This window comes from Notechis scutatus, chromosome 10 (assembly GCF_049901735.1).
Source record: "Notechis scutatus isolate UNSWTSFEM ecotype Mainland chromosome 10, rNotScu1.2, whole genome shotgun sequence".
Lineage (NCBI taxonomy): Eukaryota > Metazoa > Chordata > Lepidosauria > Squamata > Elapidae > Notechis > Notechis scutatus.
The window spans coordinates 2,572,944-2,637,500 of NC_142018.1; the positions used below are offsets into that span (position 1 = coordinate 2,572,944).

At 40.9% G+C, this 64,557-nt stretch overlaps 2 long non-coding RNA genes and 1 pseudogene across 2 annotated transcripts; all 3 read right to left on the minus strand.

Moving 5' to 3' along the window:
* Window positions 1-10,137: 10,137 nt before the first annotated feature.
* On the minus strand, window positions 10,138-23,008 carry LOC148129731 (uncharacterized). Its single transcript, XR_015750693.1, has 3 exons — window positions 22,873-23,008; window positions 16,062-16,187; window positions 10,138-10,416 (listed from the first exon to the last, which is right to left on the minus strand). It is a non-coding gene; the product is annotated as an uncharacterized LOC148129731 (long non-coding RNA).
* Window positions 23,009-23,263: 255 nt separating this feature from the next.
* Window positions 23,264-34,842, minus strand: LOC148129732 (uncharacterized). Its single transcript, XR_015750694.1, has 6 exons — window positions 34,174-34,842; window positions 32,907-33,285; window positions 29,484-29,656; window positions 29,338-29,400; window positions 28,352-28,497; window positions 23,264-23,386 (listed from the first exon to the last, which is right to left on the minus strand). It is a non-coding gene; the product is annotated as an uncharacterized LOC148129732 (long non-coding RNA).
* Window positions 34,843-54,354: 19,512 nt separating this feature from the next.
* LOC148129733 (small nucleolar RNA U3) lies at window positions 54,355-54,437 on the minus strand (annotated as a pseudogene).
* Window positions 54,438-64,557: the final 10,120 nt, after the last annotated feature.

A 64,557-nucleotide genomic window follows, 5' to 3' on the forward strand; every position in this document is an offset into this window, starting at 1 on the left:
AGAATTGACATATTTGATTATTGACGTCTTAACTGCAGCTAGAATTGTATTTGCTCAAAATTGGAAAAATGAAGAAACTCCAATAGAGGAGGAGGTGATTAAGAAAATAATGGAATGTGCAGAGATGAGTAGATTAACACTGGCAATTAGAGAGCAAGAAGAAAAAGAATATTATAAAATATGGGACTTATTTTACCAATGGCTAGATAGAAAAATAGGAGAATGAAATATATTGTAATATAAATATAATACAATAGTAAATATAATACAATAATAATGATATGTTATAATCGATTATGATGGAATAAATTATAATATGAATTAGAATGAGTAAAAACTGAGATTTGCTTTGAAAGGATAATTGTGAACTTGCAATCAAAGTCTAATGAAGATGTAATAATAACATGACATGGAAAAGTTGATTAATACAATTTGAAGATAAATTTAAATCTAAGAGGGAAAGACTATAGATATTATGCACAAGAAATATGTACCAACCAACACACTGTACAATTGAAAGAAGGTTTTATTTGTTGTTTTATGTTTATGTTTGTTTATGCTTGTTATCAAAAAATAAAAAATAAAGAGAGAGAGAGAGAGAGAGAGAGAGAGAGAGAGAGAGAGAGAGAGAGAGAGAGAGAGAGAGAGAGAGAGAGAGAGAGAAAGAAAGAAAACAGACGGATGGATCTCACTGTGATTCTCTAGCTTATGAAAGTGACCAGAACCTTCACTTCAGCCCATGGGTGTCATGAGAAAATCTCCATCAAGACAATGAAACTGGAGTCTGGTCAGACATGACCCTCCCCATCCGTGGTGGGCTTCAAATTTTTTTAATACCGGTTCTGTGGGCATGGCTTGGTGGGCATGGCAGGGGAAGGAGACTGTAAAATCTCCAGTCAGAGGTGGGATTTGCTGGTTCTCAAAATTTCCGCTACTGGTTCTCCCGAACTGGTCAGAACCTGCTGAATGCCACCTCTGCTCGTCATCCTTGCAAAGAGAAAAGGAAGGGGAGGAAAGCATGTTCAGACTTCAAGATTCTGCCACTATCACCTCACAGGTAATCCTCAAATCATGACCACAATTGAGCCCAACCTTTCTGTTGCTACGTGAAATAGATGAACTTGGCTCCATTTTACAATCTTTCTTGCCACAGTTGTTAAGTGAATCATTGCAGTTGTTAAGTCAGTAATATGGTTGTTAAGTGAATCTGGCTTCCTCATTGACTCTGCTTGTCAGAGGGTCGCAAAAGATGATCTGCATAACCCTGGGACACAGCAACCATAGTGTCACAATCGTAAATGTGAGTCAGTTGCCAAGCATCTGAATTTTGATCACGTGACAGACTGCAACAGTCGTAAGTATGAAAAATGGCCATAAATCATTAAATGGGTTGTTCTAAGTCGAAGACTATCTGTATAATAAAAGTTGTATTTGCATTCATAATTCTTGTTTCCTAGTCTGATCTTCCTTGAAGTTTGACAGTTGGGTAGACCAGAATATACTCAATGCCTGTGTCCCTTCCTTCATGCATTCCCCAACCTATTGTCTATGGAGATTCTCAGTCATCCCGGTCATGGTTGTTCCAAAGTTGTTGTTTTTATAAGAGGCAACTGGACTTTCTGGGAGTTTTTTGAAGACATTTCACTTCTCATCCAAGAAGCTTCTTCAATTCTAAAGCAGCTTCTTGGATGAGAAGCAAAATGTCTTCAAAGAAAAACCAGAATGTCCAGTTGCCTCTTGAAAAAAAAGCAACTTTGGGCCAAAGCTATTAGCATTTCACAAAACATTTAGGACATAGCTGTTTCCCCAAGCAGTCGAGTCAGGAGGTTGATAATCTTGTCACAGTCATCCAACCTGGAACTAAAGAAGAATGCTCCATCCCTGGAGATTTTCAGGAATAGACTGGACAGAATGATAGAAGATCTCCTGCCATGTGCTGAGAGTTAGACTAAGAGGACTCTCCTGCTTGAGTCAGGGATTAGGCCTCCAAAGTCCCTTTCAACTATTCTATTCTATTCTATTCTATTCTATTCTATTCTATTCTATTCTATTCTATTCTATTCTATTCTATTCTATTCTATTCTATTCTATTCCATTCCATTCCATTCCTATTCTATTCTATTCTATTCTATTCTATTCCATTCCATTCCCCCCAAAGTCCCTTCCACCCTGTGATTCTATGTTGGTGAGACAGATCTACGGTCTACCCTAGAATGCTGGGTGGTTATCTTTGGTGGGTGTATTTGTTTTCGTCTTGTAAGATGTACAGAGTCACTTGAGATGAGTGGCTCTATAACTCATGTGCATTAATTGATCCATTTATTCATTGCCCATCAGCTTCTTGGATGTCATCTAGGTCCTCTATTGCCATCACTACCTCTCCTTCTTTATCAGACTGGTGAGACTCAATCAGATATTTTGCGGACAGTACTTGGAGCCTTTAAGTCAACATCACCAACAGAAAGTCAGGAGTTGGAAAATTACAGCATCATTCTTATTCTCACCTTGTCTGGTTTTCTGTAATTGGCCAGCCAGTTGCTCTTTCCACTGCTTCCAGTTGTTCTGAATTTTAGTTTGCTTTGTTACTTTACTATGAAAAATGGAACCTACAAGGAATGGGAAAAGGGGAAGAGTAGAAAATATGGTGATGAATATTAAAATAGGATTTTGCAAGGTAGTGTCAGGCCCCAAGAACCAAGGATGACACATGCAATTGATTCTGAGTAGTTTCTTTGCGGTTGTTTGCCTAAAGACAGAATCTTGACAGACTCAAGCAACTATCTGCATAACTACCCTCTTCCTGTCTACCAGACATTCCAAGCTCCACCACCTCTTTGCCCTCTGAGAAACAGCCCCTCCCTCTTGGGACTCCAGACTACATTCCACCACAGGTAGAGATTCTCAAGCCTGCAGCATGTTTTATGTTATGAAACATTTTTTTTCAAATCACGCCATGAAGTTAAGAGTGGTTGCAATTTTCCATTCAAGTGGTAAACAATTTGGAATGACATTTTCTTGACATAAACATTAGAACAAAATAAAACCCTTTAAAATTGAAGGTGAAGGAAGGCAATATAGTTATAATCATTTTTCTTCCCTGAAAAGTTGAATTTCTATCTTCTTTTAAGACAAAAACATATGAATGGAATGTTGAGGAGAGGAAAGGGCCCTTTTCTATAAAAGAAGCCACAGAAAGGTCAGAGCTAGAATGCAGAAGTGGGACAAGTTAAGAAATAATATTCTTCAGTATTGAACAACTTGAGTTAATTTGCATATAATTTTTTAGGGATATTGCTGTTTGCTCTACCAGTTTACTCTTTCACAACAGCTGGTTGTGTTGATAACAGCAGGAAATTCAGCAATCTGCAACAATAGTCTACTAATGGATGTACTGGGAAAGTCATTAAGAAATTACTTTTTGTTTAAAAGAAAGAAGCTATGCTCTTCAAATGGTTCTTTGTCGACTTTCATTTCTGAATAATGGTTAATAATGTAGGCTATGTTTAAGTTTACAAAAGATGAAGACTGGTCTCAGACTGGTCTTGTGGTGCAAGAGCCATAACCTCACCCTGAACATCAAAAAGACCGAAGAATTGATTATAGACTTCAGAAGATGCAAAGCGGAGCCTCTCCCACTATATATCAATGGAGATTGTGTGGAAAGAGTTCATAGGTTTAAATTTCTAGGAATTCATATTTCCAACAACCTTACTTGGTCGGTCCACACTACGGTCACTGCAAAGAAGGCCCAACAGCGCCTGCACTTTCTGAGGCTGCTGAAAAAGAGTGGTCTGGGTGAGAAGTGGCTGGTTACTTTTTACTGTTCTACCATCAAGAGCATTTTGGCATACTATGTAATGGTGTGGTAGGCTGGATGCTCTGTAGTGGATGAGAAGATGTTCCAGAAAGTTATAAACACAGCACAAAAAATTATTGGTTGCTCTCTTTCTTCTTTGGAAGAGATTGTGAAGACCAGACTCCTCTTTAGAACACTAAAAATCTCCACAGACCATTCTCATTCTGGACATTCATATTTAGAACTGTTACCATCAGGGAGACTTTATAGATGTCTTAAAATGAGGACTAATAGATTGAGAAACAGTTTCTTTTCCAAGGCAGTAATTGTCTTGAATCAGTGCATTTGTGATTTAGTCCTAGGTATACAGTGGCATTTTTAAACTATGTAACTTACTTAATGTTTTAGATAGGTTTTAGACTATTATCATTATTATTATTTTAATTTTTAAATACTCTGTAATGTGATTGTGATGTGGTGTTTGGGGCACTGTGCTGGAGTAGCTTTCAAATTTCATTGTATTGGTTGAATGCAATGACAATAAAGGTATTCTATTCTATTCTATGAAGCTGCTGGAGACCAGTAAATTGAGGCCTATTATTATTATTATTATTTACTGGTAAAGTCTAATAATTTGCTGATGTTATAAGGAGAAAAATTAGATTTCTCTCATGTTGCAAAAGTGCCATCTAGTGGAAAAGAAGATCTATGACAAGACACCCGTCTTCCAAATACTTCCAAAACACAGGACATTCTTACTCACAGCTGCCTGCAGTATGGAATGCCACTTCTTATATGAATAGAGCAATGAACCACTTTATGATGATCCATTACCTGCTTTAGAAGAGGAGGAATTGCCCTTCAAATAACAGGGAGGGAGCCACCACAGAGAAGGCCCTTCTTCTTGGTCCCACCAGAAGGACGTCCTTCAGAGAAGGGGATCCATAACATCGTCTGCCTCCTCTCTCACCTTGGTTGCCATCTACAAGTCATCTTTTTTTGCAGAGCAGATTTGGAGGAACCTGTCCATCAATTGATACGTGGAAGAGATCAGAGCAAGTTTTTCTGAAGGCGAGGCCACCAGGGCAAGACTGCTCCTTCGCCATCTTCCACATTTCATCCATCGGCTTCCAAGAAAGCATGATTCAGTTTGAAACCTCCGTATCCAAACACTTCTTCTTTCTTAGATGCACCCATCTGAGATCCTTCTGTGAACTTGGGTCTACCACCTTTTGAAGGACATGGTGCGGGACCTATAAAAAGGGCCTTCTTTGTGGTGGCACCCCAAGGTATCTATTGCACTGTTCTGGGAGGAGATGCCCAATCTTAGATACCCATTCAAGAAACTACAGTTTAAAGAACTGATCATGAATTAATCAAAGCACTTTTAGTGGCTGCAGTCAAGGTGCTGACCATAATCATATGTAGCATGTGAAAGTGGGTGGGGCTTCGGTCACATGGTTTTGGCTGCCATCTTGGTTTATTTTTGGCAGCCAAACCAACTCCCTGAAACCAGGAAAGAAGTATGGACTACTTGGCCTCCAAACATCAATGTGAGAAGACCTCTTGTGGAAGGGAGTTCCACAGACAACATTCCTGCTCTGTAGGTAGTCCTCAACTTACAACTGAGCCCAAAATTTCTGTTGCTAAGAGACATCTCGGTTAAGTGAATTTTGCAACCTTTCTTACCACAGTGGTTAAGTGAATCACAGCAGTTCTTAAGTTAGTCACGGTCATTAGGCGAATCCAGCTTTCCCGTTGACTTTGTTTGTAAGATCGCAAAGGGGGAATCACATGACCTTGGGACCCAGCTACCGTCATAAATATGAACCAGTTGCCAAGCTTCTGAATTTTGATCACGTGACCATGGGGACAATGCAACGGTTGTAAGTGTGAAAAACTGCCATAAGTCAGTTTTTTCAGTCCCGTTGTGACTTCGAACAGTCACCAAACAAACTGTGACTTTTGTCCTTGCATCGGAGATGAAGGAATTTGGAAATAACGCAATTTTTTTATTTTCTGGCTCCTCCAGTTCTGGGAACTCTTTCTTTCTCCCCTCCCTCCCCCACTGCAGGGCTGTTCCCAACTCTTCCAGATAAGATAAGATTTGTGAGTTTATCGTGCTTTACTTTCCCTTTTGCAAATGACAAGAGTCATGGTGGTACACATCTCTTAAAATTCAAAGCATGGAGCTGGAGTCCCTCACAGACATGGGTGCCAGAAAAATCTGGGTACCAAGCTGAGATAGGGAGAAACGCCAAATGCCTGAGAAATGGATGGGCTTCTGAAGACCAAAAAGGAGAAAAGGCTAGAGGAAAAAAGGACGGGTCGTCTCGATTTACGAGCAACAGTGGTGCCCCAAAGTGAGACCTTTGTTAAGTGAATTTTGGCCCATTTTATGACCTTTCTTGACATACTTGCTCAGTGAATCACTGCAGTTGTTAGTCACACGGTTATTTATTTATTTATTTATTTATTTATTTATTTATTTATTTATTTATTTGATTTGCCAATTGTTTACAAGATAATAAGTATAAGTGTATACATAGTTGTGAATACATGAAATGGGTACATATAAGAAAAATAAAAGAAGAATAAGAGAAACAATAGGACAGGGACGGTAGGCACGTTGGTGCGCTTATGCACGCCCCCTACAGACCTCTTAGGAAAGGGGTGAGGTCAATAGTAGACAGTCTAAGGTTAAAGTTTTTGGGGTTTGGGGAAGAAACCACAGAGGCAGGTAGAGTATTCCAGACATTGACCACTCTGTTGCTGAAGTCGCCACAATCAAGTTTGGTGCGGTTAACCTTGAGTTTGTATCTATTGTGTGCTCTTGTGTTGTTATGGTTGAAGCTGAAGTATTCAGGACATTGCAGTGTATGACTTTATATACCATACTTAGATGTTATGCGAATCCGGCTTCCCCACTGATTTGTTAGAATGTCACAAAAGGGGATCATATGACCCTGAGGTATTGTGACCGTCATAAATATGAGTCAGATGCCAAGCGTCTGGATTTAAATCACGTGACCAGGGGATGCTGCAACCATAGCAAATATGAGCGCAGGTGCCAAGCACCTGAATTTTGATCCCATGACCACAGGGATGCTGCAACGATCATAACAGCAATAGCACTTAGACTTATATACTGCTTTACAGCGCTTTCCATCCCTCTCTAAGCGGTTTACAGAGTCAGCCTCTTGCCCCCAAAAATCTGGCTCCTCATTTTATCAACCTTGGAAGGGTGGAAGGCTGAGTCAACCGTGAGCCAGGCGGGATCGAAGTGCTAGCAGTGAGCTGAATAAGTCTGCAACATTGAATTCTGACTACTGCACCACCACGACGATCAATAAATAGATAGATAGATAGATAGATAGATAGATAGATAGATATAGATAGATAGATAGATAGAAGATAGATAGATAGATAGATAGATAGATAGATAGATAGATAGATAAAGATGGATGGATGGATGGATGAGGGAGGGATGATAGAACTTAACAATAGCACTTAGGCTTATATACAGTACACATATAGACTGGGTGAAACCAGGTTCAATAGCAGTAACTGTGAAAGGGATCTTGGAGTCTTAGTGGACAACCAATTAAATAAGAGCCATCAGTGTGCAGCAGCAGCCAAAAAAGCTAATGCAATCCTAAGTTGTATTAACAGAGGGATACAATCAAGATCAAGTGAGGTAGTAATACTGTTAGGGATAACATTGTTTTACCCTAACTGTTTTGGGTAAAGATAATAAAATGATGAATCATGGTTTGTCAGATAAAGTGTATGTGACTTTAAGCTAAAGGAATGTAATTAAGGGTGCAGCTGTAAAAGTACTATATAAGCAGCAAGGCACTCTCTGGCTCTTACTGGCTGGCTTATTGAAGACTGCATTCTTGCTGAAACGGGAGTGAAGAAGTGTGTTGATATTTCTCAACGGAGAGAAGATTGGACTGATTTATTGTAAGTGTACTGACATTGGCTATTCAACACGGACTTTGCAAATAGAGTATCCCTGACAAGACTTGACTGAAATTGATATATGACTACTGGACTGTTTACATGACTATGCTATAATTCTTAAATGGAATAAATTATAATTTTTGATAGCACAAGCGTATCTGTATTTTTACTGTGTGTTAACTAGAAAACTTATCTCACACATTTACCTGTCTTCCTATCTGACTTCGCTGCACATTCTGTTTAGTTTGTTTTCCTTAACACCCGTTGGGGAATCCAGGCTTAACAAATACCACTCTATAAAGGCACTTTACAGTCCTCTTGTTGTGGTTTGCCGGCAGCAGGTGCAGACGGCTGAGGTCTCAGAAAGCGAGGACTCAGATGAGGGGCCTGCGTGTGAGGCAGGAATGAGGCTAGGACCATCAGGAAGTGGAGTGCTGCCTTCGGAGCTTGTGGAAGCTGGCACCAGTGATGAAGAGGTCCCCGAGGAACCTGTGCCAAGTACATGTGCGCACAGGGCTGCTCAAAGGAAAGAGCAGCTGCAGCAACACGGGCGACTCGGGAGTAAGGCTGCAAGGTAATGGCCCCTCCCTTAAGGGATAAAAGCCAGCCCTCAGAGGTAGGATTCTTTGCAGGAAGCAAAGAAGTTCTTGCACTTCAAGTCTTGTGGTTTGTGTTTGGAGACATTTGGTTTTGATTATTTCCTTGCAATTTACACTAGTGTTCTTGGCAGCCTTGCACAACCTTGACCAGGCTTGTTCATATCTGGGACAATTAATCTGAAACAGCCTTTTAACCGTGAAGGAAAGGTTTTGCTGTTACCTCTGTTTCGTGTTTGTTTCCTTGGAACAAGGTTTGGGTCACAACATCTCTCTAAGTGGTTTACAAAGTCAGCCTCTTGCCCCCAACAATCTGGGTCCTCATTTTACCCACCTCGGAAGGATGTAAGGCTGAGTCGACCTTGAGCCTGGTGAGATTCAAAGTGCCAAATTGCAGGCTGCCAGTAGAAGTGGCCTGCAGGCCTGCATTCTAACCACTGCCCTACTGTGTGAAAACTAGTCCTAAGTCACTCCTTTCGATGCCATTGTAACTTTGAACTGTCATTAAATGAATAGCTGAGGACTAGCGATAAACCCCTTTGAATTGGAGGTGGTTTGAAGCAACTTGAGAGCTGAAGTAAATGAATACCTTATGCATCGGGTAATTCCAAAATTGCAAAATCAAATTCTGATTATTTTTTACAGAATTTGTCTAAGATCAGTAAGATTATGCACACCATCTGCTGGAACACTTTGGAAAGACTTGGTAGAAAGTAGGTAACAAAAAAAAAGAAAGGAAAATCCAGGCCAGCATGGAGTAAGATAGTCCTTGACTTAGAACAGTTCATTTAGTGACTGTTCAAAGGTACAGCGGCACAGAAAAAAGTGACTTACGACGGTATTTCAGTTACGGTTTTTGCAGCACCTTCAGGTTCACATGATCAAAATTCAACATTTACAACAGTCACAGTGTTCCAGGGTAGAGGACAACCTTAGCTTGTTGGAAGTCAACCCCAGGGATGCTCCAATGTGTGAAAAGGAACCAGTGTGAAAAAAGGACATAGCTTTGTAGCTTTGAATGGACACTGGACAAATGGTTGTAAGTTGAGAACTACCTGTACTGATATTTCTATGCATTTTTGGTCCTCATTTCTCCACGTTTGGGCATCTACCAAAATTACATGCCATCAGGGGCAACATGATAGCAGTATTCCAGTGTTTGAGAGGTTGCCACAAAGAAGAGGGGGTTGAATTATTCTCCAAAGCACCAGAAGGCAGGACAAAAAATAATGGATGGAAACTAATCAAGGAGAGAAGCAACCTGGAATTGAGGAGAAACTTCCTAACAATGAGAACAGCTAACCAGTGGAACAGCTTCCCTCCAGAAGTTGCGGGTGCTTCATCCCTGGAGGTTTCTAAGAGGAGACTGGAAAGCCACCTGTCTGAAATAGTATAGGTTCTCCTGCATGAGCAGGAGCTGGACTAGAAGACCTCCAAGGTCTCTTCCAGCTCTATTCTATTCTTGAAAACAACTTCTCCTATGAGAAGCACACGAATATATGATTTTTACAAAATGTATTTTTGAACAACTCCCTTAATCAACTCAAAGGTCATAAAATCAGGCACGGACCCTGGTGACCTGGTTTATTACCTGCACAACTTACAACCTATAACGCCGGTCTCATTAACACCTGAAAGTTGAAAGGACTCCCTGTAAGAGATATCAGGACGGTGGGAGGAGACCAGGTACTCAGCCTCCTTCTGGCTGAACAAATTAAGTTGACAAACATCTCATGCTTTCCAAGCGCAATCCTGGCCCCTGGAACGACACGTTTGGGATCCAGAAGTTTTCATGAAGGCTTTTATTCAATGCTCTATGTGGATAATAATGAGAATCTTTTGGAGGACATTAGATCTCCCACCAAGGGAGTGTTGAGCTCTCCGTATCTACCCAGTGACTCTACAAAGGGCTGTCTGGATATGTCCTTGATGACTTTGGAGAGGAACTGACTGGTGATAAGATCCAGGTTGATACGATGGCCACACTGAAGATGAGAAACGTCTTCCATAGACTCTGAGCAACAAAGGTTTCACAATCGCCTTGGAGAACCCGGGGACCTGAAACAAATCCAGAAAACAAATTATTTCTGGGAACAACCTTGAGAACCAACTCTTATAAGCTACAGAGCTTGTGGAGAAAAAGTCACCACTTCAAGCTAATGAACTTTTAAACTCACTGAGGAAAACTTCTATTTGTTTGGAAGTGATACATAAAATAAAATAAAATGTTGATGGAGTTAACAGAGATGGCTAAATCGACTGCTTTGATTAAAGAAAAAAACATGACTTGTTTCTACTTGGAACAATCATTTTGGGACTTTACAGGATGGCTACAGGAATTGGGTATTTTTAATCTAGTGAAAGGAAGTACTAGGGGTGATATGAGAGCAGTCTTCCGATATTTCAATCAATCGATCAGAAGAGAGCTGGAAGGGACCTTGGAGATCTTCTAGTTCAACCCACTTGCTCAAGCAAGAGACCCTATACCGTTCTGGACATGGCTGTTCAACCTTTCCTTAAAAACCTGCAATGATGGAGCACCCACAACTTCTGAAGGCAAACCGTTCCACTGGTTAATTGTCCTCACTGCTGGGAAGTTTTTCCTTAATTCCAGGTTGCTTCCTCCTTGATTAATTTCCATCTGTTGCTTCTTGTCCTGCTTTGGAAAATAAGCTGACCCCTTCATCCTCTCTGTGACAGCCCCTCAAATATTGGAACACTGCTATCATGTCACCTCTGGTCCTTCTTTTCTCTAGACTACCAAACCCAAATCTTGCAACTGTTCTTCATATGTTTTAGACTCCAGGCCTTTGATCATCTTAGTTGCTCTTCTTTGCACTTTTTTTTTTAAAAAAAGTCTCAACATCTTATTTGTAATGTAGTGACCAAAACTGGATACAAGTCTGTGGAGATTCTCAGTCATCCAGATCATGGTTGTCCCAAAGGTGCTTTTTCAAGAGGCAGCTGGACTTTCTTGATTTTTTCTTTTGAAGATGTTTCGCTTCTCATCCAAGAAACTTCTTCAACTCTTGTCAGGATAGTGGGGTGGAAGGATTTATATTCGAAGCATTTTCCTTCGTCCCAGGCTGAGTGGGTCAATGAAAAAGATGTTAGAGCCCCTAGGCTTGTCAGAGCATTTTGTTCTAATTATCCTGATAAACGCTAGATACATGTCTCTTTTATGTTAACTGGTTATTAAGTCGTGCCTTTTATATTTCCCTCTTTTATAGGACTAATGACTTTTTTCTAGGAGGGCCAAATGTCAGCCTTCAAGATATTCCTCCTTTCCTTTGCTTCTTTCTGGCTGTCATGAGTAACGGGGGGTGGAAGGGGGAAATGTATGGGACGTGAGCTGAAAGTGTTACTAACTGATATTGTATAAACTGGGGAGGGTTTCTAATTCCTGCTTAGCTTTCTCTTCTCTGCGCAACTGCAAACCTTTATCTGAGTAAGCCAAGGTCAACTAATCATCACCACCTGGAGATGTCCACATGATGAAGTTCACAACTTTTAACTGGAAGAACCGTTTGAACTATTGGGGGTGGGAACATTTCACTCCCTTGATATATGTGATGTACGTGCCTCTTTCCCCAGATTCAGAATTTTCTTGTTGCTACCACTTAACTTCCAGTAAAAGATATCTTTTCTCTAATTACAAGAGTCTAAGTATTTCTTTCTTGGATTTTGAACGGAGCACCAGCTGACAGGAAGGGAAAGGAAAAGAAGCTATAAAGGACAGAAACAAGATATAGAGGTACAGGAAAAGCGTACAAGAATTAAAGGTATAAACCTATTTAAAAGGCAGAGACAATGGTTAAAATTTAACTTAAGGAGAGGATTCTGCAAGGGTGCATGGGATAGCATTATTATATTAGGAATAGAAAAGGGTTAGAAAATATGTTAGATGATTAAAGTGATAGAAAAAACTTCTATTGATGTGTAGTGGAATATTTGTAAAGAGAATAAGGCTCTCAATGATTTAAAAAGAAAGTTTAAAAAAACTGAAAAGCATGGAAGATTTTTATCAGTTGATAAGATGAACTTGAATAAGAATAATAACTTTATTGATTACTGTTAATAACTATTGTTTTGTTTTTTATTTAAAGACAGTAATAAGTAAAATATGAAATATAGATGATTAAAGTGAAAGATATTACTGATATTACTAGGTAATGTTTGTTAAAAGAAATAGAAATGTAAAAGATTGTTATTAATATTAATGGCAGAGCTGTACTTGAATAGAATAATTATTCCATTTACTATTGTTATACATATATACACAGATATATATACATATATACTTTTTTCTTTTAAGAATTTAATGTGTATTTTTAAGGGAATGTACCAAGCAGAATTTGATTGAAAATAGGTATGTGTTATAAAATAGAAGTTAGAAAATGAATGTTATAACTGTAAAGGTGTAATTTAAATTTTTAAACAAGATTTGAAAAAAGATACAAAGGTGTTACACTCCAGTCTAGTAATTACAAGGGAAAATTTGTTTTATGAGAAAAAATAATATGAAATTGTAAACAGGACAGACAAAAGTATAAAAATATTGATGAGAAAGATTTTAAAAATTAGAAAAAGATATGTAATTGAATTAAGAAAGAAATGAGATAATTTAAAATAAGGCTATAGGAAGTAAAGAAAGGGAAAAGCTATTGAAAAAATTGCAAAAATAGTTATAAGATATGGATTAGAATGTATAAGATAAATATGTATTGAGTTTATGGAGAAGTGATAACCCGAGGGCACACTGTTCTCAAAAAGATATTTTATTCGTATTTGTATGTTTTGTGAAAACTTAAATAAAACTTTTATTATAAAAAAAGGGCTTACGACTGTTTTTCACACTTACAGCTTTTGCCGCAACCCCATCATCAAAATTCGGATGCTTGGAAAACTGACTGATATTTTATGACGGTTGCAGTGTCTTGGGGTTACGAGATCACTTATGACCTTTGGACGAGCAAAATCAAGGAGGAAGCCAGATTCACTTAACAACCACATGACTAACTTAATCGCAGCAATACCCTTAAATGTGGCAGGAACTTGCTTAACAACTGTCTCGCTTAACCCCAGAAATTTTGGGGCTCAATTGTGGTCTAAAGCCAAGGACTACCTGTATAAGGGAGATTTTTTTTAATAAATTGGGCCAATGGGGGTGGTGTGGGAAGGAGACAGGAAGTGGAAATGATAGCAATGAAGGCGGCTTCGGAAAATCAGAAGTGTTGTTGGTGGTTCTTGTTCAGCTGAGCATCAAGAACCTGATAGCAGTTACGGAGAAGATTAACACCCCCGCCCAAGCAGGAGACCCTACACCATTTCTGACAGATGGACAGTCCAAACTCTTCTTGAAAGCCTCCAGGGATGAAGCTCCCACAACTTCTGAAGGCAACTTCTGTTCCATCGGTTGATTGTTCTCACTCTCAGAAAGTTTCTCCTTATTTTCAGGTTGAATCTGTGCTTCTTCAGTTGCCATCCTTATTCCTTGTCTGGCCTTCAGGTGCCTTGGAGAATAGCTTGACTCCCTCCTCCTCTCTGTGGCAGCCCCTCAAGTATTGGAAGACCGCTATCCTGTCACCCCTGGTCCTTCTCTTCCCTAGACTAGCCAAGCCCAGTTCCTGCAACCGTTCTTCATATGTTTTAGTCTCCGGTCCCCTCATCATCCTGGTTGCTCTTTTCTGCACTTTTGCTAGAGTCTCAACATCTTTTTTATAGTGTGGTGACCAAAACTGGATGCAGGATTCCAGGTGTGGTCTTACTTTATAGAGTGGTATTAGTACCTCACTTGATCTCGATTGTATCCCTCTGTTAATGCAATTTAGGATTGCACTGGGGGTTTTTGGCTGCTGCCGCACACTGCTGGCTCATATTTAATTGGTTGTAAACTAAGACTCTAAAATCTCTCTCACAGTTACTGCTATTAAGCCTGGTTTCACCCAGATTATATGTGTACTTTTGTTTTTTCTTGCCTAAGTGTAAGACTTTGCTTTTCTTTACATTGAATTTCATTTTGTTAGATAGGGCCCAGAGATCAAGTCTGTCAAGAGCAATTTTGAGCCTATCTTTTAGGGCAGGGGTGTCAAACTCAATTTTATTGAGGGCACCTCAAGGCTGTGGTTGACCTTGGGGGAAGCGGGTGTGGCCAACTAGGTGGGCGTGGCCAGCTTGACACCACTCCCCAAACTGCCGGCATGTTTCTTCTTCACATTGGATAGACCGAGCCTATGCCATGCTAGCCTGATCTTTCCTCTTCGTACTGGGTAGACCAGGAGGGCATCAGGCTGGATGCGACCCGCAGGCCTTGAGTTTGACACCCCTGTTCTAGAGTGATACCTATTCCTGCCAGCTTAGTATCATCCACATATTTGGTAAGTTCCCCTTCTATAGCCACACAGTATTCCAGTAGCTTCCAATCTGATGCAATATTGCTTAATTCTGCCTTTTTTACTTACAACGGTCAGCATGCATGGCATTAGGCCGCTTGTCTGTCTTGGCTTTTCATCCCCTTCTTCCAGAGTTTGCATTTGTGTTACCAATTAACATGGTGGCTGCTTCTCGATAGGGCGCATTCCTGCTCTTCAGGAAATCCACTATCTGAACTAACATTTTGGGAAGGATTTGCTTGCATTTATTTATCTGGGGAAAACAAGGCAACAACAAACTATATAGCTTCCTTTTCTTTTCTTTTTTTACAAAGGGGCCACTTTCTTGGTAAGGTTTCTAGTCCTCATGTCCTCAATAACAATCTTCAATAATATATTTTATTATATTGTATTATATTATGCTGTACTATACTAAACTATAATATTATCATATTATACTATACTATACTATCCTTTAGTATTATTAGTAATAGTATATTATACTATACTGTACTGTATTGTACTATACTATATTATTATTATACAATACAATGCGGCACAATGCAATACAATGCAATATATTACTTCATTACGTTATATTGCATTGATTATATTGTATTGCATTGTATTATTGTATTGTATTGTATTATATTATACACACACACATTTATGTTATTAAAGACAGTTTTATCCAAGTTAAAACCATAAAGTAAAATAAAGAAAAATAGTACATAGTGAAAAAAGAAAATAGAAAAAGAAAAAGGGAAAGATGATAAATGATTTCTGATCTTATAAATTCATTTATATTTTGCTGCCCTCTCTCAAATTACATATAATTTCCCTTTTCCACAAACTGCCATTTCTAATCCTCAAACCCATAAACCAGCAAGATTTCTAGTCCTCATTGTTACATGGAACCTCTGCTGTTCCGGAGAGAGCAAAAACCCAAGAAGACTCCCTCTAGTAAGTTTAGTCTAGTGGCTAAAGCACCAGGCAACTTTCTAGTCGCAGCTTTGGGATGAAAACCACCTGGGTGACTTTGGGCCAATCACCAGGAGACAGTGAGTTCTAGTCCCCCGTTAGGCATGAAAGCTGGTTGGATGACTTTGAGAGTTCTACTCCTGCCTTAGGCATGAAAGCTGGCTCCAGTCCCTCTCTGAGTTCAACCCACCTCACAGGATTGTTGTGAAGAAAATCTGAGAAGAAAAAGAAGCATTAGGGATGTCCACCATCTTGAATTATTTATAAAAACAATAAAGGCAGGAGAAAAAAAATTAAACGGTTAGTATACTGTAATCCAGAACAAAACAAGCCAACTTGGGTCATACTTACAATGACGGAGCAGATGTTAAAATACAAGCTATGGAGACCGCTATATATTTCATAATCAAAGACATTGCTGGGAACGTCCTCCCAGTTCATGAAGGAGACACAGAAGTTGAGGCTGTTCCTGGAGACCTAGGGCCAAGGGAGAAAAGATGGAGTCAGATAACCTGGTTCTGATTTTGTCCATGTTCTACAGACAAAACCCACCCTTCTCCTTGCTCAGGATACAGGAAGGTTGATAAACTATCCCAGGACTAAGGTATGGCAGGGCAAGGGTTCAGTGATGACCACAGAATCTCTGTCCTGAAAGGAGACATCTCTCAACGTCTCCAACAGGATGATGGACGAGCTAACCAGGTGCCAAATCTCTCTACAGCAGGGGTGTCAAACTCAATTTCACTGAAGGCCGCATCAGGGCTGTGGTTGACCTCGGGGCTGGATGGGCATGGCCGACTCAGTGGGTGTGGCTGACTGGGTGGGCGTAGCCATCTTGACACCACTCCACACTGCTGGCATGCTTCCTCTGCGCACTGGGTACACCAGGCTGACACTATGCTGGACTCTTCGCATTGGATAGACCAGGACGGTCGCGCGGGCTGGATCTGACCACATCGCAAGCTGGTTCTGGCCCGTGGACCTTGAATTTGACTCCCCTGCTCTACAGGTAGTCTTGATTTATGGCCAAAATTTCTGTTGCTAGTTGTTAAGTGAGTTTTGACCCATTTTATGACCTTTCTTGCCACAGTTAAGGGAATCTCTGCAGGTGTTAAGTTAGTAACAGGGTTATTAAGTGAATCTGGCTGTTCAGACCTAGCCTTTGCAGAAGCAGGGAACAGACTCCTCGCAAAAAAACCCAAAAACCCTCTTCATTTATACATTGGGAATTAACTGCATTCACCAACAGAAAGTCCAGGCAAGAGTCCTGCAAGGAGTTAACTGAAGCAATGGTCCCTATCAGCTCGTTATGATAAATGCAAGGCTGTGAGCTCCAGCCCGAAGGCTGCAAATTAAGTTGGAGAAATAGACAAACCTCAGTTCTGGCAAGGCAGCCTTTGTCCCACGAAACGTAAGGAGTAAACTTTCTAGAAGTGCAAACGGGTTGCCTGCTACAATCGAACTCTTTCCTCCTATTTATTCCCCAGCCAGGGAGGGGCCTTTCAGCATCCATGTTTGATTTGCTTCCCGAGATGACTCATTGTCCTCCATTGTTCACCTCTCCTGTGTGCTCTGCACATACACGCATCTGGAATAGGGCCCCAGCTGTTCCTCCTCCTCGCTCATCTCTGACTCCAAAGGCAGCTCAGTCTCAGGCTTGGAAATGCCGTATGGCCCTGACTCTCTCTCTGTGTTCAACACTGAGCATCTATCAGAGTCTTCCCCAGGCTCCAGAACTGGCTCAAGTTCTTCCCCAGCCTCAACATCGTCCGAATTTGCCACCAGCTCCATTGGCAACTAGCAGGTCACACTGGCTTCCCCATGGACTTTGCTTGTCAGGAGGTCACAAAAGGGATCACATGACCCTGTTTATAAACAAGTGCCTAATATGGGAACTAACAAGAAGAAAACAACACCTTCACCAACACTGACAGGGCAAGCCACTTACATATAAACAGAGACCCCACTCCCTTCTAGCACTGATGATGTTACCTAGTTGGATCATGAAAGGCCTGCAAAAAAACAACGTAACTCAGAGAGCACCAAAGACCGCACAGCTTTAAGATGTGGAGACTTCAAATCCTGGAGTTCTCCAGCCAGCAGAGTTGAAGTCCACACATCTTAAAGTGTGTGAGATCAAGCACACCAATCTAGATTTTTTTCTAGATATGGAAAGGGGATTTTTTGGGGGTGGGGTGTTTCTAGATATGATACGTGGTGTTCTAGATTGTCTAGACCAATGCATGGTTTGGTGGAGCTGAAGAGGGTGGCAACCTTCATTCTCTTCCACCTTATCTGGAACTTCTCCAGTTCTCTAAAAGGGCTAGGGGATCACCTGCAACCCTGCACACCATATTATATGACCATAACACAGTTTTTGCTGAACTATTTCTAAGCATTTTTGATAAAACTAGAATTCTGCAGATGGTACCCAGTGTTTGTGAACCACTCTACTTGGCAATCTTCAAGAGTGTCAACATTGTCCCCTCCTTGGTCGTGAAACTAGATATCAAGCAGTGTTACCACAAAAGACAGTCTTCCAGATGTTTACCTCCACTCAACATTACAGATTATTATTTCAAGGTCTTCTCAGCCTTGTAAAAATAGTGTATTTCCTTTCTTTCACCAGTAGATGGCATCATCGCCTAAAATTTCAGTGTGCCACCAATTTTTAACAAAGTTCTGATTTCTTCAAATAATTTTTCACTTTTCCCAATAATCAGTCCAATGTTTCTAGCATTTTAAAATGCCTTTCCAAGATATTGCCAATAAAATATTCAAATCCAGTCCTGGCAGTCATAATGGCTGCCTCTGCTTCCTTGTTGTTGGATAGGTGAGTGAGCCTCAGGTCAAGCAGGACGGATTGCCACTCTCCGCGATCTGCAAGGCATCCCTTCTTTGTTCGTCACCCCTGCGAGGTGACTTTTAGCCTTTTAAGGGCCCTCAGCGAAGAGAGTTCAGCCTAGAGCCACTTAGCCCCACTCTCTACGACTGTGTTGCCGCGACGCCAATCCAGGAATGATCAGAGATTTCAGGAGTGAAATTTATTATTTATGCAAATGCTTCCGGCTGTAAAAGGGGAGAACAAGAAATAATGGATGGAAACTAATTAAGGAGAGAAGCAACCTAGAACTAAGGAGAAATTTCTGACAGTGAGAACAATTAATCGATGGAAAGGTTTATCTAATCTGCGGGTGCTCCATCCCACGCATGCGCAAATTAAGCATCACGTACTCGCCTGCCGCTTGTGTGGCCCTGTTCGCAACAGGCTGTGGACTGGTACCGGTCCACAGACTGGGGGTTGGGGACCCCTGGACTAGAAGACCTCAAAGGTCTCTTCCAACAGTTCTGTTATATTGGAAGGCTGTAATCTGTAGCCCTCAAAAGTAATGATAACCAGACAATTGCCGTTACATATGTAAGCAGCAGAACATTGTTTTATTTATCTGTATCCTTGTCAATTGGATTCCACATGAACCATTTCTTTCTTCCAGCTGAGGACAAATTTCAAGGTCACTACAGGGCTGTGATAGATTCCACACAAACACAAGCAGGGAGCTGTTTTTGTTGCTTTATCAATGTTAAAGCATGGTGAATTTTGCTTGCTTGGCTGTATAAAGAGGCAGTTATGTATCTGAGTTCTCCACTTTTCCCAGCCCAAAAAGAGTTGCTATCTGAGTACAAAAAAGAATTTCCAGGAGGAGGAAATTTGACCACTTAAGTTCTGCTAGTCCTGCTGTATCCCAGCAGCCCTGGAACCTCTCCGTTCTCTTCGTGGCTGGGAAGATGCTGTTGGGCTAGAAGCAACAAGAGGAGGAGGAGGAAAGGTGGCCAAAATGGTGATGGAATCTTTGGGAAAGAAGCTGAAGAAGACAAAGGGCCTGTGGGAAGAATGTATAAATCTTATAACTGTGTTAGAAATAAATCACATGTTAATTGACCCAGGTCTCCACAAACTTATTAACAACCTCCGAAATCCTTTAAACTTACACAAATATAAAAATTAATTAAACATTTATTTCAAATTGTAAACATACACAAGCATACCAAATTCAATTAACACAATGTAAACATCACAATCCAAATGAAAAGACCAAATCCATATCACTTGATTTAATCAACCCCTTCTCTGGGGTCAGCATTTACACACAAACCCACGCCCCTCAAGTGTCACCCTACAATCAGCATGTACACACATCCACACCCAGGAAAAGGTCCCCTACAAAACATTTCGCTGCAGCTGCTCCCATAGGCAAACCTCTTCGCTTTGAAGAATAATTATCCTTTCTGCACAGCTGTCTGGATTTCATTTTTATTCATTCTTGTGCAACCCCAACTCAAGTTTATTTATTTATTTGATTTGTCAAGCAATTATAAGATAACAGATATAAGTATAAACATAGTTATGAATACATGAAATGGATACATATAAGAAAAATAAAAGAAACAATAGGAGAGGGACGGTAGGCACGTTGGTGCGCTTATGCACGCCCGCTACAGACCTCTTAGGAAAGGGGTGAGGTCAATAGTAGACAGTCTAAGGTTAAAGTTTTTGGGGTTTGGGGAAGAAACCACAGAATCAGGTAGAGTATTCCAGACATTGACCACTCTGTTGCTGAAGTCGTATTTCCTACAATCAAGTCTGGTGCGGTTTACCTTGAGTTTCTATCTATTGTGTGCTCTTGTACTGTTATAATTGAATTCATTGTATTCATTGACAGGTAGGACATTGCAATGTATGATTTTATATAGATCAGACAGAAGGCAGTGTAGTTCTAGGTTGTCTAGGTCTAGAATTTCAAGTCTGGTGGGATAAGGTATTCTGCAACAAATAGAGGAGTGGAGAACTTTTCTTGTGAAATATTTCTGGGCTTTCTCAACTGTTTTAATATCAGATACGTAATGTGGGTTCCAGACTGATGAGCTGTATTCGAGTATTGGTCTAGCAAATGTTTTGTATGCTCTAGTTATTAGTGTAATATTACCAGAGAAAAAGCTACGTAAGATTAGGTTAACAACTCTTGACGCCTTTTTGGCTATGTAGTTACAGTGGGCTCTAGCAATCAGATCATTAGAGATGAGTACTCCAAGGTCAGAGTTTGGATCCTCAACAAGGTCTTGACTATTCACCTTGTATTTTATTTTCTGACTTTTTTTTGCCAATATGTAAGACAGAGCATTTATTTGTTGAGATTTGAAGTTGCCATGTTTGACCATTCTGATACATAGTCGAGGTCTTTTTGAAGGGTAGCAGTATTGTCTGTGGTGTTGAATAGCTTTACATCATCAGCAAAGAGAACACAATTGCTCTTAATATGATCACAGAGGTCATTTATGTAGAGTATGAAAAGAGTTGGTCCTAGAACACACTACCTTGAGGGACACCACTGTTGACAGGTACAGAATTTGATAGGACACTCCCAATGTTGACCATTTGTTGTCTGTTTGACAGGAATGCTTCTATCCAGTTATGTAGGTGTCCAGAGATACCATAAGATTTTGGTTTTAGGAGAAGTTTGTTGTGTACCACTGAATCAAAGGCTTTACAGAAGTCTATGTAGATTGCGTCTATTGCTTTGCCCTGATCGACTTGTGTAGTCCATATGTTTTTGCAGTGTAAGAGTTGCAGATTGCAGGAGAGTTTTTTTCTGAAACCAAATTGTTTATTAGAGAGTAGGTTGTTTGTCTCTAAGTGGAGGATGATGGATTGGTTAATAATTGATTCCATGACTTTACAGGTGACGCAGCATAAGGAGATTGGTCTGTAATTTTCAACTAGGCTGGGGTCTCCCTTTTTGAAGATGGGGATGACCGTGGCTTATGACCATAGATTTGGCAAGGAGCTGGTCCTGTAAGATTTTTCAAAGATTATGTTTAGAGGTTCGGCTATGGCAGTGGATAACTTTTTTAAGAAGTAGGCACATATTCCGTCCGGTCCAATAGATAGAGATGGTTTTAGATTGCGTAGTGCTTTGTCAACATTGTCTTCTGTAAAATCGATATGTATTAGATCATGGTAGTTGTCTGTGGTTCGACTAGGAAATACTGGGCATGATCCATTGCTGTTTACAAATATCGAGCCAAAGAATGTGTTAAAGAGGTTGGCTTTGATGGTGTCGTCGTTGCAGTCTTTACCATTAGGTCAGGGGTGGGATTCAAATTTTTTAACAACCGGTTCTGTGTGCATGGCTAAGTTGGTGGTCATGGCTTGGTGGTCATGTTATTGGCTGGGCGTGGCCAACTCAACATCACTCACATTGAGGTACCCATCTCCTTGCCTGGCCTCTCATGACTGTGGGGATGCTGCAATAGTCATAAGTGTGAAAAATGGACATGTCACTTTTTTCAGTGCCATTGTAACTTTGAGTGGTCACTCCACACAAGCAAAGTACCAGCAAAGGAGGGGGAAAAACTCCAGAGACGTTCCTGAGACAGGCAGTCTAGTCCTGCCAAGAATGTAATAAGGGTTAACGGAGAGGCAGTTTCTGTAAGCAACACCAGAATGTTTCCTTCCTGCCTTCCTTACAGGATTAGGCCAGTAATTTCTTCTAACAACCAGTTCTCCGAACTGCTAACAATGTTAACAACCGGTTCTACCCTGTTTCTCCAACAACACGGCCTCCCCCAATAGGAAGTCCCAGCATGTTTTATAGGCATGAAATGAAGTTAAGCCCCTCCCCCCAAATTAAGGCCTATATTAAAACATGCAAAATGGGGGGGAATGTGGGGGGGGCTTGCCGTTAGGAAGTACTTTTGTTGCACACCCGGATATGGTGCTGCCTGCGTTGACCCCGATACGAAGTGCCCCACCAACGCCAAGGTCAACATCCAAGCCGTTGCCGCCCGCCCGAAGATGCAAGGGGGGGGAATTAAGTCACCCCCGAAAAGACGGCCTAGCCATTTTTTCGGGGCTCAAAAAAAAATAAGGCCCAGCCTTATTATATGAGAAACACGGTAGCAAATAGGTATGAACTGGTAGAATCCCACCCCTGCATTCGGTCCTTTCAGTGGTGGGATGGACCTTGAGTCTTTTAGTCTAAAATCAAGTTGGAACCCCAAATTATTTTTCTGACACTTCAATTTCCTCCCCCTTTTCTCTTACTTAACAAAATTTAATATGAAATTGTGGAAAGGAAATTCAGGAAATTCTAAAAGTTTTCACCTGCTTAGTCTTTCTTCAAAATCTTTCCAAAGCTCTTCCTTTTATGCAATTAGGTGGAAATTTTTTCGCATGTTTCTTATTCTTCACTTACAGCTAGTCTTTTTCTGACAACAGCTTTGAAATTTCTGATGTCTTCTGTAAATTATGAAGAACAGAGAGAAATTAGCCCTCTTCGTTTTTTTTTATTTGAAGCACCAAGCATAATTATACTCTTAATTATGTTTATACTCCATTATATTTATTACTTTTCTCCTATATGTGCACATGCACACACACAAAAATGTAATACTTTTATTCTGTATGTTGTTTATATCTGGCCTCAGCTGTAATAAATAAATTTGAGGCTGAAAGAAAAAGTCAGGATCTCTGTCTAAATATTTCTCACCTTTTAAGTTCTTTAATATTGTTATTTTTTCTCAGAACTTCTGCTTGGTCTCCATCTTGTTTTTGAACCCTGCAACTCTGATCTTGATTCTCCTTTCTGAGCTGGTCTATCTGCTCATCTAAAACATTTCTTTTGTAAAATATCAAAACCAGATTAAAATTAGCCCCCTTTTACTTCAATCATCAAACTTGTTTAAAATGAAAACTAATTAAAAATATCTGGTATGGAAGAAAATATTAGATATTACCTAGAGGAAAATGGTCTGAGCCCAATCTCTGAAGAAAAAAGTGAAATATCGAAGAAATAACATTGGTAGAGCTGCAAAAGGCGATACAAAAACAAAAAAATAATAAAACCCCAGGCCCGGATGGTTTACCCGGTGAACTATATAAAAATTTGCATGAAATATTCGAACCAATACTACTAGATTTATATAATGAGGCATTATTAGAAGCTAGATTCCCGAGGTCCTTATCTGAGGCATACATCTCTCTAATCTCCAAAGATGGCACCAACAATTAATTTCAAATTACAGGCCAATCTCGTTGCTAAATACAGATTATAAGATATTTATGGCAATATTGGCAGAAAGAATGAAACTGATTTTGAGTGAAATTATACATCCAGACCAGAACTGTTTCTTGCCAAACAGACAAATTAAAAATAACATTAGAATGGTATTAAATTCAATTGAATATTATGAAGCACATCCGGAAAAACAGGTAGCTTTAATTTTTTTGGATGCGCAAAAGGCATTAGATAATCTTAATTGGCAATTTATGCTGCACCAAATTAAAAAATTAAATTGTGGTACTAACAGAAAAAACACTACAAGAAATATATTCAAGTCAAAAAGCGAGCGAGCATACTGATAAATGGAGATCACACGGATGATTTTGAAATTGCAAAAGGAGTGAGACAAGGGTGTCCATTATCACCTCTGCTATTTATCTTGTCCCTAGAAGTGCTCCTAGCCGCAACCAGGCAAAACCCAGAGATACAAGGGATTAAAATTAGAAACGAAGAGTTTAAAGTTCAGGCATTTGTAGACGATCTGGCATTTATAGTGGAAGACCCAATGAACACGGGACAAATATTGTTACAACAAATAGAAAAATTCGGGGAAGTGGCGGGACTCAAAATAAACAAAAATAAAACTAAGATGATAGTTAAAAACTGTACTATAAAACAGAAAATATATATTTGGGAATTTGGCTATCTCCCACATGTTTGTCAATAAAAGAGGATAATTATACTAAATTGGTAAAGTAAATTAGAAAAGAATTGGAATTATAGGCAAAATTCAAACTGTCTTTATTGGGAAGAATAGTGGTATTGAAAATGAATACCTTACCGAAATTAGTATACTTATTTCAAATGATCCCGATTAAATTAGGAAAATATTTTTTCACAGAATTAAATAAAATGACATCCAAATTTGTCTGGTTGGGCAGGAAGCCACATATTAAAATGAAACTATTACAAGATAATAGGAGCAGAGGTGGTCTTGGACTGCCAGAATGGGAACTCTACTATCAAGCAACGGTGCTGAATTGGGTTAAGGACTGGGTCAGGTTAAAAGGCAAGAGAATTCTAACACTAGAAGGCCATGACCTCCAAATAGGTTGGCATGCATTTTTGTGGGAGAAAAAAAGTAATATATATACACTGCTCAAAAAAATAAAGGGAACACAAAAATAAGACATCCTAGATCTGAATGAATGAAATATTCTTATTAAATACTTCGTTCATTACATAGTTGAATGTGCTGGCAACACAATCACACAAAAAATATCAATGGAAATCAAATTGAGCAACCCATGGAGGTCTGGATTTGGAGTTACACTCAAAATTAAAGTGAAAAAAAAACACTACAGGCTGATCCAACTTTGATGTAATGTCCTTAAAACAAGTCAAAATGAGGCTCAGTAGTGTGCCTGTGCCTGTATGACCTCCCTACAATGCCTGGGCATGCTCCTGATGAGGTGGCGGATAGTCTTCACACCTGGACTAAAGCATCCCCCAACTCCTGGACAGTCTGTGGTGCAACGTGGCATTGGTGGATGGAGCGAGACATGATGTCCCAGATGTGCTCAATTGGATTCAGGTCTGGGGAACGGGCGGGCCAGTCCATAGCATCAATGCCTTTGTCTTGCAGGAACTGCTGACACACTCCAGCCACATGAGGTCCAGCATTGTCTTGCATTAGGAGGAACCCAGGGCCAACCGCACCAGCATATGGTCTCACAAGGGGTCTGAGGATCTCATCTCAGTACCTAATGGCAGTCAGGCTACCTCTGGCGAGCACATGGAGGACCGTGCGGCCCCCTAAAGAAATACCACCCCACACCATGACTGACCCACTGTCAAACCGGTCATGCTGGAGGATGTTGCAGGCAGCAGAACGTTCTCCACGGCATCTCCAGACCCTGTCACGTCTGTCACATGTGCTCAGTGTGAACCTGCTTTCATCTGTGAAGAGCACAGGGCGCCAGTGGCGAATTTCCCAATCTTGGTATTCTCTGGCAAATGCCAAACATCCTGCATGGTGTTGGGCTGTAAGCACAACCCCCACCTGTGGACGTTGGGCCCTCATACCACCCTCATGGAGTCTGTTTCTGACCGTTTGAGCAGCCACATGCACATTTGTGGCCCGCTGGAGGTCATTTTGAAGGGCTCTGGCAGTGCTCCTCCTGTCCCTCCATGCACAAAGGTGGAGGTAGCGGTCCTGATGCTGGGTTGTTGCCCTCCTACGGCCTCCTCCACGTCTCCTGATGTACTGGCCTGTCTCCTGGTAGAGCCTCCATGCTCTGGACACTACGCTGACAGACACAGCAAACCTTCTTGCCACAGCTTACGTTGATGTGCTATCCTGGATGAGCCGCACTACCTGAGCCACTTGTGTGGGTTGTAGACTCCGTCTCATGCTACCACTAGAGTGAAAGCACTGCCAGCATTCAAAAGTGACCAAACCATCAGCCAGAAAGCATAGGAACTGAGAAGTGGGCTGTGGTCACCACCTGCAGAACCACTCCTTTATTGGGGATGTCTTGCTAACTGCCTATGCTGTCCACCTGTTTATTCCATTTGCAAAACAGCATGTAAAATTGATTGTCAATCAGTGTTGCTACCTAAGTGGACAGTTTGATTTCACAGAAGTGTGATTGACTTGGAGTTCCATTGTGTTGTTTAAGTGTTCCTTTTATTTTTTTGAGCAGTGTACTTACTTCAATCATCATTTAATACACTTACTCATTACAGCATGGAGAAAAATTAAAAATAAACATTATATGGAAATACCACGTTGGCTGTCAACCATGGAGGCCATGATCCACCCAAATAGATTAGATTTAAGGAAAATGGTAAATTATGAGGAATTATTAGATAGTCAGGGGAAATTAAAATCAAATCAAGAACTAAAAGAAAATGGAATTATAATCGATTGGTGGCCATATTTGCAAATCCAAAATAAATATAAATTTTTTTTAGAAGATTTTCGATTTGATAAAGGGCAAAACCAAATAGACAAATTTTTAATGGGACCGGAACAAAAATTTATAACAAAAATATATAAATATCTATTAGATTTTAAAATGGAAGAGGAAACAGTAAAAGGTACAATGATAGCTTGGGTGCAGAATTTTGGATATAACTTAGAATTAGGGGGATGGGAGAAAATATGGAATGTAAATTATAAGCTAACTATATCTTCTGCATACAAAGAAAATCTGTATAAAATGTTTTATAGATGGTATTTGGCCCCAACGAGACTGGCAAAAATATATTCCAATGTAAGCCCCAAATGTTGGAAATGTAAAAAAGTTGACGGTACATTTTACCATATGTGGTGGCTGTGCTCCGAGACCAGGACATTCTGGATCCAAATTAAAAACTGGTTACAAGAGATTACTGGTCATCAGATTGAGCTCAGACCGGAAACCTTTCTTCTAGGAAGTATCAAAGATCAAATCCCAAAAGAAGTAAAATATCTATTGCTACATATCACAACCACCACCAGAATAGCTTTTGCACAAGTATGGAAAACTCCTAGTATTCCCAATGAAGAATTAATATTACAAAAAATAATGGAAAGTGCTGAAATGAACATGTTAACACTGAAACTGAAAGAAAGAGAAAACGCTGATTATTTTTTAATCTGGAATAAATGGTATGATTGGGTAGCAAACAGAAACAAGAAATAAGACAATAAATTTAACTGTAAGAAGCCTTAAGAAAGTAAAATGTAAATATGCAAAATATATAAGAATAATAATTATAGAAAAAGTCATTCAATATTAGATTAATGTAAATACAATGTGTTAAGATATATAAGATAAAAACCTGTATAGATGTCAAAAAATGCTGTTGAAGTCATGATGTTTTATGTTGTAATAACGGAAACTTAATAAAAACATATTTTAAAAAATCTGGTATTTTGTTATCGTCTTACATTTTGACCAATTAATTCAAAGAGCTCCCTTAAAACTCCTGTGGTATTAAATGGTCCAGTTTTTCTTGCATTTAATCTAGTTATCTGATTATAAGTGACTGCCACAAGGTAAACTTTGGTACTTGATGGGGGTAAGCAATGAGACACAAAAAGGGAGATCTCTGGGCAATTGAAAGTACATCTTTCCAATAAGAAAGTGTACCATGCAAAGACTTACACAAAATTCTTGGTCCATAACTTTCTTTTTTTAGCCCTCTTTTTGTCAAATAACTCTGGAGAAGTCAAAATACATTACAAATGAGGAATGTATTTATATATCAGCACACTCAACCCCACTCCCATTGGGCTTCTTTACCTCTTATGACATGAAATATATTTCAGGCTATATCCACACTGGGTTTTTTGAAAGGGAAATAGTTGTATGAGAGAATTGATCCCTCAGCCTGATCCGTTCACTTGTGAAAATGATGTGACAAATAATTATATGCGTAACCTTATACAAGTGATACCCAGGCTAGTAGTTAAAATTGAATCTGGAAACAGGACAAAACCAAAGAATTGACCCAATGAATATGAGAGCAACGCATTTTGTATTTTTTGATAATGCACACTCAAAAGATTCCTCAGATTAACAGATTGCTTACCTGAGCAGGAAATTTCATGAAATGTAAAAATGCCCTGAATGTTTTCCTGATTGGACCACATGTACCAAATGATTTTTTGGATGCCTGGGAATTTGGCAGTTGTGTAGAGAGCTTAAAAGCAATTAATTTGGCAGTTGTGTAGAGAGCTTAAAAACAAAATCATTAGGATTAATAAAATAAGCTATTAAGCACACTGAACAGTTCAGCTTTTGTAAGTGGAAACCACTTGCCCCTACAAACTACTTCATTTTCATCATTGTTTAGCTCACTGTTGCTATACACACAGGCATTTCAGGATTGTCACAGATTTATTTCCTCTGTCACTTTCCTGGTGGGTAGTAAGGTGGTACCAAAGAACTTAGGCATTGTGCCTAAAATGGGATGAGAATTCCAGGTCTCCCAGTTTCTAATCTGATGCTCTAACAGTGATACCAAACTAAAAACATATTTCAAAAATAAAGCAGAGAACAAAAACCTATAATAGGAACTGAGGACAAACACAAATAAAAATGAATGTTTCTCTCTCTCTCTCTTTCCTTTTTTCCAGAGATTTTTCATGGAGTCTCATTCTTTTTAGGAAATTGCCAGTCATCACCAAAATAGTGATGGCAGCTAGAAGATAAAGTAACGATATTAACATTTTATTTGGAAAAAAATATTTGTTTTCAGAGAAAATTTAATATTGTGAACAGCATATAATATTCTAAATGTATTTGCCTTCCTCTAATCAGAATGATTCTTAGGACAATTATTGAATAAGTTAGCAAGAAACAAAAAGCAATAAAACTTAGCAACCGAATTAATGTTAACATTAACGAGCTCAGTTTTCTTTCTTTTTAGCTTCCAAGACCCAAACCATCCTGACCCAAAATCCCAAAGCAGGAAATGCAAATCAACAGAAGACACCAGGTAACCTCAAGATAACCCAATTCCTCTCCCTTCAACTAGGACTAGTCCTCTTTTGGAGAAGTCCTTGGCCCACTCACTTTTTGTAGCCTCCAAGCTGTCCACTGATTGTGGCCACCTGGTTTTTTCTGTATGGAATCCACCTAAAAATTAAATTACAATAATATATCTTTATATAATGGAAAAATAAAGAAAAACTGGCAACCAAAATAGTTCAAACACTTACCAACCATCACATTGTTGAGGAAGTCCAACATCCTTCTTAAGTCACCTATGCTGGTTATAATGGTGTTAATGGGAGGTTGTTTGCCGCAGAGATGGGTGCCTCTTCAACATCCTGACTGGCTGATGTTGTAAAAAAGAAATGGCTGCTCCAGTGACACCTTCAGCCAACTTTTCCTTGTGATTGAAGAAAAAAAGAAAAGAAAATATCATCGACTGATAAATTATTTTCTTAACACTAATAACAAAGTTTATTGTCTATGGAGATTCTCAGTCATCCAGGTGATGGTTATCCCAAAGGTACTTTTTCAAAAGGTAACTGGACTTTATTTTTTCCATGAAGATGTTTCACTTCTCATCCAAGAAGCTTCTTCAGTTCTGACTGAATAGCGGAGGATGGAAAAAATTGTATTCCTTGCAGTTATGTGGTCATTGGTGGCCTCAGAATGAATGCTAATGACCACGTGACTTCATTCTTCTCCCAAAAAAGCAGAGGAAAATGCCTATACAAAAGAGGATGCCCAACTTGTACATGCCTTAGCAATGATAAGTAACAAAAACATTGGGGGAAGAGTGCCACACACTTTTTAAAAATGTACTTTCCATTTTAGCATCTTAAGAATAGACTTTGCTTTAATTTGCAAGGAAATAAAAATAACCTAACCGAAAGGAGTTGTATTTATTTTCATGTTAATGTTTTATATACTGACTACAGCTATGTATGTCTCCATTCTTCTTTTGTAGATGTCATAGGAGAAAGTCTTGAATGTTCTTCCTGCAACACTAACAAAATACCATATTTTAAAAACACAAACTTACTGAGTGATTAAAAACACTTAAAGCTGGATGCAATATTCCAAATGTTAATGTCACTGATAATGCCTTGTATACCAGTGGTGGGATTCAAATGTTTTTACTACCTGTTCTGTGGGCATGGCTTATTTGGTGGGCATGGCTTGGTGGTCATGTGACTGGGTGGGAATGGCCAACTTGACATCACTCACGTCAAGGGGTGCCTTGCCTGGCCTCTCCTTGCCTTAGAGATACAATTTCCCTATTTATTTACTACTATTGAACATCCAAAATACACTATTTAATCCTATGTATAAATGCCATATGTGTACATACATATTACATGGTATAGTGTTTGTATAGGCACACAAAAAGACACACTATCTACTATATACACTGTGTGTATGTACACACGCACACACACACCACACACAGAGCTCTTCTAAAACTATACACATTCAACCTCATTGCATTTGAAAAAACACACCCATAATCCACTTTCTGCCACACATTTAACTATAACTTCTGTACATTAGAACATTGCACACACCTTCAGATTTACTTCCCTAGCCTGCATATGACCGTTAGACCCAGGAGATGTCATGGCTTGTGTAAAATATGGTGAAACTCACTTAACAACGCTCTAGCTTAGCAACCAAAATTTTGGGCTCAATTGTGATCATAAGTGAAGGACTATCTCTGTGTTCCTCTGCATGGCAGCCTTGTCCTAATAAACTCCTCTGCCAATTTTCCTCTCTGTTAGAGGCACTGTAAGGTCTGGCAGCACGCTTAAGCCAAAAATGAACCAAAACATAGACTTAAACGGAGGCTTGCAAATCAAAGAAAGCAGACTTTTATTCTTTGATTAAAGTGAAAGATCTGGGAAGAAGTTCCTAGCACATCACAAGAGACATGGGAGGAAAATTCTACAAAATACAGAAAAATGCCCTGTACCTTTAAGATCCTTAGAAGTGGAGTAACTGCAATGTAAAACTCTCTCACTCAATTATTAGTAACTCAATTCATTAATCAATTGACCGCAAGTAGGCTATTAACAGCACACTTCAAAGGTGTGGAATGGATGTTTTTACATTCCCAGAGAGGTAGGTTTCATTCCCATGGGGTGAAATGTATCAATCCAAGAAAACAGATTGATTCAGACTGATTTATATGGGACAATCATGTGTCTTAATAGGAGAGGGGTGTAACTGATTGCAGGCATGTGTTTGTAATTGTTTTACAACAAGTAAAAGGTTAAGGAAATCTTTTTTACAACAGCGAGATAACAAATGCCTATAGTGTAGCTCTCTACTTAATGCTATAATATATTTTACTATATTTCTTTATTTATTAATGTCCCCTTCAGCACCAAAATAATCCAGATTCCAGATGATATAAGGTCTCCTGCTGGAGCAAGGGGTTGGATTAGATGGCCTCCAATGTTCCTTCTAACTCTGCTGTTCTATGATTCTGTAAGGATCTCCTGCTGGAGCAGGGGGTTGGACTAGAACAGGGGTCTTCAAACTTGACAGCTTTAAGACTTGTGAACTTCAACTTGCAAACTTTGAAAACCCTTGGACTAGAAGATCCCTTCCAGTTCCAGCCCTAGATTCCTGTCCTATTTCAAAGAGTCTTCTGAAGCTAGGGTTTGTGTCCTTCCTTCCTCTCCTTTTTCCCCCCTCTCCTCCCTCCCTCCTTCCTGCTCTCTTTCTTTCTCTCCCTTCCTTCCATCCAGTCTTTGTCTATCCCTTTCTCTTTTTCTCCTTTTTCTTTCTTTTCTTTCCTCTCTTCTCTTTCCCTCTTTCTCTTTTCCTCTCTCTTTCTCTTTCCCTCTCTCTCCCCCCCTCTCTCTTTCCCTCTCTCCTTCTAAAGCTAGGAGAGGAGACCCACCATGAAACAAACACACACACACAAACTTTCAAGTGCCTGGCAGCGTCGCTCCTTATGACGGTTCTTCCTGGCAGTCTCCTGTCCCGCGTTGCCTGGAAAAGCCGTCAGGCAAGGCTTCCAGATCCAACAAAGGGGCCGCTCCAGGTGTGGGATTCTACCAGGCCAAGTGTTTTGGCAGAGTGCGGGCCGCTGCTAAAAGAGGCCCATGGGCTGGAAGGTACAGGCGGGGAAAGAAGATCTGCGCTGGCGAGGCTTGACTGCCTTTCAGGCGCTGCTCGGGGCTGCCGCCTGCTCTACCACCGCCACTTGCTCTACCACCGCCCCACCTCGGGTCCCGCATCAGCCCACGACAAGGGGACATGCTGCTTCCAGGCCGGCGGATGGGCAAGCAGACGACTCTCAGGGGAGGCATTTTCTCTCAGGCTTCCCACATTGAAGGCCCCATGGAAGTCGAAGCTGGGCCTGAAAGGCAGCCTCCCCTCGTCATGCTCCCCCCAGGCAGCGCTTTGGCTGATCGCAGCAAACCCGGTGTGGACCTTCCTTCCCCGCCACTAGGGCTCAATCACAGCATTCTCACAGTGGCTGCCTGCACTCCCCCAAAGCGCGCAGATCGACGGGTGGGAGAGGAACGGGCGATGTGGGCAGCATAGCGTCATGCTCCCTAGTTGCCAGCTGAGCCCGGGAACAGTGGGGGTCCAGTCAAGATCCGGGAATGAGGGGGGGCTAACGCAACTCGCAGGCTTACCTGAGAGCAGGCAGATCAGGGCTGCTCAGCTGGGGCGCAGGCACCACGTGGGGAAGTCAGGTCAGGGAAGCCACGAGGGCCCAGCACACCACATAGGAAGGGAGGAGTGACTGGGCGGGGCGAGTGGCCGGTGGGCGAGCTGCACGAGCATTGGGTGGGCGGGGCAACTGAGCAACCGGGAACCAGTTTGGGGGCGTGGCCAGCCAGAAGTCACTACCAGTTCCGTGACCCATGCCAAATTCTTGCTACTGGGTTGCCAGAACAGCTGCGAACCGGCTGAATACCACCTCTGCTGTACACTGACTACAACTATATATTCCTCAATACGTCTCCATTGTTGTTTTATAGATGTTATTTCAGGAAGTCGAGATTGTTCTTCCTGCAACATTGAAAAAATAAATTATTTTAAAAAGACAAACATACTGTACTGACATAGATTAAGATTAATAGCATTTAATATAGCCCATGAACAAATATTTTCTCCTATCTATTTTCAGAGATTTTTCATGGAGATTTAATCATTTCAGGAAGTTGGCTGCTAAATAGTGATGATTGACAGCTAGAATATAAAGTAATAGAATTAACATTTTAATTGGAAAATCAGAATATAGGTTTTGGGAGACAATATCCAGAACAGCATATAATATTCTAAATGTATTTGTCCTCCAGTCCCACTTATCTGAATGATACTTTAGGACAATTGTTGAACAGCCAGGATAAATTATAATTTAAAGCAGATATTAAAGATAAGCAAATAAATAATGTTCCTGTCCTAAAGGAACTAGAGGAATAGTTTAAAAAAAAATGAAAAATGTGATTGATCAATTAAAATCCAAATAATAAAACCAACTGCTATTTCCAGCTTTCTCCCCAAATTTTATCACAAGAGAAGTCAATGCATAGCTGAGCTCTCCTTAGTTTTCTATATTCATCCTACAATGTACCTGCCTTTATGATGGGGTTTTTTACAGACTTCCACCAAGGTGCCTGCCACTCAATTTGAATGTAAAAATTAAATACTAAATTTAAAAACGTCTATCAGGGGTGTCCAACCTTGGCAACTTTAAGCCTGGAGGACTTCAACTCCCAGAATTCCCCAGCCAGCAAAGCTGGCTGGGGAATTCTGGGAGTTGAAGTCCTCCAGGCTTAAAGTTGCCAAGGTTGGACACCCCTGGTCTAGATGCTGCCAGTCTCTGTCACCTTTATTTTCTATGGTCTACAGGACTTTTTAAAAATATGAGGTGGGTGAGGACATCTCAATGCTTACCTAGTCGTGAGATTTCCTGCTGCTCCCCCACCAAAAAAAAGGGGGGAAAAGGACCAACGGTGTGGGAGAAGCCATTCTGGGCAAGGAAGGGTGTTGATAAACTTAATTTTAAATCTACAACAGATGACCTTGCGACCTGCCCGGGTCATCCTTTCAGAGGAGTTTCCTCAGCGGGATCCTCATCCCCTTCCACGAGGAGGGAGCTCCTAAGGTGGTGATGCCTCCCCTTAATAAGACCCTTAAGGGGAGACCCTCTTGGGCGACATATGACAGAGCAGAGTCAAATGGCAGGGAGGGCAGGAAACGTTTTTGGGTCACCCACAGCAACTGTGCCCCCTTGAATAGGAAGGGTTGCAAGCTCAAAGAGAGATCCTGAGAGTCTCAAGGCAAAGTCTGTTGAATAAAAGAAGGGAAAAAATGGGGGGGGTGGGGGTGTTTGTTGAAAGATGTAGGGAAGGCCTTCCCAGGCTACCATGAAAACTGAGCACGCAGAACGTCCTTGAATTGCACCCAAGCTGGGATGAAGGAAGGTCCCAGAGGAAAACCTTCAGGAGGGCAGTGGGGCTCCTGCTTGGGCAGGGGTCAGACTAGATGGCCTCTGGAGACCCTCCAGCCCTGGGAGTTTCTGGGACTCCCCTGAAAGCACCAGAAGGGGCTGCTGGTCTTTCTCTCCTCTCCTCCCCCCCCACTGCTCCCTCTGCCCCTCCAACCTCTCCCCCTTTGGGAAACCTTCCCTGACTCCAGGCTGGAGAGGGGAAGAGCGGAATCCAGAAGGAGAGAAAATCTCCCTGCGGCTTTTCCCTTTGAAATAGAGAGAGAAAAAGATCACCTCAGGAAAGAACCACAAAATGGAGGACGGTGGGTCTTTTCCAGTTTTAGCTGTCCTTATCACTGCCTGTGGAGACTAGCTAGGATATGAAGGCTGGATTCTAAGCTGCTTCTACAGGCAGTGAGAGGGACAGCTAAAGCTTGCAAAGTTCAGGGAGTTGAAGTCCGCCTGCCTGAAAGTCGCTGATGTTAGATATTGCAAGTGAAGCATAGGCTTCACTCAGGTCCAGCAAAGAAGCGGGAAAATAGAGAGCTGGGATTGGCCCAGCCCTCTGACAGCTCCCAAGAGCTGTTTTTACTGAAGATCAGACTCCTGACTCTTCAGTCTCCCACTTTTTTACAGCTGAGAGGAGAGGCTGGAGGGGACCTTGGAGGTCTTCTAGTCCAGCCCCTTGCTCAAGCAGGAGAACCCATACCAATCTCAGACAAGTGACTGTCCAATCTCTTCTTAAAAACCTTCCGCGATGTAGGAGCACCCATAATTTCTGCTCCATTGGTTAAATGTTCTCTCTGTTAGGAAGTTCAATTGAAGCCAGAGCATTCCTTTTAGAACTGATGGATAAGCAGTTAAAAAACTGCCCTGAAAAATTATTTCAATATGTGAAATAATATTATGGTGAGATTACCATATGCACAAAGATGGAAAGATTCGGCACTGTCCACCACAGATGAAATTAACAACTTGCTGAAAAGAACAAACTGATTTCTTTGATTACAGAAAAGACATCTCCGTTTACTGTAACTGGAACCCGCTTATGGAAATTTTGCAAAAAAACAATAATATGAACTTGCCATTTATGGTTTTGGTGATTGGACAGGATAGATTAAAGATGCGACTATAGCGTGATTGGCTGTGAGCAGAGGATGGAGGAATGGGTGCCAACTGGGACGTGGCACAAAAGCTCTGCAAAGGCTCTCTTAGCATGACTGCCACTTGCTCTGCAAGAAAGAGTTGTGAGTCAGATTGTGTAGCAGTCTGCTGGGCCACTGCAATTCCATCCAGCGCCAAAGATAGTAAAGTCATAAAGCCAACAGGTCACAAAACGCACGCCAATACGGAAATAAGAAGGTCACAATGTAATTTTAGAGAGGGAGGTTCAACTATAGTTACACTAAGAAAAGCTGTAAAGCATATTGGAAGTTACTCCCTTTATATTTTACATTTTTCTTGTGTGTGTTTTTTAACTCTTCTATTTTATTTCTTCATTGTACTTTAAATGTTAGTTTATTTTACTTTACTAATTTATTTTGTCTTCTAATCACTTTGTATTAGCTTTTACTAGCAAAGCACCCACCTCTCCTTTTTATCCTCTCCTTTTTATCTTCCAAGAGTTCAATCAGGATCTTCAGCTCCTTCCCAATGTCAAAATAGGAGCTTAGCGCTTCCTGTGTCCAGATTTCTATCTGCAAGAGGAGAAATCATTTGCTTCTTCATAACAACACCCATCTTTTTACTAATTGTACACTTGTCTTACTCTGAAACAAAATGAGACACTTTATCACACTATTAATGTCATATATTTTTTTCCAGCTCAGCTCTGCTTTGGAAAAATAAAATGTAGTAACATTTAGGTCCTTTACTTTTCTAACATTTGTAGAGAAAACATTTCCTTTTTCTTATTCCAAACATCAATTTTCAGTGGAAGGCTGGACAAAATGATCAGAGAAGGATGACCAGGAATGATCACTTCATTAATTGTGTGATGTGGACTATGTCATTTAAATGCTGCATATTCATCCAGGTTGAAGAAGGGGATGAGGAAGGCTGGTTCTTGGATGCTAGAATGATACAGCCGTGATGCGACCAAAAAAACACAGTGGGTTCTGTGGTACTTTCTGAACTTGGTGGTTTACTTGCAGACATTTCCTTACCAAACAAGGTAACATCATCAGTATGAAGATACAGCCAGCTACACATATTTCTGCTAATTCTAATGTCATGATTTCAGCTGACTTCCTTTTGTGAATAGGATGTCTTGCAAACATCCTTTTTAAGAGGGTAAGACTTCTGGATCATGCCAGGACCCATCTTCAACTCCCAATAATCCCCCAGAAGATTGAGATGTATGAATTACTGCAACTTCTGACTAGGTGTTTATACCCAGTCTCTCCTTCACATCACATCCATGGGACACTCAGCCATTCCATTTGGTAGGAAATATTTTCTAAAAATCTTGTGAGGCTATATTTAAGTTCCTGTCTTGTTTAACTTCCATATAATAATTATTTGTCCAGTTGGATAATCCAGATGATCTTCTTCCTAATGTAGCTAGGAGAGCTCTCTACTCTCCATGTGCTGATGCTGATGCTGTAATTACATCCTACAACACCTTGAATCTCCAAATACCTATGCAAGGGTCCTCTTTGTAGACTTCAGTTCAGCATTCAATACCATCATTCCAGACACTCTTCTAAGTAAATTAAACCAACTAGCGGTATCTGAACACATTTGTAAGTGGATCATAAGCTTCCTAACAGACAGGAAGCAGCAGGTGAAGCTAGGCAGAATCACATCCGATACCTGTACAATCAGCACAGGGCCCCCCAAGGCTGTGTGCTTTCTCCACTTCTCCCTATTGAGATGCAATGACTGCATCTCAAACAATCCATCTGTTAAAATACTGAAGTTTGCTGATGACACAACAGTGATTGGTCTCATTCGAGACAACGACGAATCTGCATACAGACGGGAGGTTATACAACTTGCCTCATGGTGTAACCAGAACAATCTGGAACTGAACACACTCAAAACCATAGAAATGGTGGTTGACTTTAGAAGAAACCTTCCCATACTACCACCTCTTACAATACTAGATAACACAATATCAACAGTAGAGACCTTCAAATTTCTAGGTTCTACTATATCACATAACCTAAAATGGACACCTAACATCAAAAACGTCATCAAAAAAGCACAACAAAGAATGTTCTTTCTGCACTAACTCAGAAAGGTCAAACTGCCCAAGGAGCTGCTGATACAGTTCTATAGAGGAATTATTGAGTCTATCATCTGCACCTCTATCACTGTCTGGTTTGGCTCTGCAACCCAACAGGACAGACACAGACTTCAGAGGATAATTAGGACTGCAGAAAAAACAATTACTACCCACCTGCATATCTGTATATTGCACGAGTCAAAAAGAGGGCTGTGAAAATATCTACAGACCCTTCACATCCCGGACATAAACTGTTTCAACTCCTTCCCTCAAAGCGACGCTATAGAGCACTGCACACCAGAACTAGACACAAGGAGAGTTTTTTCCCAAATGCCATCACTCCGCTAAACAAATAATTCCCTCAACACTGTTCAATTATTACAAAGTCTGCACTACTATTACTGTTAATCTTCTCATCACTCCTTATCACCCATCCCCTCCCACTTGTGACTGTATGACTAGAACTTTGTTGCTTGTATCCTTACAATTTATATCGACTGTTTCCTAGTATGATTTGATTGCTGATTGTACCCTATGACTATCATTAAATGTTGTACATTATGATTCTTGATTCTTAACGAATGTATCTTTTATGTATACTGAGAGTATTTACACCAAGACAAATTTTGTCCAATCATGCTTGGCCAATAAAGTATTCTATATATTCTATCTATCTATCTATCATCTATCTATCTATCTATCTATCTATCTATCTATCTATCTATCTATCTATCTATCTATCTATCTATCTATCTAATCTCGAGTCTAATACTGCAAACAATCCCAATTACAGATAAACTAAAATAAAGGCATTTTTGGATACACCCCTCACAATTATTTCTAGCATATCCACAAGACTGCACAAATGTCATGTTTCAAATAACTGGGTGGGGAATTTCAGACCTCAGATAGACTAAGGGTAAAGGACAGATCATATGATGCCTTGACTGCTCAAAATAACTCAGTGGCCATCTTGCAATTCTACTGGACAAGGACACGGGACAGCATTTTTCAGCCATCTGTTAATTATTACAAGCAAAATCAACAGCCCAACTCATGTATGGAGAACAGTTTGGACCATTTTGTAAATTTTGAAAAGTTTGTTGAAATTCCTGTGTTTCATATTTCTACATTTTTTCTGGTTGTAAACTGTTCCTTTGTATTCAGATCTGACCTCAGAAGGAGAATTTAGCACTTGGGGATGAAGATGCAGACCAGCAGACCAGCACTGGAGGCCAGGATGGAGAAGACCTGCCTTTTTAACATTTCTCAAAATATTTCATACTTCTAGGAGAGGGGTGGGTGCTAACTTTCTAGAGGGGGGAATGGTAGAGACCATTGAAACAGCTTGCACAGCACACACACACCCCAGAATACTAAGAATAGGTGAACAACCATAACTCCTTTGATGGGAGATGCCTCCAAGTCCCCTTGAGTGGGCAGTGGATTGTTGTACCTGGAGTCCAGTCCTTCTGCCGATCTCCTTGGTTTTGTCTAACCCTCAAATTAGCTGACGTGTGATAGGACCTCAACTTACTTGTGATGTTTGCTCACCATGTTTTGATTTAAACTTGTGGGATTTAGGGTCAGTAACTATACAGGACGAGGATAAAATCTCTGCTGAACTTTGAATCCAGATGAAAGCAATCTGCTGTAGAAATGTTCAAAGGAGGAAAAAGTTTTGATAAAACTGTCATGAATGTGTGTGTTTCTGCACTTACTTAGCAAAGAGGTGGCCAGTCTTGGATGTGAGTGTGCTACTTGTCATGGAATGAGTCTCTTTTCTGGGGACCTTTGCAGCCTCCTTGGCTTCTCCACCTCAGCCATGAGGTTTCTCAGGGAGGCTTCAGGATAACATCAAACAACCATAGCATGATCTCCTACTACACTTTCATGAATGCAGGCAATAAATCCAAAAGTAATCCAGAAAAAAAAGTAGGAAAACTGGAATCCCCATTCGAAAAGGCAAAAAAATGGGGGGAAATCATTTAGTTTCTCTGTTTACAAATGTGAGAATCACCATTTCATTTGCCTTCAGCTCTCATCTTTGCATTTGATTTACTTTTGAGATGTAAATTGCCTTGAATTTTTGGTCTGGAGCAAATAATTAAATAAGGTATTTTCCAGCTTTATTGCTTCTACTTTACTGCCCTGTGGAGATTTAATACCTGTGTCACTCTTGATGTTTGACTCACTTGCTCATGTCTCCTGGATGCTTTTAAAAAGTCAGGAAATTTCCAAGGACACCAAATCACTGTAGTTCAGAAGTGATAGCCTCAAGTTCAGGGATGGGAAAAAAATTTTTTAGTTCATATAAAAAAAGCACATTTCACACATTCAGACTCATAATTCAGACTTTGCACTTTCCCACATTTTGCAGCAAGGAAGGGGGGGAGGGTTGAGCTAAATGGTTGATATGGAATGGATATAAACCAAGGGTCTTCAAACTTGTTTAAGACTGAGCTAACATGACTGGAGGAGGAATTCTGGAAGTTGAAGCCCACAAGTCTTAAAGCTGTCAGACCCCTGATATAAACTGATGTTGAAGCTTTCAGTGCTCCTTGCTATGCTTCCTTCCTCGTCAATGCTTCATTTCTATTAGAGATATCAGTTGCAAGGATCCAGAACAAATGGCATGACATTTGTATGTTCCCAAATATCCAACTTCTGTATTGTATTATTGTAATGTCTTTTATTAAATGCATTCATTATTCCAACAGGATGCCTTAAGCCTACCAGTGTTATAATAGTCAACATTTTTCAAGTGCTGTGTTTTCATGGGACTTAATTGTCAGATAAGTTTAGGTAAGCAATTGTAAGATAAATTTGGGCTGCCACAAAGAAGAGGGGTGGGTGTGAACCTATTTCCCAAAGTACCAGAAGGCAAGACAAGAACCAATGAATGGAAACTAATCAAGGAGAGAAACAATTCATAGAAAAATAGTAGCAGGCGCTCTGGACTGATGAGTCAAAATTTGAAATATTTGGCTATAGCAGGAGGCAGCTTGTTCATTGAAGGGCTGAAGAGCAATACAACAACAAGTGTCTGCAGGCAACAGTGAAACATGGTGGAGATTCCTTGCCATTTTGGGGCTGCATTTCTATAAATGGAGTTGGAGATTTCGTCTGGATCATGGTGTCCTCAATGCTGAGAAATACGGGCTACTGAGCAGCTGCTCCCTTCTGGAAGAAACTTATGACCGCAATCTGGTAAAACACTGGCCCTGCCCTATCCTATCCTATGCTATCCTATCCTATCCTATCCTATCCTATCCTATCCTATCCTATCCTATCCTATCCTACATTTTGTTCTCTCCTCGCCTTTCTCCTTCCCTACCATTCCAAATTCTACTCTTAATTCCATTCCATTCCAAATCCCATTCTACATTTTATTAATTCCATTCTTAATTTATTCCATTCCATTCCAATTTCTATTCTTACTTCTGTTCTTACTTCTATTCTTAATTTTATTCCGTTCCACTTCAATTTCACTTCATTTCATTTTTGTTAAACAAATTCACCTTTACCAGGTTCGTTTTTGGACCACTGAAACACTTATCTTTTTTTTTTAAATAAGTTTACTGGTGGAAGGATGAAATAATGAACTTTTTTTAAAAAAAGAAATTCTTAAACCAGAGGTCTCCAAACTTGGCAACTTTAAGACTCGTGGGCTTCAAATCCCAGCTATGCTGGCTGGAGAATTCTGGGAGTTGAAGTCCACAAGTCTTAAAGTTGCCAAGTTTGGGGAACCCTGCTTTAAATTGATGTTGCTTCTAACTCAAGTTAGAGGAAGAGCAACAGCAAAACGGGTGCTTTTTTATTTATCATCAACCCACCAGTTATGTGCCTGGTGGATCATCATCAGGTGTGAAGGGGATTCCACCAAGGGGACTGATGGAAAAAGTCTTCATGGAAAAATTCCCAGGTGACGCTTTTTATGCCTGCTGGAGTGATATAATATTACTGACTTTCCCTTTTGGCTTTGTGTTTATCACACCCACTTTTGGAAATTAAGGTTTAGGCCGCAAGCCTCAAAAAAATTGTTTTCATCATCAAAAGTCAACATCTTACTTGAAGAAGGAAGTTTCCGTTTGATATGAAAGACTGAAAGAAGATAATGTGCTTAATTTTTACCTCTTGTCCGGCAGCTGAGCTACTTAGAATTTTTATTTTTATTTAGAATCAAATCCAGATTATGAATATTATTAATGGAGAGTATCTGGAAATTGGCCATGAGAAAAGAGACTGAGGTCTATGCTTCAGCTGAGAGTTTTTTAGAGGCCAATAATAAAATAATCCATTAAGACCAACGGATGGTTCATAATGTATCTCATTAAAATAATGGCCATCTCTGCGAAGAACATAGGCAGGAAAATAAGGAGGAACATATGCTCGGAAAACTAATAGCTTCAGTTGACTGTTTTTTCAAGGATTCTTCATTTAACTCCAACCCTGGGTTCTGCCACTCCTATAATCTTGCTGGTTTTGCAGAGAGAAAGGGTGTGTCTTTAATCATTCTGCATGCAACTTTTGTCTGACTGTGTGACAAAAGATGGAAAGACACCCTCCAAATTTACTTCAGTTTTACAGAGAAGCTAGAAAGGGAATTGAAGTTGCCTTTGCTTGGCTGTGAACACAGTGCTGGGCCAGATCCAGGATCCTACTCAATCATGACTCCCATGGGAAGCCAATCTCTTCAGGGTTAGTGCTCTGGATCTTAGTGACAAGAACAGCTAAGTTATAAAGGAAGAGTGCAGGATCTCCATCCTATCTTTTACTGTCCCTCTGCCTGCTCTCTCTCTCTAAGACTGTTACTCAGCCTCATCCACTTTAAGATGGGTGGACTTCAACTCCCAGAATGGCTGGCTGGGGAATTCTGAGAATTGAAGTCCACCCATCATAAAGTTGCTGAGGTTGAGAAACACCCCTCTAAGACGGGGGTGTCAAACTCAGGGCCCGTGGGCCGGATCCAGCCCATGGGGGTGCTTAGATCTGGCCCACAGGCCTTGCCTGGAAACAGCAAAGAAGCGGCCCAAGGTACCTCTGCAGTGAAAATGGAGAGCGGCTTCCCCTAGCTCCATTTTGCTGGCAGGGGGCTATCAAAACAAACTAAAAACAAAACAAAATGAGAAATGTTTCCCCTTTTGCATTTGAGCATGCAAGAAGGGATAGGAAAGGAGAAAGGGAAAGAGGAAAGACAAAGAAAAAGAAAGAAAGATGGGAAGAGAACAAGGAAGGAAAATAAGGAAAGAGGGGAAGGAAGAAGGAAGGAGAAGGAAGGAAGGAAGGAAGGAAGGAAGGAAGGAAGGAAGGAAGGAAGGAAGGAAGGAAGGAAGGAAGGAAGGAAGGAAGGAAGTCCTGCCTTAGCACTTGCCCCCAACATGAGTCCTGTGTCATGCCCACTGTTCTATCGCCAGAACAAGATAGACTCGAGACCAGAGTTGAGTTCAGCTCTTTATTTAACTGTCAGTAACTTCAACTAAACTTGAGCCGTGGCAGCCTCTTTTATAGCGGCTACTCGCGGCTCGCAACCAATGGCATCATTTTAAACCTCCCGCCGTTTAGGCGGCCAATCATAATCTGTTGTTAACCACCAATCGCTAGGCGGTAGTGATTGTCCAATCGGAATGTAGTATTACGAGTATGCAAATGTCTATATACAACACCCACCATGGCCATGCCCCCGGCCCTCTGAGGTCAAACACACCCCTTATGTAGCCTCAGTTAAATGAAGTTTGACACCCCTGCTCTAAGAGATTTCTTCCCAGGCACCTCGGACACTGTCCTGGAAAGATGTAATTAATAGCTGCCAGGCTTTGCTCATTCCTGAAATGCATGTCTTGTAAACAAACCTTTCAGCTCTAGTTGCAGAACCTCCTTCACTCATCCATGCTCAGATCAGATTCCTCCTCTCCGAAATCCTCACCTGCCCAGCCTAAATGCTTCATTTCCAGTGCCCAGCTGGAAGCATGAAACCTGGAGAAAGCGCGGGCATCCCTTTGTTTGAAAACCAGAAGAATGCTTGTGCCACACTAAGAGCTATTATGGAAACAGCAGTATGCATAAAATAATGCCAGCATCCATTTGGAGAGTATTCCAAGAATTTGTTCCCATTCATAAATGTAGGTGGGAAGAAGGCAGCACAACTGTTCATCCTTATCCTCACTTCAAAGCGGTAGCAAATTCCCAAGTTAAAAAACTTAGCAAACTTCAGGGGGGAAAACAGAGACAAAATTGCCCATATATTTTTCTGCGACATGTCTACAACCTTATTTTATGCAGTCATAAAACGAGTGCATTTACACAAGCATAATAGCCTGTTTGGATTGAATGGGCCTTCTGCTTTAGTAGATCCACCTTCTTCCCTATTTGTCTGTTAAATTGGGGCTTTAATGCATCATAACTGCTTAGATATGTGCAGGGATTCAGCCTCCGAAGGTGACAGAGCCAGAGAGGATGGGTGGACCTGGTTTGAAAAACAGCAAGAAAGAAATTTAATCGGAGATGGGACAAAACAAAGTGGTCGATCTGATTGTGTTGGTGCTGCCACGGGGCGGAGAGGGATGGTGTTATGATTGTTATGTTGTGGTTTTTAATGATGTAATCTGATCGGAGTCACCTGTGTGTGAGTTGAGTGCACATATAAATTTGTTTAAGAAATAAACACATAAAAATCCAGCCATCATCAGTGGTTGACAGGAGACAGAAACAGCAGAGTGGTCCTTCTTTTTCTTTTTTTCAGAAAGTTTTCCATCTGCATGAAACCTAAATTTTAGAAGATGTGACTGCTTGCCATTGACTGATTCCCCATCTATACTGGGTGTTCTATATTTGTAATATTGTACTTGCTGCCTTTTGAATATTTGCCATTTTGGGTCAATCTTCAGCACTCTAAGGTGTTCCCAGCAATACATGAAAAAGCAGGAGGGACGTTTTGATTCGGACACACAGAAGCTCAGTGGTCATTTCTCTGGGGATCCAGAATGAAACCTCTTCTGGCAGGCAAATCCCTAAAGGCACAAGTTCTTACAAAGTTTGCATTTGTGGCCTGCAGAATTCATGCTTTGCTAACATCAGAGGCAATTAATTTGGGACTGATTACTGTTCGTGGTTGCATTGTCCTTGTCTGCTTTGGTATGTCTGTAACTTGTATTACATTCCTTCAGATAGACAGACAGAAAGACAAGTAAATAAGACATTCCTGTTGTTATTTCTTTCATCTCTGCCTCATACCAGATGTTCCTGCTGTGAAGTATATGTGTAAAGGACATGATCATCAGGATACAGAAAAGCAATTTCCAGGATTCTTCAGGCTCCGTATTTTAATGTCTAGTATGTAAGGATTGCCTCTCCTAACTCAAGAAAGTGAAGACGCTTGAAACTGAGCATTTCAAAAGGAACCTTTTATTGAGCAGAAGTGAAAGCAAGTCATTCAAAACGAAGTCTGAATCCCTTTAGGCAAGACAATTAGAATTAAGGCAGTAGAGGCCCCTCCCTCCAGCCAGATGCGGGTTCAGCCCATCCACAGGTGTGAAGATGTTATTGTGCCTGCGGCTCTGAGAAACAGATAAGCAGGCATTCTCATGGCCATCTTCTGCTGGCTTTCAACCCACACAGTCCTCCCCTCTATTACATTCCCCAAGAAGTGAGAAAATCTCAGTGCCAGGATACAAGTTATAAAATAGCAGTTATCACAGGCAATAGTAATGAATCAAAATCAAGCCCCCACCCTTCTCCCAATTGAATGGCGGTATCACTTTTATGGATCTGACAAATCACAGATAAAGGAAAAGCAGTTATTTCCTGTGTCCATGGATCTTGTAATGTAAGAGTTTTCTAGACTTGGCAAGATACATACTAGATTAAACTAATGAGTCCTTTTTAAGAACAAAGAGTATGCAGTGTTCCCTTTTGTTTTATATTAACAGATTAACAGAGTTGGAAGGGACCTTGTAGGTCCTCTAGCCCAATCCTCCGCCCAAGCAGGAGACCCTAACCATTTCTGATAGATGGCAGTCCAGTCTCTTCTTGAAAGCCTCCAGGGATGAAGCTCCCACAACTTCTGAAGGCAACTTCTGTTCCATCGGCTGATTGTTCTCACTGTCAGAAAATTTCTCCTTATTTCCAGGTTGAATCTCTCCATGGTCAGTTTCCATCCATTGTTCCTTGTCTGGCCTTTGGGTGCCTTAGAAAATAGCTTGACCCCCTCCTCCTCTCTGTGGCAGCCCCTCAAATATTGGAAGACTGCTATCCTTCTCTTCACTAGACTAGCCAGGCCCAGTTCCTGCAACCGTTCTTCATATGTTTGAGCCTCCAGTCCCCTAATCTTTTTTGTTGCTATTCTCTGCACTTTTTCCAGAGTTTCAATATCTTTTTTTATAGTGTGGTGACCAAAACTGGATGCAGTATTCTAGGTGTATGCCTCAATAATCAGGAACATTGATCTCAGAGAGAGCCAGGACTGCAAAGAGGATGTTGGAGCGAATACAGTCTATGATTAGATTAATGAAATGGATGGAGGGTGAGAATACTAAAAGGAGTCATTTAGTTAGCCCCAAGAACCCTAGATATGGCCCCAAGGAGACTCAGCCGTACATAACTCCATCTATTCAGCCATGTTATGAGCCCACCTATCTCTACCTCTCAGAAAAATTAAAGCATCTAAAAAAGCCCAGGGTTCATTTTAAATTATGCTGCTGGAGCTACAAATACATGCAGGCCTGACTGCAGAATATGATTTTAAAAATAGTCAAGAGGTCAGCCACATTAGGGTGATCACAAGATGCAGGAAAGATATGAAATGTCTCTAACAGGGGTGGGATCCGCTGTCTGGTTGCTGGTGGGCGGGGCCATGGTGGGCGTGGCCGACCAGATCTTCCTTTTTCCGGCTCCCTGTGGGCCTCCAGAGCCCAGGGAGGCTGTTCTCGCCCTCCCAAGGGTCCAGAGGCCTCAGGAGCAGAGGTGCTATTCAGCCGGTTCACACCTATTCGGGCGAACTGGTAGCGGTTATTTGGCATGGGTCGCCGAACTGGTGGCAATCCCTGGCTGGCCACGCCCCCAACCCGGTCGCCCGGCCGCTCACTTGCGATCGCTCTCCTAGCTTTCCGTCCCCCACGGCCTCTTTCTCCCCGGGGAAAAGGAAGAAAGGCATGGACGCTGCAAGTGTCGCTTTCCCCTTGTGAGTTAAAGTGTCTGGAGTGAGAAGGAGTGCGGTCTGACAGAGGGGGTGGGGGTGAATCAGGCCTTGGAAAAATTTAAAGGAGCTGCCTCCAAAATGCTTGTCTGTTAAGTGTGCTCTCTCTGTGTGTGTGTGTGTGTTTGTGTGTGTGTATGTGTGTGTAAGAGAGAGAAGAAAGAAGAAAGAAAGAAAGAAAGAAAGAAAGAAAGAAAGAAAGAAAGAAAGAAAGAAAGAAAGAAAGAAAGAGGAAGGTAGAGAAAGAAACAAAAAAAATAGGAAGAGAGAGAGAGAGATAAAACTCTGTGCTATTTTTTTTTAAAATAAATTTTATTCAGTTTTTCACATTAAAAACAAAAATCTCTTTTTAGTGGACAACATATTTCCAGGTCATCACCTTTACATACAAATATGACAGCAATTATACATTCATATATGCATACTTAATTCTATTATTACCTTTTCCATTCCAAATTTTCAGTAAGGAGAGAAACAAACAAATCACAGATAAAGATTCTAGCCTCTTTCATTAATCTCAGTCGAAACATCTTTTTGTTTCATTTCAATTATTTCAAATATAATCCTTTAATAATTATTTTAATAATAAAAATAAACAATATGTGTTTGCCTAATAATGATGATGATGATGATGATAATAATAATAATAATAATAATAATAATAATAATAATAATAATAATAATAATAATAATAATAAAAAAGTTACCAATGTCTCTCCTTGCTTTTAATAGTCTATGTTAACTTATTAATTTAGTTGGTTCTTTAGTCGGTCATATTCCCTTTCCATTACACATTCTTTTTATAAATTCTAGATTAATACAAATTTTAACACTAAAAAAAACAAAACAAGTATAGATTTCCCCCCTTTTACTGCTTTGAGTGTGACACCTCAATGATTAAAATATACCTTTATTCCTCATCTTGATTCCCAATAATGCATTATTTTTAAGAAGTTACAATAATAATCATTACATCTTTTCATTTGGATCCCGCAGCATATTTCCCCCCCTTGATTTTTAATAAGAGTTATCAGTATCTATATTACCCTATTTTCTAAATATATTTAATTGCAGAAATATTCTTATTACCCCTTGTCACCCTGCAGAATCCCCTTTTTAATTCATCAACCATTTTCTCTGAAAAAACAATTTCTTTTCAACATTTTACTATTTCCGTATTTCTTTATTTCATGCACCTGTTTCTTACTGCTTCTCCTCCCCCTCTTTTCCCCATATCTTTTCTCATTCCAATTTATATCCCTCTCTTTGTTAATATCTTCCTTTCCCCCTTTCTGCTGGGTCTTTCTGCCTTTCCCGACTTCACAGGTATTCCCCCTTCTTAAATCTCAACTTTTTAACCTTCCTTCTTTCCCCACTTCTTTGTAGTGTTCTTTGTGTTAATTGTCTATTTAAAATGACTTCTCCTTGAGTCGACTTCTCCTCCTCTGAAGCTCTTTCTTCTTGTTCTTCAATCGCCATTTCCATTTTTTCTAAAACAGAGCAAAGTGATTTGCCTCTTTCCTGTAGTAATTCTCTCATATTTTTAAGTTCCATTTTTAATTCCCGAAAAGATATCATCATTACACACTCTTATATTTTATGATCCTTAAAGTCCACACACAAAAAAACACTTTTACTTTCCTTCTTTCTTCTTTCAATTATCTAAAGTTCTCAGTTATTCCAGCCCAGGGTCTATACCAAAAACATCAATCAATCCCACAGTCAGTCTTTCCTTGCTTTTTCCTTTATTCTGGTTCTGCTTTCACTTTCTAAGATTCTTACTTTGTTTCAATATTTCTTTAATGTTATATCCACACAAGTTCATTCAGAAACAGGATGCTTTCCCTTTTGTTTGAGCTCAAATTTTTGTCAAAAGGTGGCACTCTCCATTATACAAAATCTTCACCTTTTCCCCCTATTTTTTTATTTAGGGTTTTTTGAACCTCAATATTCCAGCACAGTCCAGTCTCCAATTTGTAAACTTTATTATTATTATTATTTTGACAATCTTAAGTCCAGCTTTATTTTATGCCTGTGTCAGTCTGTGCTCCCTTCAAAATCCAAGAAAGAAATATTCAGACTCCATGATATCCAGATATCTTGAGGCTGACAGCCTGTTTATTCCCAAAATATTTTAGTCCAATTTAGTTAAATCTTTAGTTCCAGCTTCTTCCTTTCCCGGTTCGAAGCCACGCTTAGCTGTCAAAAATATTTTCTTATTTTTTTTTCCTGTCCCTTTGTAATTTCGCTGCTCACTTTTCTTTTCTTTTCTTAAAAATTCCATGTTACCTTAATCCCGGGGTACTTTTGTTTAGTTGTATTGCCCAGTTGTCCCGGTTCAGATGTTATCCACCTCTTTCTTCCCTCCTGCACAAATCTTAATCCAGCTGAGTCCTCCTCTTTGGGGTGGCCATTTTAAACCACCGCTGCAGTCGTCTTCGGGGGAAAAAAGTCCAAGCCCAGGGGGGGAGATGCGGCTCCCCTCAACCTGGCTTGCGGCTTCCCCTTACTCCGCCGCCCCTCCAAAGCAGCTTCAGCCCCTAATCGTAATAATCGGGGCTCTCCAACGAAAGAGCACGGACCATAGCCGCAGAGAGTCGCGATCTACAGTCCGTTGGCGAGGAGGCTCCGCCTTCTTTTCCCCTGTGCTATTATTTTTAATTGTTCCATTATTTATCATGTGTTAATATTTTACACTGTCCCTACACCTAGAGTGATTTTTCTGCCTTTCTTTTGCCTAGGGCTACCACATATTTTTCAGGGTTTACATGCATTCAATGTCAATAGTCCAGAGCATAAAATACACATGTGTTTAACAAGAGTTGAAAGGGACCTTGGAGGTCTTCTAGTTCAACCCCCAATTCAGGCAAGAAAACTGAGGATGCCAAACTCTGAGTAGAAATCCTGGGAAAGGTGTCAGAGTAATACTTAGAAGGGACCTTGGGGTGAACCCTATACCATTTCAGAGAAATGGCTCTCCAGTCTTTTCTTAAAAACTTCAAATGACTGAGCACCCAGAACTTCTGGAGACAGGCAGTTCCACTGGTTAATTGTTCTCACTGTCAGAAAGTTTCTCCTTAGTTTTAGGTTGCTTCTCTCTGTTCAGTTTCCATCCATTGCTTCTTGTTTGCATTCTGCTTCTTTGGAAAATATATTGTCCCCCTTTCTTTGTGGCAGCCCTTTAAAAGCCTATCACACTCTTGAGTAAAGCATGTGAGCCATTTCCTCCTTTCAGTCGTCCATGAAGGTACATCTACAGTAAGCAGATAATAAAGTCAAAAAGGTGAACAACATTTTTACAGAACTATAGATAAGTTGAGGCTGGCTGATAAGGAATGGCTGGGAGGGGAGGGGCCAGGTGAGGCACCCGTTGATGTGAGTGACATTGAGTTGGCCACGCCCACCCAGTCACATGACTACCAAGCCATGCCCACCCAGTCACATGACCACTAAGCCCCACCCACCCAGTCACATGACCACAAGCCACGCCCACCAAATAAGCCATGGCCACAGAACCGGTAGTAAAAAAAATTGAATTCCACCACTGCTCAGGAGGCCCACCGGAAGCCGGAAACAGGCCCGTTTTGTCAATCCCGGTTTTTCCAGGAAGGCTGTTTTTGTTCTCCCAAGGTCCAGAGGCCTCCACTGGGCCTCTGGGAGAGCAAAAATGCCCCCCCGGGCTCTGAGGCCCTCTGGAACAGGCCCATTTCTGGACTTCCAGAAGGTCTGGTATTCCCCATCCCAGAGCCTCCGCGAGGACCCTGCACTTACCTCCATCAAAAATGGGCTGCATGAAAACTCCTCGGAGGGGCAAGGCCAGGCGGTCGGTTGAAATACTGGTTTGGTGAACCAACTGTTAACTTTTAACATCTGGTTCACCTGAACCGGTCCGAACCAGTAGAATCCCACCCCTGGTCTCTAAAAGTCCTTTCATTGCAAAAGTTGAGAATCGATACCCAGCCCTCTTAGGCTGCTTACAAATATGATTTCCACAAGCAGCAACTGAAAACAAATGAGAAATAATCCTCTGCCAGGGATCTGTTGTAAACTTTCCCTTGCTTTCTCACAAAACCTGCCAAATGCCACCAAGGGGCCCTGTGAATTTTTCAAGAACAGAATCCAGCCTGTTCAGGTCATCGATCTAATCCTGGAACCAGCCCTGCTCCTTTCAAAGTAGTTAGGATGGTTTTAAGAACCTCAGGCTTTCTCAAGTGGAGTGTAAGATGAAAGAGACTCTTCCCATAAATCTGCAGCTGGAACATTCTGGGTTTCAATTTCTGCTTTTTATTACTGAGTGCTGTTCCTCTCAGATTATATAGAGTGCAGGCACTCCATTTATTGGGGGAGAGCTTTGAAAGAGATAGTCTAATTTTAAGAAAAGCTCACAGAGGAGCCAATTGAACTATTGAATGGATTTCCTGGTGGAAAAAGGAAAGGTTAAGCCAAGGTGTTTGTTTCTGGTTGAAATTTTCTTTGAGGCAGTATAAATGGCTCAACGCATCTCTCCCTGACTCCATTACCACAGTAAGAGACTATCATGTTTACAGATCAGATTGTGAAATCCGTAGAGGAGGTGGTGTTGCTATCGGCGTGCATAAGCGCACCATCGTGCCTACCGTCCCTGTCCTATTGTTTCTCTTATTCTTTTATTTTTCTTATATGTACCCATTTCATGTATTCACAACTATGTATACACTTATACTTATTATCTTGTAAACAATTGGCAAATCAAATAAATAAATAAAATAAAATAAATAAATAAAAGTCCCTACATCTAAAAAACATCCAAGTTACCCAGGAGCTTGCTGTTCCTGAGACCATCGCCTGTGAACTGTCCTTAAATATCAGATTTCGATTCTTACTATGTTACAGAGCCCCTGATTATGACATCGAACATGTAAACAAGCTAAATACACTACTAACATAGGCAGCATCCTGCCCACACGCTTTTATCTTTATCAATCTACCTCATATTAACTGGACCCTAAACGAGTGTAAAAATGAACCCATACATGCAACCTTCTACAATGCTGTAACAAATCTGGGACTGGAACAACTAGTAACCAACAATACGAGACTTAACAACTGCCTCAATCTCATCTTCTGCAATAGTTCGAATTCAATTTATGGAATACAAATTAAAGAACCCTTTTCGAACAGTGACCACAACATGATTGACTTTTGTCTCAACATACGTCCACACAAAAATCTCACAATCACAGGATCCCCAATTATAACTTCAAAAAAGGCAACTATGATCTCATAGACAATGATCTCTCATCCCTTGATTGGCAATTTCTATTCACTGGATGCAATACTGTTGAAGACCATTACAACATATTTTTACTTGAAGTCAAAAGAGTCATCAGACTATATTGTACCATTAACAACTCCCAAAACCAGAAAAAACAAATTACCCAAACAATAAGGAAGCTTCAATCCAAAAAGAAATCACTTTGGCGGAAAAACAAATCTGGTCACGTTGCCAACTTCAAAAGCTGATACAAAAATTTATGCCACCAGATAAAAACTGAATGCACTAATTATCACATTAAACAAGAGGAAAACCTTCTACGCACCAATTCCACCCGCACTTTTTACAATTTTGTAAACAACAAACTAAAAGACTCAAGGTCCATCCCACCCCTGAAAGGACCTAATGGTAAAGACTGCAATGATGACACCATTAAAGCCAACGTCTTTAACACATTCTTTGGCTCAGAATTTGTAAACAGCAATGGATCATGCCCAGTATTTCCTAGTCGAACCACAGACAACTACAATGATCTAATACATATCGATTTTACAGAAGACACTGTTGAAAAATCACTGGCAATCTAAAACCATCTCTATCTATTGGACCGGAGGGAATATGTGCCTACTTCTTTAAAAAGCTATCCACTGCCATAGCCAAACCTCTAAGCATAATCTTTGAAAAATCTTTCAGGACCAGCTCCTTGCCGAACTTATGGTCACAGTCATCCCGACCTCCTTGCCAAACCTATGGCCACAGTCATCCCTATCTTCAAAAAGGGAGACCCCAGCCTAGTTGAAAATTACAGACCAATCTCTCTATGCTGCATCACCTGTAAAGTCATGGAATCAATTATTAACCAATCCATTATCCTCCACTTAGAGACAAACAACCTATTCTCTAATAAACAATTTGGTTTCAGAAAAAAACTCTTACACTGCAAAAACATATGGACTATACAACTCGATCAGGGCAAAGCATTAGACACAATCTACGTAGACTTCTGTAAAGCCTTTGATTCAGTGGTACACAACAAACTACTCCTAAAACTACAATCTTATGGTATCTCTGGACACCTGCATAACTGGATAGAAGCAGTCCTGTCAAACAGACAACGAATGATCAACATTGGGAGTGTCCTATCAAATTCTGTACCTGTCAACAGTGGTGTCCCCCAGGGCAGTGTTCTAGGACCAACTCTTCATACTCTACATAAATGACCTCTGTGATCATATTAAGAGCAACTGCGTCCTCTTCGCTGATGATGTAAAGCTATTCAACACCACAGACAATACTGCTACCCTTCAAAAAGACCTCGACTATGTATCAGAATGGTCAAACAAATGGCAACTTCAAATCTCAACAAATAAATGCTCTGTCTTACATATTGGCAAAAAAAAAAAATCAGAAAATAAAATACAAGGTGAATAGTCAAGACCTTGTTGAGGATCCAAACTTTGTCAAGGACCTTGGAGTACTTCATCTCTAATGATCTAAGTGCTAGAGCCCACTGTAACTACATAGCCAAAAAGGTATTAAGAGTTGTTAATCTAATCCTATGTAGCTTCTTCTCTAGTAATATTACATTACTAACTAGAGCATACAAAACATTTGCTAGATCAATACTTGAATACAGCTCATCAGTCTGGAACCCGCATTACGTATCTGATATTAATACAGTTGAGAAAGTCCAGAAATATTTCACAAGAAGAGTTCTCCACTCCTCTATTTTTGCAGAATACCTTATGCTACCAGACTCGAAATTTTAGACCTAGACAACCTAGAACTACGCTGCCTTTGGTCCAATCTAAGTATAATACATAGAATTATATATTGCAATGTCCTACCTGTCAATGAATATTTCAGCTTCAACCATAACAACACAAGAGCACACAATAGATACAAACTTAAGGTTAACTGCACCAAACTTGATTGCAGGAAATACGACTTCAGCAACAGAGTGGTCAATGTCTGGAATAATGACTTCAGCCGATCTTTCGAGTGCATTTCTCTAGTTGGATACTATAGAAATGATCCCTGAAAGTATAGACTCTGTGGTTTCTTCCCCAAATCCCAAAAACTTGAACCTTAGACTGTCGACTATTGACCTCACCCCTTTCCTAAGAGGTCTGTAGCGGGCGTGCATAAGCGCACCAACGTGCCTACCGTCCCTGCCCTATTGTTTTTTTTTTTCTTATATGTATCCATTTCATGTATTCAAAACTATGGTTATACTAATACCTGCTAACTTATAATTGCTTGACAAAACAAAATAAATAAATAAAAAATAAATAAATAAAATAAAACCAATGTTTCTCAACATCAACAATCTTAAAATGTATGGACTTTTACTCCCAGAATTCCGGCATATCCACACAACTTAAAAATGTTAAGGTTGAAAAACACTGTGTATATACCATGTTTCTCCAACAATACGGCCTCCCCCAATAGGAAGTCCCAGCATGTTTTATCAGCATAAAATCAAATTAAGCCCCTCCCCCAAATTAAGGCCTATATTAAACATGCGAAATGGGGGGGAATGGCGGGGGGCTTGCTGTTAGGAAGTACTTTTGTTGCATACCCAGATATGGTGCTGCCTGTGTTGACTTTAGCGTTGGTGGGGCACTTCGTATCAGGAGACCTTCCACCACTGTTGCTTTCCCTTCTCCCCATGCTGCCGCGGCGTTTAGAGCAATGCTGCGGCATTTGGCGCAGCCATGTGCGGCCAGCCAGGGCTCCTCCCTGCAACCGGAGTCCGGCGGAGACACTCGGCTTCAGGCGCTCCTGTTGCCGCCTTCCCTTTGCCTTTGAAGGCAAAGCCAATTCTTTTAAAAACGACGGCCTACTACCGGTATGACAAAGCCTCCTCTGCCCAAGAGGTCAGCCCAACCTCACGTGGGGAGGCGAATCGGAGCTGAGCCTCACCGAGTCAGCGCCTCTGCCAGATGCCCGTGCCGCTGCAGTGTTTGGAGCTGCTGGCGCATTTGGAGATGTGGGGATGGGGACGGGCTGGGTGAGGGGTGGAAAGGACTTGCGGCTTCAGGCTCTCTCCACCGGACCCGCCGGCCAGGGAAGCAGTGCTGCTGTCGCCTCACCTCCCTGTCCACAGATGGGTGGGCACTATCACTGCCTCAGGCAGCCTCTCCCGGTGGCCCCTTTGGGTTCAGGCTGGAGGGACTTGGGAAGAAAGCCAAGCTCGGGTTGGCTCAGCTCTTTTGCTTGGCAGGCGGGCACAGATCCACAGCTCGCTTTCCTGGCTCTGCCCAGCCTGCACGGCTCTGGCATGGCCCTGGCGGGATGAGCGGAGGGCCCGGCAGGGAGGCGCTCGCTGCCTTGGCGAGAGCTCTGCCACCGGGCAGGAGCGCCCGCCTGTCATCTGCTCTGGATGCCCCAAGCAAAGCTCTGCCCGGTGCCAGGCAGGGATGGCGGCTGGGCACTTCTCCTGGGGTGGGCTGATCCTGCGCTGCAGCCCCAAGAGATTCGCCTCCCCACATGGGATTGGGCTGCCCTCTCGGGCAGGGGAGGCTTTGTCGTACCGGTAGTAGGCCGTCGTTTTTAAAAGAATTGGTTTTGCCTTTGAAGGCAAAAGGAAGGTGGCGACAGGAGCACCTGAAGCCGAGTGTCTCTGCCGGGCTCCGGTTGCAGGGAGGAGCCCTGGCTGGCCGTGCGTGGCTGAGCCAAATGCCGTGGCGTTGCTCTAAACACTGAGGCAGCACGGGAGAAGGGAAAGCAACAGTGGCGGAAGGTCTCCCGATACGAAGTGCCCCACCAACGCTGTGGTCAACATCCAAGCCGTTGCCGCCCGCCCACCCGAGGATGCAAGGGGGGGAATTAAGTCACCCCCGAAAAGACAACCTAGCCGTTTTTTCGGGGGTCAAAAAAAAAATAAGGCCCAGCCTTATTTTGTGAGAAACATGGTAAATTATTCGGTTGCGTTTTGAAAGGATTTGAGCTCTTTAGTTTTATGAATAGATTTCTGACTGTCAAATGTTCACTTGTAAAGTTTCTTTTAACTTAATTAACTATAGCAAGGAAGTCAGTTGCAAAAAGAAAAAGAAAAAAGTCACTTCACAGGAAAGAATAAGACGAAAAGAGAAAGGAACGAAGGATGAATGTGCCAACATCCAAAAATAATATATTTCATTAGCAAGTCGGTCATTCTATTTCCAACATATCTTTTCCCCCCTTCATTGTAAGAATACAGCATCAAAGGAATTTATCTTCATTTTAAGAATGTTGTATTTGGAATGGCTACGAGGACCCAAAAATGCAGCACCGTAGTGATATTGGTGAGATCTCCCATTGCTTCTAAAAGGACACATTTAGCCATCATCATCATCATTATCATCATCATCATGCTTCCATATTTTCTTAATATGCTCCTGCTTTACATATGGCATATTTCTGTGTTTTTAAAATATCCTGATTCTACTTTTTGTGAGAAAAAAAATAAACATCAAAACCAACACCCAAACAGGAAATAAAGAAAAGGGGGAAACGTACTAGGATTAAAGGTATTTGCTTAGCTAGAACACACAGAGACAATGGTTAAATTAAGTTAAAAGTGAGGATTCTGCAAAGGTACAAAAGATAGTGTTGTGACAGTAGAATACTGTAATGAGTTAGAAATGAAATAAGTAAATAATCTATGAGATAAAACTGTAGTGTTATGTAATGGTATGTTTATTTATAATTAATGCAATAATAAAGAAGAGAGGGAAACATTGCAATTGTTTCTAAAGATTGATAAAATATTGAAAAGAAATGTGAAAGATTTATAAGGAAATTTATACCAGTTATTAGAATGAATTTGAATAATTATTTTGCTTATTAATCGTAAATAATTTATAAGATAAAACTGTATGACTATCCAATGGTATGCTTATTAACAGTTAAGTAATAATGAAGAAGGGAGGGAAACATTTCAATTGTTCTCAAAGATTGATAGATATTGAAAAGAAATATGAAAGATTTACAAGGTTCATACCAGTACTAGAATGATTTTGAATAACTATTTTGTTTACTAATGTATGTATGTATGTATGTATGTATGTATGTATGTATGTATATGTATATGTATATATATATATTGCTTTTGCTATGTTTTTAGAATTTTTCTTTTTACATTTTCAAGGGGAAGTACCAAGCAGAGTCTGAATGATGAGATCTACATGATATAAAATAGATATTAGAAATTTGAATGTTATAATTTTAGAATGCACACATTCAATGTTTAATGAGATTTCATCTGATAATAACAATAAGATTTAAAGGTGTTGCACTTCGATTGGCAATCACAGGGGGAATTTTGCTTCTTAAGAATGTTGGAAGAGAACATATGAAATTGTAAACAAGACAGACGAAAGTATAAGTACAATGAATAAAAAGATATAGAAATTTAGGTAAAAGAAATACAATTGAATAAGAAGAAAATGAGATAACCATAAAAGAAAATTAAGAGAAGTAAAAGGAGAAATAGTGAGAAGATGGAAAAAGAGTAATAAGATATGAAGTTAAATACATAAGATGAATATGCATATGAAATTGTGTCTGTATGGAAATGTGATAACCTGGAACCATGCTGTACTCAAATAAGATGTTTTATTTGCTTTGTTAAAACTCAATAAAACTTTATTTAAAAAAAAAAACCAACACCCAACTCTTGGAAAACAAAATAAAACAATAGCATCAGGCTATATAGAATATGTGGGTTTTTTTTTTAATCGCAGATCAAATGCCCATATTACAAAACCAGAGAAAATGAAATTGTGTACCTGAGGAAACCTGAAGTGCTCGCCAATTTGCGTGTCTCAACTGGAAAAATCTGTCTTCTTCTTGCATTTGTTCTGGCTGGAGGGTCCTTCCATCCGTTCTCCAAGTAGACAAAACAGGGCAGAAGATGCTGAAGAGGCCATTTTGACTCACGTTGGAAAAAAGAAGAAATTGCTATTTGGCTGTTCCCTCTTGAGCAAAAAAACATTTCAGACAAGAATGCAATTTTCTGTGGAGGGTAAAATAGAACAGCCTTAGGGGGTCAGATAATGTCTTTCCCCCCCAAGAACAGAAAGTCCAATATCTTTAAAAGCTTTTAAAGAGCCTCTTGAAGGAACCGAGCAGGAGAAATGGAATCCTTTCAGTACAATACTTAAAGTGTGCAGGAAACACAGAAAAGAAAATGGTAATAAGACCTCACAAATGAGGGAGAGGAGAGAATCTATTGGGGGGGGGGGAGTAATATTTCATAATGAATCCACTTTTCATTAGTCTGCCTGTTAACAGGAGAGATTCAGTTCTCCTTTGTTTGAAGGCACTTCATAGAGTTATTTTCCTAATCATCTGGACTCTAACCCTAACTCTTGTTCTTTGTGGTGGCCCCTCAAATGCTAGAAGACTGCTATCACGTCACCTCTGGTCCTTCTTTTCTCTAAAGTAGCCAAATCCAATTCCTGCAACTATTCTTCATACGTTTTTGTCTCCAGGCCCTTAATCATCTTAGTTGCTCTTCTTGTTTCAGTATGTGTTGGCAGAAAGACTGGCACTACTAACAAAATCCACAGGCAGTGCCACTTCCCAAAATTTCCATTGGGATTTAACAACTGTAGAAGTTGAAACTCAACCCAGAGAAGATGATGCTGTTAAACATGGACATTCATACATCTCTCCATTGAGTTGTTATTGTCCCCTAAAAATGCAAAAGACTTTCAGAATATTAACCAGAGGTGGTCTTCAGCGGGTTCTGACCAGTTCTGGAGAACTGGTAGCGTAAATTTTGAGTAGTTTGGAGAACCGGCAAATACCACCTCTGAGTGGAGAGTTTACAGCAGGGGTGTCCAACCTTGGCAACTTTAAGACTTGTGGACTTCAACTCCCAGAATTCCTCAGCCAGCAAAGCTGGCTGAGGAATTCTGGGAGTTGAAGTCCACAAGTCTTAAAGTTGCCAAGGTTGGACACCCCTGGTTTACAGTATCCTTCATCTGCCACGCCCACCAAGCCACGCCTACAGAACAGGTAGTAAAAAAATTTGAATCCCACCACTGACATTAACATTTGTATGGAAAAGGAAGGGAGGGAGGGAGGGAAGGATATAACTCCCCACATACACAATTCAGAACATGCTGAGTTTCCTGTGGCTGCTATTGGAATAACATTGCATTGCACTGTTCTAAGCTGTATTGTAATGTATTGTGTGGTTTTACTTCCATTTATGCAGTTAATTCATTGTTCAGACCAAAATGTTCTATTACATAGGTCACTGTTTCAGAGATTTTATAACAGAGGGCTGGCAATTTAAGCACACTTTATCTAATTATATAAAGGAATATGGTTGAAAAATCCTGAGAAGGGGTAATGTTTTCTCAGAATTTCTAATTCTACAACTACATTTACTCTTCAAGTAAGGAAATAAACACCATTTAGATAATTTGGATGTTTGTTCCCTGAAATGTCTAATTAGAAAAAATTGAAGTTGGAGAACAGGTTTAAATGGTATCTGAATTATTACTATAATTCACTTTATGATGGAATAAGGCTGGTACTCCACCGGGCCTACTCATTGCTCTCCAAAGATACAAATGGTTGTCCAATTCTGTAGTGGTAGAAAAACAGCTCTATCCCCAGTAATTTGTTCTGGTGTCATCATTCAGTTTTGTGGTGTGTGTGCGTGTGGGGGAAGAGTATTCAATTAGAACTACCAGGTTTGGGCTGCAAAACCACAGGTTACCATAAGGGGACAACAAGGAGTTATGGAAATTGCTAGCTGTTCTGCCACCTAGTGTATTTCAGACTTCTGGATTTTTGGGAGTTCAACTCTGAGGGTTCTTGTTAAGCCTGTTAAGAATCATATACTTTTCCTGCTCCAAATGAGCGAAACGTCCCTTATATGTTTAGCTTGATTGTTTGGTTTTAATTTCCAAACAGTCTTTTCATTTGCAGACATTTGCTCCCGTCTTTCGCTGAAGTGTTTTCTATTTCAGCTGCCTACTTTAGAAAGATTTATTTAAGTCAGGATAAGGAAGTCAACAATCAATTGCACACAATGCAAGTTCTACTAATGGATCCCAGTATAACCATGTCCATTATTGATTAAGTAGCAGAGGAGATAGATATTGATGGAGACTTTTGGGCTGTAAATGCTAAAAGCAACAAGTGAAAGTAGTTGGTACTTGAAGATGGAAAAATTAGTGGCTACAGTTATTTGCGAATAACTGTGTGGGTGGCGTGTTGTTTCCGGCCATGTTGCCTCGATGTGCTATCTGGTTCCCTTTGTCTCAGTATCCCACCCTCGTCGCCAGTGTTATGTCGTGGGAATAAGACTCAGGACACCAGCATGATTCCAATCTGTTTTACTTCCACATAGGACTGAGCTCCGAAGAAACCGCAGCAGCCCTTGGTATAGTCGGGCTGCTCGCGGCTGTGGCCACTGACGGATCTTCAAAATTCCCGCCGCCATGGACCGACCAATTGCAGGTGAGTATGCTAATACATAACAAGATACACACACTGTCCCTTTATACAGATAATCATAGGGCTGGAAAGTACCTTGGAGGTCTTCTAGTCCACCCCCCCCCCGGCCAAAGCTGTAGTCCTTATATCACCCCAGAAAAATTGTCTAATCTTTTCTTGAATTATTCTCAGCAGAAGCTTCTTGGATAGAAGTGAAACATCTTCAAAGAAAAACCAGAAAGTCCACCTGCCTCTTGAAAAAGCACCTTTCGCTGAGCAAAGGCAAATTCAAGTCTCTCTCAAGTCTGGAAAGTATCAATTCACCATAAGTTAAGCCTCAGTCCTAGCCCCCCAGCATGCTCTCCACTCTCTCTCCTATGAGAGCACCCTAACCTGTGGGAATTCCTGGTTTCATCCATCAAAATTCATATTGCCTGCCCATATTGACCCTCTACTGATATTTTCAAAGAGAAGGGTAACAATGGCAGCTTGGCATCTGCAGGAGAGGCATCATAATGCCCTGGAGCTAAAAGCAAGGAATGTCTTGGCCACTTGGTAAATATTATGATACAAAGACAAGAGTAGTTGACTCACCCTACTTACGTTAGCTACCTTCTCTTTCCACCCACATTCTAGAAGCAAGATGGTTGTGAGGGTTTTTTTTATTCCCACTCTTGAAATTCTCTTTTCACCTATTAGTCATGGGCTGGTTTTCTCTTATGAAACAAAAGAGGAGGTATTATGATGAGGACCAACAGAGGCAAAACCTGCTGGCCTCTGCGGTCGCTAATAGGACCCTGAAAAGGAACAGCTCTTAGTAGGTGACTAGCACTACCAAGACTTTGAGACACCTCTGAATGAGACCCAAAGGTTTTGCAAGTAAAGAAGTATATGGAATTGAAAATGTTGGCTATGCTTCCCTATCTCCTACCCAATGGCAGGAGAGTGAAGAAGGGCTGACCGGGGTGTGAGTCGTCCCTGAGGATTTTCCTCACTCTTCTAAGGCAGTGAGCCCTAGCGAGGTCATCTAGTGGTATCAGGGAACATCCCACAATGTTTTGTGCTGTGCTCACCACCCTCTGTAATGTCTTTCTATCTGTGGCTGTCAAGCCAGCGTACCACACCACAGAGGACGCTTTCTACTAGGGACCGGTAAAAGGAGGTCATCAGTCATTGTTCCACTTTGTTCTTTCGCAAGACCCTAAGGAAGTGGAGTCTCTGTTGGGCCTTTTTGGCCACCTGGGTTGTGTTGGTTTTCCAGGTAAGATCTTCACTGAGGTAGACTCCTAGGAATTTAAAGAAGGAAACTCTCTCCACACAGCCCCCCTCGATGTAAAGTGGGATGGGTTCCTCTCTCTTCTTCTGGAAGACTAACACCATCTCCTATGTCTTGCTGATGTTCAGGTGCAGGTTGTTTTCTAGGCACCATGAGGATAATTTTTGAACATCTCCCCTGTATGCTGTTTCATCTCCTCCTGTAATGAGACCCAAGACGGTAGTATCATCTGCAAACTTAATGATGACAGTGGATGGATCATAACATATGAATGTTAGGAATCCATATAATCTCTTTCCTGGTTGAACAGCGTAGGAAGATTCAGTTGAGGGGAAATCTCTGGCAGAGAAAGAGTCAAGGGCCACCTCCTTCCTACCTCTCTTCTCCTTTGTGGCCTTCAAGGATTCTTCCCCACCAGTAAGGAAAAAGCCGAAGAACCCAAGGTCCCATCGCAGAGCCATGACTCACCGCCTTGTGATGTTTCAGGATTTATCTATTTATATCTAGCAGTTGTTCAGCAATCTCCTAGTACAGTGATGGCTAACCTATGACACGCGTGTCACTCGTGACACGCCGAGGCACTTTGACTGACACGCCTGTTGGTGTGGGGAAAACCTGCACATTTAGAGGCTGCCTGTGCTCTGCTCCAATCCCTGCTCCCTGCTTGTTGTGTGGAGGCGTGGTGTCACCGCTGCCGCAAGATCTTTGCAGCAGAGAACCAGTTTTAACCGCCATAAACTGAGGTTTGTCAGTTCCATTACCCTCAGGAACGCCATTACAGGAGGAAAGGAGATCCATGAGGTTCACAGCCCTGTAAGGTGGCCTTCCGATCCCCCACATCCTGCACCTGCAGCCCTGAGACCAGGGAGACGAGTTTCACAGCCCTGTGTGATCACCCCAGCCCAGTCCGTCATAAACCAAATTATTGATATTTCTTGAAGTGACACACACGACCCGAGGAAGGCTACACTTTTTCCGATTTTCGACACACCAAGCTGAAAAGGTTAGCCATCACTGTCCTAGTACTCTGTGGTGATTATTCCAAGCAACTTGATAATAGCCATCCTTGACTGGTGAGAGCAGAACAAATCTGGCAATCACCACATATGAACAACATTTTTCTAGCCCTCCTGCTTGCCTAACCTTGCAAGGCAACCCATCTTCTCATTGAACAGTTGTGGAGTTATGCTGAATCTCTGCACACTTTTATTTTTGCACCGTGTTTTGTACCCCTTGACAAGGAAACATGATTCACCGAACAAGGTTCAAGCGAAAGACATTTCTGGCAAAGAGGTGTTGAAAAGGAAGAACAGGACATTAACTGCCTGACATTTGAGGGTTTGTTCCAGGGTTGTTCTGACACAAAAGACCAGTGGGTGAGGACTGCAGATGTGGCACTGACTGTTCTGCTTCAGGTCTTAAACTCACACACAGTTGCTAGGTGAAGTAAGCCATTTACTCAAGGCTCAGTAAAGAACTGCAGGCAAAGGAAAGAACGTAACTCAAAACAGAGCCTATGAGAAAGCAACTTGCCTGGGTAGCTTCATTGTGAGCAGGAGTGCAGAGAAGAGAAGTCAAATCCAATCTGAACAAAGGCCAGACTAACAAAGATTCAGTCCAGAATTCATGGGAACTACATGCCAGCACTGGAGATCAGGTGGTTGTTTCCAACAGAGAAACGTGGATCACGGCTGCCTCTTAAAACAGGCTGCAGGCAGCTAACTTGAATTAGGATTTCCTTTCTTGGAAAAGTGCCTGTCTTTGTCCTAGTACCAATTTATAAAACCTTAGGAAAACCACACCTAGAATACTGCATCCAGTTTTGGTTACCATATTATAAAAAAGATGCAGAGACTCCAAAAAGAGTGCAGAGAAGAGCAACAAAGGTAATTAGTGGGTTGGAGGCTAAAACATAGGAAGAACAGTTGCATCAATTGGCATGTATAATCTAGTAAAAAGAAGGACCAGGGGGGGACATAATAGCAGCATTCCAGTATTTGAGGGTCTGTCACAAAGAAGAGGGGAGGCTCAACCTATTTTCCAAAGCAACAGAAGGCAAGATAAGAAGCAATGGATGGAAACTAAACAAGGAGAAAAGCAACCTAGAACTAAGGAGACATTTCCTAATTGTGAAAACAATAAACCAGTGGAACTGCTTGCCACCAGAAGTTGTGGGTGCTTCATCACTGGAGCCTTTTAAGAAGAGACTGGACAGCCACTTGTCTGGAATGGTATAGGTTCTCCTGCTGGAACAGAGGACTGGACTATAAAACCTCTAAAGTCCCTTCTGCCTCTGTTCTTCTGCTGTCATCACCAAACCTGAGGATCTGGGGACTTTATCATCTGTCACTCACTTAAAGCTACAAAGGACAGCATTGATCAGGAAAGTCGTTGGGACTATAACTACCAAAATTCCCAGCTATCTTGGGAATTTGGGCAATGCAGTCCCAGTACC